The sequence below is a fragment of the Gigantopelta aegis genome, unplaced genomic scaffold (assembly GCF_016097555.1).
Source record: "Gigantopelta aegis isolate Gae_Host unplaced genomic scaffold, Gae_host_genome ctg3412_pilon_pilon:::debris, whole genome shotgun sequence".
NCBI lineage: Eukaryota > Metazoa > Mollusca > Gastropoda > Neomphalida > Peltospiridae > Gigantopelta > Gigantopelta aegis.
In genome coordinates this window covers 29,974-91,396 of record NW_024533330.1, presented here as the reverse complement: position 1 = coordinate 91,396, position 61,423 = coordinate 29,974, and the positions used below count along the sequence as shown (strand labels likewise).

Below are 61,423 nucleotides of genomic sequence, written 5' to 3'. Positions count from 1 at the left end.
GTTCACAGTGGGTTTTTTGGTGTGCAACGCGGCCCCGCTCTATTAATAGACACCAGCTGTAGTAATCGGTTGAGGTGGTCTCTTCCCCCAAAATAATATTAATAATGACCGATGTGTGACCGTTCCGTTTTAGAGGTACAATAACATTCCATTAAATAATTATAATCGGAATCAATTAATTGTCAGTTAATTTTAAAGGTAAACTTTAGTGCTAAAAGACGCTTATAATTATCACGCCGTTTGTGTCAACCATTGAACCAATGATTCGCCGAGGTGAGGTCATTAGGCGTGTCTATTAATAGACAAAAACAATTTGTGTGTTGTTTTTTCTCGTGGAAAACGTAAATGCCTTCTCGTTTGTATTTAGTTACCATAAAAACTAATGTAAGCTTCGTGCACGTGCACACTAGTCGGAAAATATTCAAAATATGCCTCTCTTTTTTTTCTCAAAATATAGAGAAATCGGCTAAGACAAAATAAAAATAGCAGTTTTTGTGCCGGACAAGATGACCGCTAATATTAAATATTTTACTATCATGGGAAGGCAATTTGAAGATGGTGCCAGATGTTCAAACCACTTCAAACATATTCAAATCAAAGGAAAGAAAGGAATATTTGTTTAAGGATACCTCAGCACATTTTTAAACTATGGCTGTAATGTTAAAGATTTATGAACTGTTAAACATACCTCAATATCTTTCCAGGGTGCAACAAAAACACATCCTACATTGGAATTCTTGCAATGAACAGACAGGTTCCGGATTTCTCTCCGGACACTTTTATCCGGATAAATCTGTAAAATATAATTTAATGTCAGTGTCAAAACTATAATAAAGTGGGTTTTTTAAGCTTCTTTTCCTTAATGACACCACAAAAGCACACTGATTAATTAATTAGCTATTGATTAAATTGTCAAACATTAAAGCTTGGTAATTCTGACACAGTCTTCTGAGTAAACCTGCTGTTAGCAGCGAAGGATCTTTTATATGCACTTTCCCACAAACAAGACAACACATACCACAGCCTTTGATATAAAAGTTGTGGGGCACTGGTTGTGATTGGAAAAAAACCCCAATGGGTCTGAAAAGGATATTCAATCCTACCAACCAACAAACATCTAATACTGCAAGAATATATTTTTTAAAGTCACCAGGGTTTTATCACCTACATTTCTAGACCGATAATCGGCACCATTCCCAATTGTGAAGTGAAAAATTTGCAATCTGAATATAAATAATTCTCATTTTTAAAAATATTAATATAAAGACATATTTTGAAAAGGATACATAACACTTGACAAACACCTCTTCCCTCCTGCATAACGTATCCTAGTGCACAATAGATATATTTCACTTGCCCACAAAAAAATTAACTTGTTCCAAAACATAATATGTTTCAAACAATTTCACATCATACAAAGCACTTGTAAGCCCTGTATTACTAAATGTTTATTTCCTTTAATTTGTGAATGCAAAAAACAGCAACAAAAAATTGCTATCTGCATGAAGCAAAATTGGAAATGAGTTTATGATTAAAAAAAAAAATTGAACACGCTTTACTTTACAATGATAAAAAACAGCAACAAAAAATTGCTATCTGCATGAAGCAAAATTGGAAATGAGTTTATGATTAAAAAAAAAAATTGAACACGCTTTACTTTACAATGATAATAAAAAATATGATACTTTGGGTTAACGATTTCACAGTGAATAACATTATTATTATTTTTATTTACCAGGTATTCATTTTGGGTTTTTTAGGGGGGGATTCTTGTTTGTTTGTTTGTTTGTTAAGGGTTCATGACAGACGAGTTTAAATATATATATAAAAAAAGTATACCCCTCTATTTTTCAGGATGAATTTTACTTATAAATGCAGGACATTGCATTTCTGGACATTTAATTTTCACAATTTTCAGGGGGAGTATACCTTCGGTTTTCCTTAGAAATTCCAGCGTTGCGCGAGCTCACACAGATAAAGCGAAAACTCACTTTACAATGAGTCTACTTATCCATTTTAGTAACGTGCTGGATTGTAACGTTCTAAACCGCTTTTTCTCGATTCTTCAGCTATTTACTTCATGGACACCAACATAAAATACCATGATTTACGAATAAATGCCTACTTCTGGTCAAATACGGTACTCGATAGGGTCTTCACACACACACACACACACACACACACACACACACACACACACACACACACACACACACACACACACACACACACACACACACACACACACACACACACACACACACACACACACACACACACACACACGCTTGCTGCAGATTACAGAATTACAAAAATTGCAAGTGTACAAAAGGGATAAACAGGCGCTTTGTATTTGGAAATTTTGGTTTTCCAGTGGATGACTAATTGTAAATTTTGCTCTTCCGAGCAACTTTTTACTCGTCTGGGGCGAACCTACACCACCTATTTAAATACACCTACAGTAGACGTCCAGTGACAATACGGATATGAAATACTATTTAATTAGATATGAATGAAATATTAAGTGTCTGTGAAGAGATTTTCTAGTCCAAATAATTTTAAAATAGATGTGTCGTAACTTGTTGTTTTAACTACAGTGTTAATCTTACATCATTTCGTTTTAGGCGTTCACAGTCTTCTTCGGCAGCTGGACAGTCGACTGGTTCTCCGCTGGCAAAGATTTCGCCAACACACTTCTCACACAGACGATGTCCACATCTAAATATACAACACTGAATATAGTTTACTTTTCATTCTAAACTCCAACTGAAATTCAAGCACATTATCCTGGCCACTCAACCCAGCAACCTTTTTAGAAAACATTTTAACAGATTAGCTTGTGAAGAATGTGTTAAAATAATGAGACCAATGTTTGAAATAATATACAGTATAACCTCGATTTACCGCCTACTGTGGTACCAATGTGATTTTGACTTTATATTGAGTTGGCGTTAAAGTGAGGGTGCCAAGGATGCACCACCAAACATATTTTTCATTTGATACATCTACTGATGTACTAAATGACATGCAGTTTGTTTATAACAACGATAAACAAAAACAACAAGAAGGTAACAAGTTAAACATTAATTTTAATTTGTCAATCATCATTGAACATTGGAATTATAAAAACGTGTACAGTAAAACGGTAAAAACATGTACGGTAAATTTGAACTGTGTCAAAGTCAATCCTTTTTAAAAAAGTCCAAAAAGTTTTTCTGCTGTGTGCTCAGAAAAATTAACTCTTGTTTGGAAAGAATTAAGTCACTGAATTTACATCAGACTCAACTGAATGTGGATTACCTTCTATAAACCGAAGTACCGTTTTGATCGCGTCTCATGAACAAGCTGCTGAGGGAAATTCTTCCGGTTCAGGGTCAGAATCGTCTTCCTGGTCGTCACACTTTTCATCAATTTTCTTCATACTTTGAACAATTTCTTCATCGATGGCAAGTCTGCATGTGACATTACAAACAAGATCCTGCAAAGGTGTCAGTTCATCGGCTGTCCAGCGTATCTCGATGTGAGGCTCTCGTGGAATAATCCCTGTGTGTCGCACTAACAATATCCCACGTTTGTTTGACAAAGCGAATCCCATCACAGAGTGGTAACTGAAGCTCTTTCCCAGTTTTGTTGTCATCAATGCACTGCACAAGTCGTTGAAGTTGCATCTTTCTATACTGTCCCTTGAATGCTTGGATAATGCTGGCATCGAGTGGCTGAAGATGGCTTGTCATGGTTGGTACGTGGCAGGAAATGAATTCTTATGTTAGAAAGTTTCTCAGGGTTCCCACTCTTTTTGAGATGTCTTTTTTAAGGACTTTTTAAGGACTTTTAAGGTCTAATATAACCTTTTTTAAGGACCACATCCTAGAAATTCCATAGGTAAACTAAGGTAACCACACGTGGCAAAATCAGATATTACTCAGTCTGTGGTCTTCTGTGGACAAGTTATACATACCCCAAATTTTCTTTGGAATCTTGTGGCTAGGCGCGTTGTCCATGAGAAGCAAAATGTGTCTTTTCTGGGGTTTCATCTGTGTGTTCATGTTTTCCAAGTAATGTGCAAACAGCTCTCCGTTCATCCTAGCCTTTGTGTTAGCCTCATAGTCCACGTACAAATTTACATTGAAGGTCTTAAAGGGACAGACCTTAGTTTCAACCCATGAAAATTAACACTGAAGTTTAGTTAATCTACAAACCTATAACACATTTGGATAAAGTTATATTAACAGCGTGAAACATGAGTCTGTGACTTTGAAATGGTGAAATGCCCTCTAAAAATAGACTAAAACTCGACTCCATAGCTGTTACGTCTCAGCCGCACATGCGTTTTTAAAAATATGATAAATGCATTTTGTGATATTAAAAACACCAGGTTGACCAAAAACATTTCGAATGTACGGAAATGGATAATCTAAACAATAAAATCTAAGTAAAGTGTAATTTCAGTTATCAAAAACGGATCTAATAGTAAAAAAACATGCCGTAGCATTTAAAAACTAGGGTATGTCCCCTTTAAGACACCCCAACTTTGCAGATTTCCCTATTATGGGTGGTTTAAGCTTGTCAGAACCATCGGCATTGGCACACAACACAATTGTTATCCTGTCCTTGGATTTTTTGGTTCCTTTGTTGTTGGTTGTCGTAGAGAGGGATCAACCTGGCAGCATGTGGTAGAAGAGACCGGTTTCATCAGTGTTGTAGACATCTTTTAAATCGTACTGCTTGATAATCTCACTGGCCTGGCTTTGTCCGTCGGTAATCAATCGTCTGTCAACTCCGGCACGTTCACCTGCTGGACGATGTTGTGTCTTGTTTTGAATCTTTGCAGCCACCCATTGGAATAGGCGAAGTCGGTAATGTTCAGCTCCAAATGACCTGACTTTTAACTCTCATAATTTGTCAGTGATGGGGACATTTTGAGCATGTGCATTACTGAACCACAAGAATAATGCTTATTCCAAATTTTTATGCTTTGCCAATTTTTGTTTTCCAGGCCAGTTCTACGTTTTCATCTTCCCACTTTTCTTTCTGAAGTAAAATATCGCCCACCGTTCAGTTTCACTGGATACTGCTAATTCTTTAAACTATGGAATCACTGCAGGCCCGCATAAATTGCACGAATGACCATTTCGTTCGTGCATCTATTGTGCCATTTTATTTGGCAGAACCGATTTACCGTTTGTGTAAAATTTACTGAATGATTAGTCCCAGCAACATACCAACATATTTTTATTGCGAGTACAAACATTAGACTTGTTCCTGATGCAGTGCTTTTTCGTAGCGCGTAACATAACCAGTCATGTTTGTATAAATATCTTGCGAAATAGGTGCATTCCCATTGGTTGTTAGAAGGCGTTATACCCGAATTTAACCAAACAAAACGCGATATTGTGATGGTCATTACAATCTTGAACTAGATCAGCAACCAGGGTAAACCAGTCACAGTGACCCTATTATTAACTGTAATTCCGAATCGGATAGTGACAGTGACGAAAATGACAGTGTCAATGATAATGACAGTGACAGTATCAGTATCCACTGTTCCTCAGACGAGGAAGATGGCACCGAGTCTCCCACTTAGGACTGAATGTCATGACATTATACAGCTAGGATTACAGCTGTGTCTAGCTAGGATTTTGATGGGGCAGGGCGCTAATTTAATTGTAGGGGATTTTTTACGCGAAAATCTTATTTTTGAGGCAAGTACTGGATATGATCGAATTTTTTACATTCATAAATATCATATATGTAGAAATATCTATGCTGGTTTTAATTTACAAAACGTTTTTGGAGGGAGGGGGACAATCAATTTCTAAACCCAAATATATTATTCTTAAATCTGGATGCTTGATGAAACAGTACATTCATCACCGTATGCAGTATTATTGTAATAATGTACTAAATATAGACACTATTAAAAAAAATCTCGTTCCAGCCAGTGCAACACTACTGGTATGTGCTATCCTGTCTGTGGGATGGTGCATATAAACGATCCTTTGCTACTAAAGGAAAAAAAGTAGCGGGTTTTTCTCTAAGACTAAATTTCAAAATTACCAAATGTTTGACATCCAATAGCCGATTATTAATAAATCATTATGCTCCAGTGGTGTCGTTAAATAAAATCAAACTTTAACTATTAAAAGGTTTTACAAAAGGTTGGATCACCTAAAAAATCCTATTCTTTTTTCTATTGTATATAGTATTTATACCATTTAATATAATGCCCAAATGTAATTTAAAATAAATAAATGAAATAATTAAAAGAAATCAAGAAATGAAAAAAAAAAAAAGAGAATGATTAGAAATAAATAAAAAGAAATTTATTTAACGACGCCAATAGAGCACATTGATTTTTAATTTATCAACTACATAGGTCATTCTGACACTGTTTTTAGAGGAAACCCGCTGTCGCCACATAGGCTACTCTTCTTTAACAGGCAGCAAGGGATCTTTTATTGCATGTCCCACAGTCAGGATAGCATAAACCATTCATTGAACCAGTAGCTCACTGGTCAGACAAGCTTTTACACCTACAAGCCTTGCGGAGCACACAGGGTTTGGATCGCCTATCATTAAAAATCCAATGCCCAGACTGGGATGCAGTACCTACCAGCCTGTAGACCGATGGCCTGCCACAACGCAGGTAGAAATGAATTAAATGAACGTAAAAATTGATATAAGGATATTATTTTAACATCCACTGCATTTAAAAATGGCTATATGTAAGTAGCTTTTAACAAAACCACAGTTATGCCTCATAGACCAAATGGGTATTGATAAGGACTACTGCAAATTTGGAATTACTTTCAAAAATTTACTTCAAAATAAATTTTGCATTTGACGTTCTGTCGAAGTTTAAATTGTATTTTTGTTAAATGGTTTAGTAATAATATTGTATCTTGGTCTGGGTATTTGCAAAGGCAAAAATTACTTTTAAAAATTTACTTCAAAATAAATTTCGCATTTGACGTTCTGTCGAAGTTTAAATTGTATTTTTGTTAAATGGTTTAGTAATAATATTGTCAATATAAAATATGTATTTGGTGGCGAATGAATGAATGAATGAATGTTTAACGACACCCCAGCACGAACAATACATCGGCTATTGGGTGTCAAACTATGGTAATGGGAAAAACAAAGTGATGATCAACATCAGTATAAAAATTCAACAGTTAAATAAAAACAGTGTAAAGAACTGTGTAAAAATACAAATATCACAGATAGATCGAATTAAAATTTAGAATAAAATTCAGTATCATGTAAAAACTGCAATAAGTTCTGGATGGAATCGAAATGATTCCATCACATTTCTTTGTCCAAATAAATCCTTTCAAGTTGCTAACGACTGCTTACACTCCACCAAAATGTGTCGCACAGTCAGAAGACACTGACAGTACTCACACTGAGGTGGAGGATCCTTCTTCAAAATAAATGAATGGGTCAAATATGTATGACCGATGCGAGCACGGCACAAGACTATTTCATCCTTCCTGCACTGCCTATAGGAGGACTGCCACTCTCCCAAGACTGGCTTGATGGCATGAAACTTGTTTGCAACCGCACCGTCCCAATCATGTTGAAAGTCGAAAAGATAAATTTGTTGATATTATTTTTAAAACCAGTATAAGGTACACCAACCCCGGCATGAGGCAAATCCAAAGCAGAATTGGCAGCTGAATCTGCCTTTTCATTACCCCTGATGCCAACATGGCTGGGCACCCAACAAAATACAACATCTTTATTGGCAATAGATAAAAAGACACATATTGCACAAAGCTTGGAGACACGAAAGTGAGTCGGTAAAAACAATAAATTTGGATGCACTAGAATCCTTGATTTCTTCTAAGGCTTTAATGACTGCCCAAACTTCAGCACTAAAGATTGATGCCGAGTCAGGCAGTCGCAGGGAAATGATAGTGTATGATGGAAAAACTGTAGCACAAGCCACAGAATTCCCATCCCGTGATCCATCTGTATACACAGGAATGTAATCACGATACCTGTCTTGAATTTCCATGAAAAACTGTTTATACATAACAGCATCTGTGCGATCTTTCTTCAGATGCGCCAGATCAAACAGTTTTAGGTGGCGAAATAATCCGGATAGGGACAAACAAGTAGTACTAAGTAGGGTCGATTTGACATGAGACAAAATGTTTTTATCATTGAAAATGCGGATCAGGCCTGCTACTCGTGATCGTCAGGTGTGCACTGTTTTACAGAGCATCCCAGCACTTTCTCACTCTAAGGAGCCGTTCAACAATTAAGCAATTCCTGCGGCGTTTTGCGTTATTGAATGGTGGGGGTTGTTTGTTCAGAATTATGTATCCTTTTAAAAACAATATTTTGTAATATTACTCGTGTTTAATTTGTTCATCTCCTACACAGAGGCTAAGCAGTCGTTTTGCACTGAATAATGTTGGCTAATCTTTACATAATTTTAGAGTTTGTTTGCGACTTTTGTTTGTAGGGGATGAAGTGTATGTGCGTACACGTGTTTGTGTGTTTGTGTGCATGTTTTCCCCAGCATTACACGATGTTGTGATAGGGAGGGGATATAAAGGCCCGATTTGTGTTTGTCAGGCAATTGTTGACAGTTCAAAATTATATTCATAAAACTTTTATGAAATATGTGGGTAACCAAGAGATGATGTTGGGCAACCAAACTTCAGCTACTGGTTGCCCACCAGGCAACCATCAAAATTTCACATTTGTGCACCTCTGAACGTACAGATGTTTTTCACTTGTTCTAAAGAAAGTAAGCAGTTTTAAATTACCTTGTTTGCATTGAATTGCGAAGAACATGTTTGCAGTAACAACATTTATATCTGTCGTCTAAGTGGACGAAATTCGGATCTTCCTGACCCAGCTCCGTGTAGGTACTTCCTGCTGAAAAACTTGCCATTGCATCATCACACTTACTTTAGTATAGCTTTTCCTATAAAAAAAACAAGATCATTACAGTCAAGCTTAATTTCAATCATGCAACCACCAATAATATTTTGCTAAGTACTATACAAATAGTTAGTGTAAACAGTGTAAAATAAATGATGAAATCAAAAACCACAAATTAAGTTTTAAGCCCCAGGTTTGCTGCCATTGTAGCATGTTTCAGACTAATGGTTTTAGGTATTTTCACATATGTAGAGCATTTCCTTGAAAAATTTTGTTAAAGGGACTGACCCTAGTTTTTAAACACTAAGGCATATTTTTCACTATTAGAACCGTTTATATTTTATTGTTTAGATTTTCCATTTCCGTACAACCGAAGTGTTTCTTGTCATCCTGGTGTTTCTAATACCACAAAATGCATTTTTCATATTTTTAAAAACGCACGTGTGTCTGAGAAGCAACGGTTATGGAATCGCGTTTTAAAAGGGTATTTTAACACCACAGACTCTTGTGTCATTCTGTTGTATCCAAATTTGTTACAAGTTTGTAAATTAACCAAACTTAGTGTCCATTTTTACGGGTTGAACCAGGGTCTAGGTAAAAACAATATGCCTTAGTGTTTGAAAACTAGGGTTTGTCCCTTTAATTCAAGGAATACTGTATTAACCAAATGTTGTACCAGCCACTTTGTAAAAACAAATTACAGTTTGGCAATGGACAGGGTAAGCCCTGCCTAAATGGTCTTAATATTTGTAGTTTATACAAAAATATATATTTTAGGAAATAAAATAAACATTTAAACAGTTACAAACATTACGACAATCGGACACATTAAGCAAGCATTAAATAATCACATTAAGCAAGCATTAAATAATCTGTTTTATAAAATGTTTTCTTTTGTATTAACTATATGTTTGAGCTAAAAAATTATGTATTTAAAATATAATTTCAATACAACTTTGAGGTAACCGATTAGGTTACCAACAGGTTACGCAAATATAGTTCACATAACCGAACAATTGGTTACCTAGGTAAAAACCATGTGAACCGACTTCCGGTTACCTCAGATTTCGAAATATTATCCTCCAATTATGTATAGCAGAAATGTTAGAAAAGCAGATCTGAGACCACACTATTTCACTGCTAACAATACATTAGTATGACATAACCAAATTTAATGAATCAACATTTCTGATATACATGTTACATAGAATAAGCTCTGGAGCAATGATCGCTTATTTCCGTTTTGACTTCTAGTGTTTTGGGTGCTATATGTAGATCATATAAACATGACATATTAAATAAAGGTGTTGCAATTTGTTCATATATGAATATTTATAGTTCACATTTATTTACCTATAATTACCAAATTAATTTTCACCGACAGCCCATAACAACTCCATACTAACGTCTTTTGATCTTCAAAACCTGAATTGATACATTAGTTAACAATGTTTATCGTCAGTGCAGTATATTGTCATTCAAATTAAAATACTAACACTTTGGCAAGAACAACATATGTACTGTGGCCAGAAGGAATTATGGTTAATTAGTTTTAAAGCTAATGTCCATTATTAAAGCATAATAAAATTGCACTTTTCAATGCTTTCTGTATGTCATATTAAAATACTCTACACTAGTGGGGCGGATATGTAACAAATATCTGAAAAGATGTTCACCTCTGGCAGGAAACATGAAAATTGGTATATAAGAGTTTTAAGGTATGCTGAATCGAAATAGATGTGGAGACATTTGATAAAATTAATGCAACTTTTTCAAAAAATAAGTTTTTTAAGGGAGGGGTGGTTGTGTCATTTGTTTCCGATTTTGAGCTGTTCGTGTTATGAGAGTACAGTTGCTGTTTGGACTGCCATCTCATTGTGGCTTCATTGATCATTTAGCAGCATATATCACTACATGGATGTATACATGGTGTATAATTTATTGCATTGTGAGAGATATTTCACTCTACAGGGACTCTCGACCTTAACTGCAACTACCCGTCACAAACAAATTTCGTTGAAACCTCATCCCAGATACATGTATCCAATCCATCGCTGTTTATTTGTTGTACACCCATTGTGATACCTGCATATATATTGCCATTTTAGTTATAAGTATTCTTAACAAAAGGAGACAATCCAAGATGGCGACTGCAGAGTAACGTTAGCACAATTCAAACCTGAGTCAGTTGCACTTGCAGAACTTATGTCATACATGGAAGATTGCCAGCAATCAGACCATCCTATTGGCAGTATATTCAAACTATCAGACTTGGTGAAGCTATATACTCAACGTCTTCAACAACTTGGTGCTGACCTATCAAGCAGGGTAAACCCAACCAGACTGAAAGAAAAACTCCTGTCAAAGATGCCCAACCTAGAAGCCAACAAGAGCAACTACGAAGTCATCCTCACATTCAAGAAAGACATTGGTGACGCTCTATTACTAGCCAGTAAACAAGACTCGGACAGTGAGGCAATTGTGCTGATGAGAGCAGCTCAGATAGTTCGGACACAGATCTTCCGGATGAAGTACAATTTCCAAGGATCCCTTATGATATATTACCCCAGTCGCTGGTTGCGTTGTTGCAAATGATACTTGGTGGTACCAACATTCAGTACCAACATGATAACTGCAACGATGTAAGAGGAGCAGTCTCGTCCGTGACTCGACTACTTGTCTTCAATTCCATCAAGAGAGGTCGAAAAGGCGCAACAGGAATGAAACAGCCTTACTGCTTTACCTAGGGCTTTTGCTTCATGCTAAAACAAGAAAGCGAGATCTTGTGGATGAATTCTTCAGTTATGGACTTTCAGTGTCATACGATCGTATCATGCAGGTGTCAACAGATCTTGGGAATGATGCCTTAAAGGTGTTTCAAAACGATGGCGTTGTTTGTCCAAGATCACTTCGTGGTGGATTGTTCACAACTGGGAACCTGGACAATACTGACCATGATCCATCATCAACATCAGCCCAGACGTCGTTCCACGGAACAACAATTTCACTGACGCAACATTGTTCAGACTCAAACACTGGTGCTGCACGTAACCATGTTGTTACACTAGATACACCAAGAACCAAAAATATCAAATCACTACCTGAGACGTACACTATAGTAAACCCAGCTACTTACCACAATGAGAACCCTCTACCTTCGAAGCTAGAACTCCCATTGATGCCTGGTGATGCGCTCCTAAGCTCGGATACCGCTCAAACAACATGGCTGGACAAGATGAATAAATTGACACAGGATTCACAAAAAATACATGGCACAGACAACATTTCATGGTCAGCCCACTTTGCTAGTTTGCAGAATGCCCCTCGTCTGCCAGCAATCACTGGTCTTCTGCCACTTTTTCGAGAGAGCGCACACTCATTAGCCATGGTGAAACATGGTATGAATGTGATCCAGAAAGCCACAGAGCACGTCAATCCCGGACAGGTACCAGTCATCACCTTGGACCAAACACTGTATGCCATTGGCAAAAAATCCAATGGTCCTGGCCTCTCCAATATGGTGAACATAAATATGTGGTGATGCTGGGTGGACTTCACATGCAGATGGCTCTGCTGAATGTGATGGGAGACTGGTTAAATGGCAGTGGATGGGTGGCTGTGATGGCGACAGCTAATGTCACAACGGAAGGCAGAGCTGATGCCCTCCAAAAAGGATCTTACACATCGAGAGCTCAATGGGCCCACCAGGTGACTGCCGCCGCACTCTACATCTTGCAAAAGTGGGCGTATGCTGCATACCAAAAAGAGTCAACCTCAGAGGATACACTGACATTCAAAGCCTGGAGCCAACATATGGAAATAGCCCACCCACAGTTTGAGTACTGGAGCAAGGTGTTGAAGCTGGAGCTGTTGTTTCTTCAATTTCTAAGATCCCAAAGAGAAGCCAACTTTCTGCTGTATATTGAAACACTTGGCAAAATCATTCCATGGATGTTTGCTATGGACCATATCCATTATGCCCGATGGCTAACTGTCCAAGTGATCGATATGTTGAAACTGCATAGCCGATGCCCTGATGTCCATGCACACTTCTTGGAAGGCAACTCTGTCACCCAGAAAACCTCACACAAGTTCTCGTCTTTGGCTCATGACCAAATCCACGAACAACAAAACGCCATTTTGAAAGGTGATGGAGGGATCATTGGGATCACCGAAGATGAATCGGCCCTGAAACGTTGGATGGTGGCAGGTCCTGAAATAAGCAGAATTCTTAATGAGTTCGAAGGAAAGCGCACTCACAAACATGCACATAATAACCGTCACCATGAGCAGATTCCAAGTAAACAGAAACTGTTTGCTTCAAACATGAAGAGTGCTGTCGAAGCATTCGAGGAGATGGGAAACCCTTTCATAGATGACAGTTCTGAGTTGGTGACTTTGGACACAAAAGTAATAATGTCAGAGGCAGTGGTGAACACCATCCGAACAGCTGAACAACTTGGAAATACACAGTACCAAGCATTCATAGAGGAGAGAATGTCCGGATCATCAAAATCACTGTACGACCCCATCCACAAGAACAATTTGCCACTGTTCAAATCAGGGCAGAAGAAAGGTTCCCGAATGAGTACAAAAACTGTTGCTATGAAGAGTGACGTGCAGCTCTTCTCGAGATTGTACATCTCATGCCAGTCCCGAGATGGAGACCTCGATTCATTCTTCGAACACGAGAACCATCCATGGCCACCATCACTTGCTGAGAATAACTCAATGCGTCAAGGCAACAAGGCAGATATGATGGGCTGTCTGGAGGCAATAGTGCCACGGCCAGTAGATGCTCCTGAGGATGATGTCAAGATCATTGATGGGGCAGCCCTTATGTATGCTCTTGACCCCAAACAGTCCAACAAGGTCGTTCAAACATTTGGCGAATTCGGACATCATCCCCTACACTGCAAGGCAACTGCAGTCTGTGGTTCGGCTGGACATTGTATGGGACGTATACAAGGAGGGAAGTTTGAAATCATATGCTCGAGAACGCCGTGGCATGGGTGAACCTCTCCGAGTTGCTGCCAGCACGCGACTTCCACCAAACTGGAAAACATTCCTCAGGTCAGATTCCAACAAAACTGGACTCTTCAACTTCCTCGCTTGTAACTTGCAATCCTTCCACCCACCTGAGAGCAAACTCCTTCTCACAACTTGCCAAGAGAACGTCATCACCAATCCAGACATTGATGTTTCTCAGATAGCACCATGTACACAAGACGATGCAGATGGTAGAATGCTCCTCCATGCATTTCATGCATATCAACAAGGTCATCGCAGAATCCTGATACAGGCAACAGACACCGACGTTGTAGTTTTAGCCATAAGAACAGCAAATATTCTCAAGGACTGAACTGTGGATAGCCTTTGGCCACGGAAAAACATTTCATTACATATCTGCCCACAACATTGCAGCAGAGTTCGATGACGAGTCATGCCAGGGGTTGTTATTTCTACACGCCATCTCGGGCTGTGACACAGTATCAGCATTTTGTGGCATTGGCAAAAAGACCGCATGGCAGGTTTGGAGATCGTCGAACGTCTTCAAGTCACTTTTCAGCAGACTCTCCCATTCGCCAAGCCTACTAAGTAAAGCTGATATGGACATGACTGCTGAATGTCAATGAAGCACGGAAATGGCTGTTTGCATTTGGGAATCGTAAGCTGGAAAACATCCCCCAACCAGCGCTGCACTATTGCAACATGCTAAGCGTGCAGCATTTCAAGCCGGCCACGTTTGGGGTCAGTCACTGATCGCAAACGCAGATATACCATCTCCAGCAGACTGGGGCTGGGTGAAAGATGGGGACACTTGGTCCCCACTATGGAGTACTTTAGCAGAAGCATCCAAATCCTGTCGAGAACTTGTAAAATGTGCCTGCAAGAGTAACTGCACAGGCAGGTGCAAATGTTACAAAGCTAACTTGCCTTGCACACAGCTGTGTGCATGTGGAGGACAGTGTGTGAAACAGTGAATGGGCAGTTACAGCCGCAATTTCAGAACACATTGGTAGTGGTAGTTATGATGACTGCATCATGTGTGGACGTCGTCAAATTTCATGCTTATGTTATGTTCCATATTTCATCTTTTTCTGAGTTAAAGAGATATACATGTATCCATATTTGTGTATTATCAACTTGTTTGTGAACGTAATACATATTATTTATTGGACTGCTCACACATCTAACATACAAAGGGAGAAACCTTATAATTATTTGTTCTTACAGCTTTCGACTATCGGTACTATGTTAACAACAAAACACTACACTGGGCTATATGAACAACGTCCATATGACTTATTTGGGCTGTTATTCCATTTGGCATGGATTGAAAGAGTGTTAACATTCATAAGGAAGAATTAATCTATTAAATTTATCCGCATATAAAATAGATATAAGAATTGATTGTTTCAGGGACCAGTTAATGACAGCGGTTATAGAAGAGAGTCTATGGAGAATAAAATATCTATCACACCGTAATACATAATACACGAGATCAGGCATAATTATGTTAGCATTGCATAGGTATATGGAATTAATTGATCATAGAAGGCACAATGAGATGGTGGGCCAAGTACCAACTGTACCCCCATATCGGGAACAGCGCAAAACCTGCAAAATTTGGCACAAATACCCCTCCCTCAAAAACCTCATTTTGAGAAGGTTATGTTAATCCTATCAAATGTCTCCACATCTATTTCGATTCAGCATACCTTAAAACCCGTATATGCCAATTTTCATGCTTCCTGCCAAAAGTGAACATCTTTTTCACATATCCGCCCTACTACACCAGTTAAATAACTGTTTACCTAACCTGGGTTTCTGCCAGAAGGTACGGAGGGTACAATTACATGTACGTACCCAAAAATCTTGGAAATTAATGGATATATTTAGTTTTAATTTTTTAGATTGATCATAGTAAGAGAATTGCTGTTTGAAATTTGTAAAAGTGCATGAAATAAAAATGTCCAATAAAACCCACCATTTCAAACCCATAACCACCCATTATACGCCTTTGAATATATTTAGTTTTTATTACATACCCTCAAATTATTTTTCTAGCAGAAAGCCTGCTATATACCTTTGGCAGAGGTTGAAACAATTGGTCATCTAATTTTCGACTGTTACCATAAAATAATATCATTAATCACTTTTGGCATCTATCAATTTAAAGCAAAATTTACAATAGTTACCACTTGGAATAAGCATCATATATTATTTTGTTTCACCTGTAATATATTTTCACCAGGACTTCCTTCTTCCTCCATGAATGATTAAAAAAATAACATGTGGATATATTGTAATTATTTTTGTTTTATTTCAATATATAATAACAAATGTGTTTTATGTCAGTATGTGGAGCAAACTACCTGATACATTTGGTTTGAAATCATGATTAGGGCCATTCCGTCGTATTTGGTCCATGGGTGTGGACATTTCAAAATGATCTTTAAACTAAGTTTTTAGTATAGCTTAAAGATAACACCCTTAAGCACATACAAATATACTTTTATTGCCAACTTACTTATGTTTTATTTGAAAAATTAATTTTTGTAAGCCAGGACGTGCCATTTGTTTTTTGGTAATATTTCATGACTGTTATGTCAGATTTAAAAATTAGGTATCCGGACATCATATCTAAAATATACTGCATATGAAAATACTACTTTGCCTTCTTTCATATCATAATTAGTATATTAAATTATTTTTCAAAATATGTCACGTCCTGGCCGATTTGACATACAAAAGTTAGTTTTATTTTAAAACTATTTTTCAGAAATAAAAATCCTTTTTAATTTTCCTTCTTCTCAATGTTCCAAGTATAAATAAAAGGTATAATGATGACTGGTTGTATTAAATGATTAAAATAACAACCTCAAACTTTGAGCCAGGACGTGACATTCAAGATGGCATGTTAAATTGAGTAAAGATTAAAAATTGATTGTATCTCTCTCTATTTAGAGAAATTGGCAAAACTGACTAGATAATGCACATGTACCTAAAAGAAATTACTTTTATTTTCAATATTTTTGCTCTCACCTTCAAGAATCGGAAACGGAGAAACTGGACATTCAGGGGAGCATGTTCGAATACTTAACATGGATTTATGTAGATACAAAAATACTATTATCAATTAATTCCAAAATCCTAAAGATAAAAGGAACTGGTAGGGCTAGCTCTGGCACTCTGCCAACTGCAAATTTTAAAAACAATTGGCGAAATTTATTTTAATTTGGTGAATATATTTTATGTAATAATTGTTATTTTATTAGAAAATAACTGGGTTTTTGCAATTTTTGAAGTTTAATAGATGATTTGGCAAATTTTTCTGCTCAACCAGAGCTTGCCCTGACTGGCTCCAAACCTCAGCCTCTACATATTATCTGGGCAATTCCCAATCTAATTAAAATTAGCTCCACTATTACATGTGGATCTAACAGCAGCCACTTGGAGCTCATGTCCACCAATCAAAACCTTACTTGCAGAATCATGCCAGTGATTTAAAAATAAATACGGGTATACGACATGTTTCATGTGAATTACGAATGCCTTATTTAGACCAGTAGATCTAATTTTAATCAGATTGCTAACAACACAGCGTAGACTCCAATGTCCAGGTAACATTTCGTCTGTAAATAATAATTTAAATATTGACCAATCACACTTCGCCTTTTATAACGTTATTTGGGAGCATACAAATTCTAAAAATATTGGGAGAGTCTATTTTAGTGGCCGCAGTACAGCGAACCATACCAATACGTACGAGATGGGTTATCAGTCTTCAATTTTACATTACAAATTATTTATTTATTTAAAAAAAAAAAAAAAAAAATCAATCTTCAGTTTTACATTACAAATTAATTATTTTATAAAAAAATTTAAGTGAAGCTAATTTTAATTAGATTGGGCAATTCCACGACGAAGCGGACAAAGACTCGAAATTTAAATATCAATTATTTTAAAGAATGAATGTGTTTTGTGATCAACAATATGTTGAAGTTCATGGATAAAAAAAAAAAAAAAATTGTCATTGAGGTCTTTGCCAAAAAGATATCGCATGCTGAATAGGCGCCTATTATTTTGACAAATAAATACAATAAAAGCATATTTTTTAAGGCCATAATACATAAATTATGTTTTATGCAAATACAGGTTGCATATATGTAATAGCATATCTAATACCTATGTGTTACACCCACTGCAGTTACATAATATGATATGCTATGTTTGTAATTCTTGGTCAAATAGACCACCTAACACATCTCCAGGAGGTCAAGGTCGGGGTGACGACTAGTTACAACTACGCTGAGATATGGTCCCTGGCAGAGACACATAATCAATATATATTTCATACTGTGAATGTGTAAACACCGGTTACTTGCATTACAAAAAAAGGAGATGACAAAAAAGAACACACTTAAAATCCTCATACTATAACAGCTATGATAAAAGTGGATATATTGGTGTATAGCTATGGTGTTTAGGTATAGATCTTTTATATGAAAAGATTTTTGAAATTGTACAATTAATACATTTTTAGTTATCAAAATAGTTGGTTACTCGCATTACAATTTATCCGCTATTATATGGCTAAAAAAAAAAAGATTATAAAGAAAAATAACAGTTTTTAAATGTCTAACTTTTACTGAAAAAAACATCAGAAAGTCACACAAATCAACTGGTAAATATTACCAACAAATTAAACTTACAGTTAATGAATACATTAACCATTTTTAGGAATTACCGTAAAATTTTAGAAAATTTAAATTTGAATTAAAACAAAACTCTAAAAAGAAGTAGAAAAATTTGAAATGTCCACGACTGTTGGCAATATCATTCCACTGGTTATCACCATTCCACTCTGTACTGTCCTTTGAAAGGGTGAATGTCACTCAGTGTTCGAGATTAAAAATTTGGGGCAGTATCCCAGTTGGATACTAACATTTCAAAATCTGGTATCCCACCTGAGAATTTAGTATCCCACTTAGGCCAAGTAAAAACAATTGTTTGGTTCCTGTTACATGCCAAAAACAACCCCCCCCCCCCCCATTTTCGAGCTAATATTTCCTGAATAGTATAGCAGATTAATATATTAAAAGCTCTTTCTTTGTGTTACAGTGCAACTGACAATACATACTCTAATGAGAATCATTAATTATTTTCTATAAAAAAAAAACCATGTCGTAACCTAGTCAAACCACAATCGGTATTAATGTAAACACCACCCAAGTCTAATACTACACGGTAAGGTTATAAACTACGATAACACTAAAATAACACTATAATTTGTTCATTGGAAAAAAGTTTTAATATCAAAGGTCTGATCCACAACATGGTTACACCCCCTCACAACTACAGCAACAACACTGATCTTCCCGGCCTATTTCATTGCAAGTATTGCAGTAACAAAATGTACATCATGAACACAACGAAGATGTCAATAAAAATTAACAAAATAAGTTAACAAAAAGAACTCCATACTAACTATCCTCATAGCAGAGATATCAAAAGAAAACAACTATTTTCAGGAAAACAGTTTCCCTTTTGGTCGTCCATAAGGACACTGCACATGTGCGAAGTGTTCCGGGTCTTCTGGCAATGAGATCTTGGACTGACAGATCTCGTGGCATCTCTCTGCAGTTGTTTTTAGAGTCGACGAAAATTAGGATTGATATTAATGGATTATTAAATAAAACAGGTGGGAAAAAAAAGGTGGGGAAAAGGTTAAAAAAAAGTTTAGGGTCGGCACCAAAAATTTAGGGACGGTCGGGTAACCGGAACCAAACAATTTTTTTTACTACGCCTTAAATGAAATTCATAAATAACATTGTAACAAACTTGGACAACACTGTTCTCATTCCCAGTCTATTGCAACACCGCAATCACGGAATTCGTAAAATTTGCAATCAAACGGAATCTATTTTTGAATAATACTAACATAAATTAATATTTAGCAGTCATTTGTAAGTGATTCTGACATTATTAATGATAAACCTACCTGTATCAATTTTCTGCAGATGTGGAATCAACATCTCAAATAAAATTTGAAAGGAGGAAACATCCAAAACCAATAGCATTTGCATTAGACTGGGTATGAGTTGGGGGAAGATATTGTTATGGCATAGCATTAGACTGGGTACGAGCTCGAAAATATTGTTACTTAACGTCACCAGTAAATGACAACTTTCATTGTTCAGCAAAAAATAAAAACGCAGGATTAAAAAAACCAACAACATCGTATGGTATCCCAGTGGGATACTGGGTGCTTGAAGTCTGGTATCCAAAATTAAATCCTGGTATCCCCGGGATATCGGGATACTGTTAATCTCGAACACTGTCACCGATTTGAAATTGGTTGTTTTCATGTGGTGTGCACGTCGAATTCCAGGGACTGTAGTAGAACTTTTTGAATGAGTATGCCATTCACCCTTTCAAAGGACACAATAGTCCCAATGCAGTACCAAATATACAACATTCTGAAATCATGGTTGGTGACTATAATAGGTTGCTAGTCACTTCGTACCATGGTCATTTCGTACCATAGTCATACCATAGTCATTTCATACCTAATTTAGTCGTTTCGTACCTTGGTCATTTCGTACCATTGCAAAAAGTTATTTCGTACCTTGGTCATTTCGTACCCTGGTCATTTTGTACCATTGTGAAAAGTAATTTCATACCGTAGTTATTTCATACCTTGGTCATTTCGTATCATAACTGAAAGTCATATCGTACCATGGCATAACAATTTATAACAATCACCCCGGTAGTGTCTTTTACAAAATAACATAAAATTACAAATTTGTGATTAATTTAAGGGATATTTTATCAGTAAAAGACTAAAAATTATTGCCACTTGTATAAACATTAGCAATTGGCTAATTTGGCAATCAGAGTAGTTAATGTTTTAATGGTTGTTGTTGTTTATTTCTTAAACAAATAAGATGCAAATAAGTAAGTTTGAAAAGAAGACCTAATAAATAAATAATATTTTGTTGGTCCATTATGTTGTTTTGTTGTTTTTGACTAATTATCTGGATCCATTTTACACAAAATCGAAGTTGGCAGTTAGTAGTAAATACCATATACGGCTCTTCTCAGGTAAAATGGAAATAGCAGTTGACAGGTATTATGGCAATCAATAACGATATGCTGCACAATAACGTGTTCTGATTTTCAAACTGTCAAAATAAAGTTTTAAAAAACATAACAAAAACACTTCTTTTATGCTATAGTCGATTCGTTTTCTATATATACTGGTATGAAATGACTATGGTATGAAATGACTATGGTACGAAATGACCAGGCAGCATGGTACGAAATGAATGGTACGATATGACTTGGGTACGAAGTGACTATGATTCCTATATGTTGTTGAATACGACAGAACATCGGCTTGCAGGTATCAGTGATGGAACCAGCAGGATGTTATTGGAAATGGCCAAACAACAGACAGCATTTACTACATGAGCATGATGAGGAATAATAAAATGATTAAGGCTCTAGACAAACCTGATATTGCAAATAGTCATGGATATTTCAAATTTTCTACTTTTTAGAGTTGTTTTAATTCAAATTTCAATTTCCTAAACATTGACGTTAACTTCCGAACGTTCCAGCATGCATGCTAATACTAAGCCGATCACTAACCTTGGTTTAAACAATATTTATTAGCAAATCAAATTTGGGATTGGCCAACAGGCAAGTGCCTATAGGCCTCTCCCTACATTTAACAAATATACATGTTATACATCAAGATGGTTAGAACAATATTACAATAAAGATAACACGGATAGTTGGGGGAACAGAAGAGAGGAGTGTGTAGAAGAAACAAAGAATAAATAGCAAACAATTAGAATGGTTAAATGATCTCAAAACGCTTACTATTAATAAGAAAATTCTGAACAGATTTAAATATACTATATTATATGTAGAGATATTTTCTTGGACACTTAAATTTGAATCTCCAAATAGCAAAGTATGACACTTGAGATTATAATAGTTCAGTAAATGGGTATTGCGAGCTGCAACATATATTGGGCAAAAACATAGAAAATGTTCTGCATCTTCAACTGGATGGCCACAAATACAAGAACTTGTCACATGTCATACAAATTTGTGACCATTCGAATTGCTGGTACCCAAACGGAGTGGGCTATGTAGAATCTGTTGCCATCTATCACCTTCATAAAAATAAGATGGAACAGCAGGGTTGTGTTTGTTCATTTGTTTTTTAAACAATTTTAATGAAGAACGAATTTCTAATATCAGGCAACAAATTATTCCATAATTTTACTGCTGAAGGTTAAGGAGGAGGAGTTCGAAAACAATTTTGTTCGACAAAAAGGGATGCAGTCGATTCGTCCACTGAGGAACTCGAGACGATTCGTCCACTACACAAAATCAGTTCCGGACGATTCGTCCACTGGGTTTTTATTTCCCCAGTACATTTCGTCCACGGCCTAAATAATGTGTACTACATGTACGTGGGGGCTAAATAAATTATTAGATATATTTTACCCCGTATTTTATTTGCTGTCATAAATTTACAAAGGTGAAAATAAATTATATTGCATTAGATTACGCTTGTTAGATGTTTTTGTAACAATGCTCTGCAGTCATAATTCTTTGGTGTTTCTATTTATTCGGTTATTATTTGTTTCTATAATGTACGCCTTTCACGCTACATGTCATAGCATGTTTTTAGTACAATATGCCCAGTAAAGATAATCTTTAGCCCTTCCCTTTCAACTTGTTTGGTTTCTGTTTGCTTTACCAATTAAGTGTACAGGTGTACTCTATTGTGATATCGTGAAGTAATTAGCAATGCATGCTCATTACTGCTTAAGCTTGTTTCACCAAGTTGGATCCAGTAGCGTCTAAAACAACACGCCTTATTTCAAAGCCGCACCGCTAACTACCTGTATGGACAGAATGAATGAATGAATGAATGAATGAATGTTTAACGACACCCCAGCACTAAAAATACATCGGCTATTGGGTGTCAAACTATGGTAATGCAAACAAATAAGGTGATGATCAACATCAATATAAAAATTCAAGATTTAAATAAAAACAGTGTAAAGAATTGTGCAAAAATACAAATATCACAGATAGATACTGACTTTTACTCAAAATTTCAATTTGTGCTGTATTGGCCATTCTCAAAGAGAATGTTACACCCCTGCACCACAGTGAGGTTACAGCACGCTCAGGGGTGTATGGACGGATGCAACGGCTGAAGCATAGGACCCGGCAGGGAGAATTCTTTGCCATTTGGAGACGCTACACCAATAACGAAATTACTGCCAAAGAATTGATTCGTGCTGTTGCAAGATTATCCATTCATTAGTCGGCTGACTGTTGGACGTTTCTCTTCCAGTGATATTTGAATGGATAATCTCCTACCGTGATTTGTGCAGTTAACAACGACGAAATACCATTCATCGATTCTACACTGATTTAATTGACCAAAAACATTCGCTTGTGCATTTCTACTACTAGAGACCGCACCGGAAGACTGGTAGCGCCACTTACATCTGTTACACCATTGCCGAATGTAAGGTTTGAAAAGCACATGTTAGTTAACGTCTATAAAACATTTATTGTTTAATATTGGAAGAATACCAGTACTTGTAACAGGTATAAAATACATTGATAAAACTTTATAACAAATATAGAACTCGTGTTACTTGCCACTTTACGTTTTATTCAGTGGCAAAGTGAAAAAGTAGCGATATCGCATTTAATTATTGAAAAATAGTGTTGTTGTCGTTATTGCAAGTATTTATTTTTGTGAGGTAATTATATTTAATTTATTACTCTTGCAGTACATGACAAAATTTAGATGTTTTGATTTATTGTATAACTGTGATTGCCCGTTAACAACATCTTCCTGTTTGTCTGTTTACTACAATCCAAGATGGCGGATATTTGTTTACATTTTCAATGATTTGTTATTATGAATACATTTATTGTGGCCCTGACACATCTGTTGTTAGGGAATCACATAAAAATAATCCCTATAACCACATCTTTATAATTAACGGACGTAGGACAAAATGTCACTGGAAAAAATGTCAAGTCAAAATATCAACTATTAAAGTGGAAGGAAGGAAGGAAATGTTTTATTTAACAACACACTCAACACATTTTATTTACGGTTATATGGAGTCAGACATATGGTTAAGAACCACACAGATATTGTGAGAGGAAAACAGCTGTCGCCGCTTCATGGGCTATTCTTTTTCGATTAGCATCGATCAAGGGCTCTTTTATATGCACCATCCCACCGACAGGATAGTACACACTACAGCCTTTGTTACACCAGTTGTGGAGCACTGGCTGTAATCAATTAAAGTGGTACCCAGGTAAAAATGTCAACTTTGACATTATACTTAATGTGTAAAAAAAAAACTTTTTAAAATCCTAACCATGTATTCTACGACTTTTCGTTTCACCAATTAAACCACTGTTTGCACACCTTCGACAGCACTAAATCTGTATATAATTGTCTCAATAACACAGCATGGGTGATGTAATTTTGCTTTTTAATGCCACTAACTTATTTTTTAAAAATCAAAAGACAGGCTGGCCATACAAACAACAATGAAGCATTCTCTAATTATTCCAAATTTTGTAATTATGAAGAAACTCAATTTGCCAAAACCTAACACATACATCTGTTATCTCTCTTGCTCTGTCTTTCTTTTCCTCTCTCCCTCTTTCACTGTCTCACTTCTCTCTATCTCTCATATATAACACACACACACAAGTTAACATTTTGACAGAGATAAAACATTAATGGTACACATAATGTCCTCTTACATATTGACCATTCACCTGTATATCACTTTTTCCATGGCCGACTGATGCTTTTTACTCTGTAGTGTACAATTGAATGCTGTGATAATGCGGGTAACGAATGAGGAGTTACATATAGCACATGACGATGATGGTAATGTTCATTTGTAATGTACAAATGAGTTTTATTACATTCCACATGTTGTATGATATATGCTTATGAAACAAAAATGGCCGTTTTCTTATGTTGAACCCTTTTTGGGGGTGGATGGGTATTATAATGACTAATTAGTCGATTATACTGATTATATTAATGGTACTGAAGATATTTTATTTGAAAATAATGAATACATTCCTACAATTTTGAGTGTGCCAAACTTTTTGAGGTTTTATTTTTCTTTGCAAAACGGAGTTACCTACCCTGATTACAAATATTTTTGGGGGGGGTCAGGGCTAATTGAATTTTTTTTTTTTTAATTTTTAAAATTCTTTTAAAGGTATTTCTTCAGTATAGCAAACAATCAATATCATTCTTGTCATATTTAAAAAGTGTCCGCGATCCCTACTACTACTGTCAAATATGTTAACTTTTGAATGACATTTGTTGTTTTGTTGAATTGTTTTTTAATGTACATTTAATTATTGAAGACAAAAAAAATTTATTTTATTTCGAGGTTATTAGGCATATGGGGATAACGTGACGAGGGAGGGTACATTGAACATGACAGGGGGGGGGTAATAAAGTCTTCCAACGCGGAGGCTTGCATTACCTATTCTCAGAACCGGCGTGACGTCACACGGCCTAGTTACTGATCATCCGGGTCTTTGGGGGTGAAGCAAAGCCTTAGTGATTACTGGTTTACATAGAATAAAGTTATCATATTAACTTTTTACATGCCTTGCATATTGTCATTTATTTTCTGTAGCTAACACATAGTTGCAATACGTCTTATGTGTATTATAACAGCTTGGGTTGCCATATAAGAGAAACGAACAACGGGAATCTGAATTAGTATAATCTATATTTAGTACCAATGTGTTTTCGTGTACTTTGAATGTCGAGGGGACAGGGCAGGTTGGGCAGAATATAATTTTTGTTGATGCAATTTTCAGGTAATGTTAATTATAAATTTTAACAATTTTGAAATGATAAGATAATTATTAATATAATAATTATGATGTGGGCTACAAAATATATAATTTGTATTTATAATAAAATTTGTATGCATGATTAAGTTAATTATTTTTATGATTTAATAATTATTTTATTTCCAAATAATATGTAATAATTAAACAATGGCAAATTTGTTACTTTACAAGTTCAAAATTAAAATTACTGTCATTTCTTATTATATAGATGTATTGGCAACAGTATAATGTTCCACTGAATACATTATTTTATTCTTAAAACAAAATACAGTTTCTTGAAATAATGAAATGCTTTTGTTTTTACAGATTGCAAAATTACCACATGATGTTGCCCTTCCTTACCGGTTGAATGCAGGCAACTAAAAATAGCAATAATAAAATATAGCCATCCTCAGACCTTGACATCTAGGGGGAGCAATATCTCTCTCTACTTACCCATCACACCTGAGATTAGTTTCAAGGAGAATAATATATAGTTTCCTTTGGCATGTGAATTTATATACATGTAGTATCAATATGGTAATATTTTATATTGCCCCCCATAAAATACATTAGGGAGCAAATAATCAGTTCCCTCAGTTATTTTCATGTCGAGGTCTACAACCTAATAAAACGCAAGTGTTACCTCGTCGAACAAACATGCAAATGTTTTAATAATAGGGTTTAACCTGGTATATTTAGTAATAAAACACAAAAACTTACCTGAGTAAATAATGGTTAATATATATTTGTATAAGATTGGTGTTATTTTATATCTAGTCAATGGATATTGCAGATATTTTCTTGTTCAGTCTTGTGCTGTATTGGAATTGTTATTGCAGTTCAATTTAAGTAACATCTACAAAACTAATTTTTAATAGTATACAGCTGGAGAAAGGAGGCAAATATGGTTGTTAATAAACTGATCTATATCGGTATGCCTTCTACTAGACTACACATATTTAACCTAAGTTGCTTTTAACCTGGGTTAAATTACCTCATGTAGATGCACTTATGTAGCATATTCAAGGAAAATATATGAATGAGATAGTTAAATGCTATATTCTCCATGTCAAACAGTGTTTTCAAAATGGAAAACAAATATTAGATATGGCAGTTGACCATTCATTTTATTGCAGGCAATTTCTAAAGCAGATTACACACACGAACACACACACTGAACTGTAGAATACCATAAAACTACATATATGTAAAAAGGTAAGTCCTCTAACTTGAACAAGTAAAATTTACATTGATCCACAATAGAATAGATTTTTATGTATTTTTAGATTATGTATATGTATGTGTAGTGTTTTCCCTAGCTTGTTTTAGCACGATACAGCACCATGCCTCGATAGTCTAGCACCATCTTGCCTTAATCAGCACCATGCTGCCCTGAGATTAAATAAGCCTTTTGCACTAATTAATTCTAAAATTGCCTTTATAAAACACCCCAAAAGGTATTATTAATTAATAAAATATGCCTTTTACATCTTTTGCCATTCATTTATTAAAGCAAGCACATAAATTACATTAATGTTTATTTCAATTAATTTTTGGGTATTTTTAATGAAAAAAAGTGCCCCGAAAATGGTGAAAATGCCCCAAAAGTGTTTGGTCTACCATGCCTTTACAAATTTCTAGGGAAATCACTAATGTATGTGTGTGTGTGTGTGTGTGTGTATATATATGTATGTATGTATGTATGTGTGTATATATATATATATATATATATATATATATATATATATATATATATATATATATATATATATAATATATATATATATATATATATATTATGTATACATATACAGATATATATACACACACACATATATATATATGTATATATATATGTATACACACACACATTAGTGATTTCCCTAGAAATTTGCATATATATATACTGAAACAAAGGCACACACATTATTTACCCTGTGCACCAAAGTAAATACTAAACACACGGGGGGGGGGGGGGGGGGGTGGACCTATATTTTCTTACTGCAGGACTGCTACAGACACATTTGCAAAAAAAAAAAAAAAAAATTAAAAAAGAATTTAGGCCTATATTATAATTATTATATGTGTTAAATTTAGCAGTATAAACTTTTATTTTAAAATTAAAAAATAAATAAATAAGATGTAGTAGCTGTGGTATGGCAAAATAAATACAAGTATAGATAATATCCAAGCAACTAAGATTAAATGAAAAAGAAAGACCACACAAATTTAATGATAAAGTAATATACTCTTTATTCAAGAACTGGATGCATCGTTTTGTTGGGGGGGGGGGGGTTCATGGCAGACGATGGAATTGTGTATTTTATTTACAGTATAATGTGGGATTTTTATCACTGCACATGCTTTAACCATTTTGTTTGCTAAATTAATCTCTGTTGGTGTCAACAAGTAACAACATTAAAGTCAACGTAGTCACATTCTATGACGGAAGCCATGGAATTCCATCAGGTTTGTCGTTTTAATGACCCTACCCACAAGCGGCGCCTAGTCTCTTCTTTTGGAAATTTGTAAAACGATATTTTTTTTAACATCATGTTATGGTTTATGCAGCCAACTGCACAACATGTGTTAGGCATCGTGACCGTTAACTGTTGTAAATGATCGACCAAAGTTGCCTCATTTCACTATCAAACCATACGTAACTAAGGAGAAGCTTCACCGCGTCACGTGATAAACAATGGCGGCCAGACCGGCCTCGGTGGCGTAGTGGTTAAGCCATCGGACTACAGGCTGGTAGGTACAGGTTCGCAGCCCGGTACCGGCTCCAACCCAGAGCGAGTTCTTAAGGGCTCAATGGGTAGGTGTAAGGCCACTACACCCTCTTCTCTCTCACTAACTACTAACCAACTAACAATTAACCTACTGTCCCGGACAGACAGCTCAGATAGCTGAGGTGTGTGCCCAGGACAGCGTGCTTGAACCTTAATTGGATATAAGCACGAAAATAAGTTGAGAAAAAAAAAAAAAAATGGCGGCCAGGGGTCGAAGTACCCGTATGTTCGGTTCCGAGAATTTACCACATCGTGTACGAGCGAGTGGACGAATCATCCGCATGATAATGAATACAAACAGTTACTAAAAACTGGATAGTAATGTTGAATTCTAACTCTATTTTACTTTTTTGGTTATAGTATACCACAAAATAATGTTAAGAAACGATTACAATGTCAAAGAAATAACTATTAATATGTTTGAAAAAAATGCAGTCATCGAGTGGACGAATTTGCCGAGGTGAGTGGACGAATTGTCTGTGAACGAATTGTCTGTGGACGAATTGTCCAGTGGACGAACCGTCTGGAAAGCGACAAAAATATGTTTGTAGATTCTCCGCATTACGCATGTAGTATTCATTACGATCACTAACCTTAACCTCGAACCTAAGCCTGAATGAACTGAATGCTGAAACGTTCGCACGTCTTGCCTTTAAAACACGTGCTTCTTTTCCGCCAATGCATATTTGAACTCTCGGAACCGGCGTGACGTCACACGACCTAGTTACCGATCATTGGGGTCTTTGGGGGTGAAGCAAAGCCTTAGTGATTACTGGTTTACATCTATATATAGAATAAAGGGAGTCCGGCGATTTCGCCACGGGCGAGATAGCCGTAAATTCCATATACTGCTGGGCGAAATCGCCGTACTCTATATACATATAAGCAGACGGGAATGTCAGTTTATTACAATAAATTGGTTTTTATAATAATAATTAATTAATGTGTTGGGTTTGATACTGTTCTTTATTCCCAAGCTTTTGTTTTTTCTGTCATTGCTTTTGTTCAGTTTACTCCATATCAGCAAGGTTGGGCGAGATCGCCGACGTTTTGTGTACCATTTCATTGTACCCTTACTTATGGTTTGAGAACATATTAATGTAACAAATTAATAAAATTCAAACTGAAACTCCATAGATCTGTCTGTTTTCTGTCTTCCATACTGTTTACAACAAAGTTGGCCCGACTGACAGTACTTTAAGCTTATTATTATTCAGTGCATCTCATTAGTTTTCATTTTATTATTATTATTTATAAGTCCCCAAGATGGTGTTGCTATCTCCCACAACTAATATTTGTTTACTTCCCAAACTTCCAGTAAAAACAGATAATTTAAAAATAATTATCATTCCAGGAGAGAAGAGCAATGACAAGAATAACCCTGACTACATTCCCTCTGTGAACATGGGCTACAAGGACACTAAACCAAGTGGGGATCTGCGCCATGCTAGACACCTTCGATTGGAGGGCAGAGAATCCGAGAAAGGCAAGAAACAAGCAGCTTCTGCATTACTGGATTTGTCAAACACAGAAAATATATTTGAGACACAAGCTGAAGGTACACAATCATTTATTTGCATATGTACATGTTTTATATTTTGGACACAATCTTTGCGAAATATTAATGTATCGTACAGATACATACAAATCAGGTATAATGTGAATAAAAAATCTTAATTATACACATACATGTATGTACATCGTGATAATATGTAAAAGTTGGAATAACTAACCCTCAGAGGCTTTTGTATTAGTCTGGTAAATTATTATGGACACTTCAAATTAACACTTAGTAAAATAATAATACATTTGTGAGTAAGTAACATGTATATAGTTCATTTATTAACAAAATGGTGAAAATGTAGAATAATATACAATGTATAATAGGTATTTTGAGGTGTATTTTAGGATTTGCATAATACTGAAGTATTACTTTTATCAATCCCTTAACATACATTTCTTTTTTTAGAATTGCAGCCACATGTCGACATACACAGTGGCTGTATTAAAAAAATTGCTGCCCTGCGAATAGAAAACCAGCAGCTATATGAAGAGTTAGGGAGACTTCAAACAGAGAATGCGATTTTAAAACAGAATGAAAGTCGACTGAGTTTTGAGGAGCAGATGACATCCAGTGATCAAAGAATTCAGTTTTATACAGGTCTAGGAAAGCTCTATTTGTATGGCTGTTGTCATTTTGCTCATCGGCACTTCCAGCGTGCAAAGTTCTAAGCCCAACATGTGTAATGATGTGTATAATAATGAAACTTAGGTTGAATCTCCAGCACCAGGACTTGGCGTATAGGTTCAGTGTGTCTGTGACCACAATATCCGACATTCTTAACCAGGGACTGCCAAAATTAGCAGACAAACTTTCATTTCTGATTCAGTGGCCTGATAAAGACAGTCTGATAAGAAACATGCCTAATGTTATTAAAATAACCTACCCAAAATGTGTGAGCATCATTGATTGTTTTGAAGTTTTTATTCAGAGACCCGGTCAACTTACAGCTAGGACTCAAACATGGTCAAATTATAAACATAACAACACCATTAAATTTCTTGTGTCTATAACACCAACGGGGGCAATTTCTTATGTATCACAGGCTTTTGGGGGTAGGACATCGGATAAAGTTATTACTCAGAGAAGTGGTTATTTGGATAAATTGGAATATGGGGATCAAGTTTTAGCAGACAGAGGATTTCTGATAGCAGAAGATTTAGCAAACCGTAATGCAACACTAGTAATACCAGCCTTCACTAGGGGAAAGTCACAACTTAGTGCCAGAGAGGTTGAGCAGACCAGAAAAATAGCAAATGTGCGGATACATGTGGAACGAGCCATTGAAAGACTGAAAAACTGTAATATTTTGAGTAGCAGCATGAGTTTACACATGGTTCCACATGCAGACAGCATAGTCACAATCTGTTCAGCATTATGTAATTTACAACCAAAACGTCTTTCTTAGGTTTTTACCTGTATTATGCTTTCAAATGGTACATATTGTAATTCTCCTTTTTAGTTGCATGAAATGAGACTAAATAAATGTAACTTAAACAGAAAAAGAATATATTGCATTTTTTAAAATATAAATTAAATAAATAGTTTGGCATATTTCATTTGCTATTGTTATGATTTAGTCACAGCTGGCACAAAACCACTTTCCCCTAGGCTTTCTGTGAATGTTCACACACTTGTAGTGGAACCACTGGTAGGGACAGTCGTGATTGTCACATTTAATCATCCTACCATATTCCAGTTCGGAACAGATACACCATGTCTGATCACCATTGTCAACTTGCTTAATGCTTGATGTAGATACAGTCCGGTTTTCAAGTTCGCAAGTAAACAATTCATTTATGACCCACAAAGACATGAGGAATACATTGTAAATCCAATATCAAAGAAAACAAACAATACTATATTTTAACCAAATATTTATACCTTAACAACATAGTTTGTAAAATGCCTGGGGCTTACCAGATATATGACCCAGCAAACACTAATGTAAAGGTTGTAAGCCCAGTGGGCTATCATATGCTATAGTTCATGGTAAAAGCATAACATGTTGCTAGGCTATAACATTTCAGATACATTGCAGCCCTCAGGCAATCAATCAAATATAAAATATCCAACCATGAAAGTTTCTGCTCAAATTACCTCTTTTCGGAAAGTACTATTCCACTGACAGGCCTCACTAGTTGAGCTGGTTTGAGTCATGCCCATCTTGACACCCATCTCAATCTTAAACAAGAGTGCTCCAACATGGCTGCACACTTCACCTAAGCTAAAATACAATAAGAAAATATATGTAAAACCTTGTTTGTTCGCATACTAATAACACTTTTGATATATGTATATGCTACATAAAAATGTATACCTATTATTATATCAGTTTATATGGAACAAAATTTTCAAAGAGGAAAGATACAAATCATTTATTTTTAAAAAAGCAAGACTCATTTTATCCATTTAGGAATGAAAGTTTAACAAAAGAATAAATGAACTTTTACTATAATTTAAAAAAATACCATAAAACAATGTTGACAATAAATGTACTACCAGTACATGTAATATTAAGTGATTTATGTATACATTATCATTGCTGTAAATATCTTATGTGGTCTATAGTGTTGTGTAACCCTGTTAATTTTGTTAATAAAATATTCAGAACACATATATGATTTCTATGGTATTTAGACAACAAAGATCATACCCGGCCATACAGGTACAATGTGCACAGTAAACTGTGCCACTGTTTTTCTCCAAGTAAATCCATGGGTCATGGGGCTTGTCTCTCGCTCTCTGTGAAGGAGTCCCCTTTGCTTTCATTGCCATGAATGGGCATTTATCGTCCACTGGATTCGACAGCACAACCTGCACATGCCCACTAACAACATGCCTATAAAAAGAATTATATATATAACGATTAATTGGATATAAGTTAAATGAAAACATAAAATTAAATACAATATTTGCAAACCAAGAACTTTTCAAGATCAGAGCCATTTTTGATACTTCAACTTATAGTTTCGCCCCCCCCCCCCCCCCAAAGCATGTTTTAATAATTCTCAAAACGCACATGCCGTTGGTATTTGAAGTTGGCTGCTAGATTTAGTCATAGGTTAGTACAATGTGTGTGTGGGGGGGGGGGGGGAGGTTATGTATCTTTAACAAAGTGTGTTACACATGTATATACATCTTTTTTCTGCAATGATGCATAAAATCTACTATAATTTGTGTAACCAAGTACTTAAAAATAGACATTATGGAAATGAAATTATAAAAATCATTAAAATCAAATTAATAAACGGACATATTAAATATTTACGTTGATACTTACTTGTATGCCTCCAACGATTTGTAGGCTTTCATGGAATCTTTGTTGTAAATGGACGGCGTGTCGATTAAATACAGGTAAATATCACCAAAAGTCAAATCTGGCCAGTTGCTGGGATTCGTGCTCCATTTTTCAGTTAAAATGTATGGATCTGGCAACGTTTTCGTTTCGCCATTATAAAGCAGCTTCTTGTAATACCGTTGTTTCGCTTCGTTGCCCAAGGAACTCGCATAGGGTGATAGAGGGCCATTCATAACTAATTCCTTTGTGAACCGACTACTATTTGCTGTAATGAAAGAAATGGTTCTTGCCAACCAGTTTTACGCGCATGCACCGTACTGCATCATTTCCTGCTTCGGCGAACATCCGAATTGATATTAGTGAATCGAGAGTAGCTCGTTTCCGGGAAAAACCCATTTAATCCTATTTATAGGATATTTTGGGGAAAACCCAACATCAACGATATAAATAAAATTACAAATAGTCGGCTACAATATATTGTAATAGATTCCATGGCATTTAACATTATTTTATCTCACGACCAAACAGTAGATATACCATTTCTTCTTTGTATTATTATTTTATATTTTATATTTAGTTACACATTTTAAAACAATTAGTTTGGGTGGGCGTTAAAGCGAGTCCTACTTAGGCCTATAGCCCGTCCCATCCTGATCCTCCTACATTTAAAAAAATAAATGTTTGTAAATAATTTCAGTTTGCTTCGACGTAAGAAGAAAAGTAAAAGTGTTTTGGCAAGAACAAACAATTACTATTTTTGTGGCCAATTTAGAAAGCAATCGAAAAAAATAACTTGTAATAAATTCCATACTATAGCATCAAGGATTAGGGCACGCACACAGCAGTATATATATCGCACAGGTAACACCTGCGTACCCCACCACGATTCTGTAGCCTGTAGATGTATAACAAGTATACACTATACGAACCTGTTAGTTACCATAAATAAAACGGGAATTTCTGCACAGAATCCATTTCTCGGGAACAATCACGTAGCCTACTTTACGATACGGCCTCAGACCACATTTAGTCTATCCTAGTCAGCACAAAATTAATCAAATTATATTACAGAAATATAGGAACTGGGGACGGGGCACGTGCCTCTCTCTCCCCTCCCCACCCCACCATTTGTGAACCTTTTTTCTTTTTAAGGTTTGCCATTGTATCCAAAATCTGACAGTTTGTACCCGATCCGTCAGTGGTCGTTGTGATATTTGTGGTCGTTGCGACATTTGTGGGCACTACATACGCGCACTATCGGTATAACTGCTAGTAGCAGACGTAAACTTACGGGGCCGAATTTACGAAAGGTCTTTATCCCTTAACCGCGTGTAACTGTCTGAAACAGAAGTGTGTATTTTAGTAACCAAATTACGAAGCACGTTTATGTTACGCGTGTACAATGAAAATCACAATGAAAATTAGGTTGTCCAACTGGCAAAACATTTTATTTTAGAAAAAAACCCCTCATACTTAAACATTGTCTTTCAGTGTTGCCAACATGTTGTCGTGCTAAACAGTGATTTTTTTTATTGAGAGTTATCCATCTTTCTTAAATGATTACAATATTGTACACACATCAGTTACAAAACTGAGTAGTTGGTTAATTACGTAATTTGTTTATTTAGCTGTATGTATGATGCTATTAGTAAATGTTAACTTATGGGTCAGTTTACACACGGTGCGATTTCGTCATGGGGAAGGACATTTACCTGAAAAGACATTTTTGTAATTGTTTGCCAACAGAGGAACAGAGCATTCCACATCGTATTGTCCGTGGTGAAGATGAATAAACTGTGGGAAGACACATGTCTGAACGGCCATCATTAGCGACGATTCGGTTACGGCAATTATTGTCGTTTAATATAGTTATTTACATAAAGATAAAGATAAAAACTTTATTGCATATAAACATTCCACATACGGAACTGGATGCAAAACATATGCATAAACAAGAAACAAAAAAAATGACTAAATAAGGACTAATTATGGGCAATACATGTATAATCGTGAACAAATTTGCATACCGCACCAGCACAGGCTGGATTTTGGTTTTGCATAATATATATAAATTTTTCTTGCATACTCATACTTTTAAATAGGTAATTATGGAAAGTTAGATATGCATATAATTTGACACGTTGACTATTATATTTCTTACATATTATGATATGATGGTATTCATCTTCAATTACATTGCAGTGGTCACATAAACGTTCTTCCACTGGAGTGAAGGGTTTTGTATGGCGCCCAGTCTCTATTTTTAATTTGTGGTCACTGAGACGTAATTTAGTAAAAGCTTTACGGTGTTCTGGATGTATACAGTGTAATAAATATGGCTCTAGTTGAATATTGTGTTTATATAACTTGTACGTTCGCATCTTATTACTGGATCCATCTCTTTTGGCTGGAGCTATAAGGTTTTCTTTTAAAATATTGTGATACTTAGTTTTAATTATATTTATAAGATGAATGGGATAATTGACAGTGCTTCGTTTTTGATTCAACTCACCAATGTAATAATATAATTTGTGAAGCCAACCAATATTTTTCTTTTCAAGGCTTGTGCATTCAGAGAAAGCATGTTGTAAAATAATGTTGTCCGTAGTTTGCATATGGGAGTAAAAATGTAACATTCTTTTTACCACAGACAACAGGAGTTGGTACAAACCTAGCTCAGCTCTAGAGGCCCAATTATGGGTTCGACTATTAACCTGTAGTGTTGATTTACAGAATTTTAAAAGCACTCTCTCTGGCAGTAAAGTTTCCAAATATTTTAATGATATGAACTGGGCACACCAAACCTCACTGGCATATAAAAGGACAGGCTCAACAAGAGAATTAAATAACTGGCATGAAATGTCTACTGGTAGGTTAACATTTGAGAATTCTTTCTGCATCTTGTAAAAACAACCTAGTCCTTTGCTCCAAAGTGATCGGGAACATTCTTTAAAATTTCCATTTTGAGTAAAGTCAACCCCTAAATATGTATACTTTGTTACAACTGGGACTTTATTGCCCGAGAGAATGAATGAATGAATGTTTAACGACACCCCAGCACGAAATATACATCGGCTATTGGGTGTCAAACTATGGTAATGCAAATAAATAAAGTGGTGATCAACATCAATATAAAAATTCAAGACTTAAACAAAAACAGTACAAAGAACTGCGCAAAATATCACAGAATAAGAATTTTACTCAAAACTATTTTGTGCTGTACTTTGAGAATGTTACCCCCTGCACCACGGTGAGGTTACAGCACACGCAGGGGTTATTGCCCGAGAGATGCCAAGTAAGCTTATTTGTTGTACTTTGGCCACCAAAAATAACTATTTTTGTTTTATTTAAATTAATAGTAAGATTGTTGTCATTACAATATATATCTAGTTGATCAAGGAGCTGTTGTAGACCATGTGGGGTTTCTGATAAAAGTAGAAGATCATCTGCAAAAAGTAGATGGCTTAAGCGCATTGTGTCTAGTGATACTTTATCTCCAATGTTACATAAATATTCTTGGAAGTCATTAATAAACATAGTAAATAGTGTTGGAGATAAAATACAGCCCTGGCGAACACCAATGTTTGATTGGAATGGTTGTGATATGTCTTTATCAGTCTGAACACTATATGTAACATTAACATATAAAGATTCGATTATTTTTAAAACATTACCTGTAACCCCCATAAGAGCAATTTTATTAAATAATTTGCTTCTATCCACAGAATCAAATGCTCGTTTGAGATCTACAAAGTATGCATAGACCTTTTTCTTTTTACATTTATATTTATCAATCAGGGTTTTTAGTGTAAATATGTGATCTGTTGTTCTAAATCCTTGCCTGAACCCAGCTTGACAGATATCAATTTGGTTGGTTTGTTGTAGGTAGTCTACAATTCGTTTATCTATTATTTTGCAAAACAGTTTACCAATACAACTACTTAGAGCGATTCCACGATAGTTACTTGGGTCTGTTTTGTCACCTTTTTTGTGCAAAGCGACAATTATTGAATGGGCCCACTGTGGAGGAAAATAGCCTATTGACAACATATCATTGAAAAGTTTGATAACATGATCTAGTATTAATGGAAAGAGACATTTGATAAGCTCATTACTGACATTGTCTACACCCTGTGCCTTTTTCAGCTTAATATCTTCAATACATGCTATAATTTCCAGTGCTGATATTGGTGAATGAATCACTTGGTTATCCTGCAGATTAGTATAATCAACCTCATTAGAAGAACAGTTAACTGTTGGATCTTGGTAGATCTTTTCAAAGTGGTCTACTAATTCATGAGGATCAGGGAACACTTCGGGTGTTTTTTATCCTTGATACTATTAATTGTATGCCATAAAGCTTTTGTGTCATTCTTAGGTATACTTCTAAGTTTTGAAACAATATCACTTTTATGAGACCTTTTTTATGACGGGTTAATCTCTTATATTTCTTTTTGGACATAAATGCATTTTGCTTTGTTTCTTGTGTGTTATTAGCATTAAATGTCTTGAAATTAGATTCCATAGTCAATTTGGCATTTTTGCATTCTATGTCAAACCAAAGATTTTTCTTCAGAGATCTATTTAGATTCTGATATTTGGTAGCATATATATTTATGGCATTTACTATAGATTCAAACAAGTTAACATAGCAGCTTGCGTCTAAATTCGACGTTGGTGGTGGTGTCAAAATTAATCTATTGAGTGCCTCTTTGTTTTCATCTGACATTACTGCTGAGTATACACGTGGCATGCTATTATTATTTTGCCATTTTCTTTGTTTACGTTTCGTGAATTTATGGCTGAATTATTTTGGATTTTCCTGTGACGTTTTGTTTCTAACTGATATATTAAGTTTTAGGGAGAGCTGACAGTGATCTGATGTCCATGAAAGTGGTTTAATATTAAAATATTTCACATGGCTGTAGAGTTCTTCAGATGTAAGAACATAATCTACAACACTCTGACCATTGTACGTGTGGCATGTAAACTGTCCCAATTGATCTCCAACTGTTCTACCATTTAAAATAATTAATTTTGATGCAATTGCTAGTGATATGAGGGATTGTTCAAATTTGTTCGTTATATTATCTCGGTTATTTCTTTTTGTCTCTATGGTAGTAAAATATCTGACGGTACATATATGTTTTCAAGAAAATTAACTCCATCACTATTCATACACCCACACTCGGTAGCAGTTCTAGCGTTAAAGTCCCCGCCAATTATTATTGATCCATGCTGCGAATATTTTAAAACTTCATTACTTATGACATTAAAGGGATCTGTTGTTAAATTTTTCCAATATGATGAATTTTCAGGTGGTACATAAGTAGTGCAGACAAATATATCTTTGTCAACCGATAAAAACGTTTTACTAATTCTAATCCATAATGTAAATTCACTACATGCTACAAAAGAAACAAAAGGCTTTAAACCAGTTTTACATTAAAAAAACAAAAAGCCAATCCACCATGGGATGCTTACACAAACTGTTTGCGTGGATTGGAAATTGAAAAATATCCTGTAAAATTGAAGTCACTCTTGTTTCCTAACCATGTCTCAGAGAGACCAATAACATGAAAGTTTTTAAAACACTTATTAAATTCATCACGTTTTAAGTCGGATATACCTTGTATATTCCAAAATGAAATATTAAATTGTGAATTTGATGTTAACATTAATCAAATTCAACCTTCCGGAATGCTGATCCATTGGCTATATAACCCCCTACTTCACCTCTCTCACATACACTTGACGTTTTGCACACATTTATGTACATGAATATCGGAACAGATTATTGAGATGCTGCAGTATATATTGAGCACTCTGATGATCAGTGAATGGCATCCTGCTGGTAGCGCTCCCTGGGAAACCCCATGATTGTAGCCACGTTTAAGACTTACACGCATCTAGGATAAACGAGCGATGATCACCTTTCGTAAATTCGGAACCTAATGGTTTAAATTCAGAGATTTGTGTGTGTGTTTGTTATAATAATATGGCTATAACACCCCCCATTTTTTCGGGAGGTATTAAAGAAAGGAGAATGTAAGTAGATCCCGTGAAATTCGTCATTTTTGTTACATATTGTAACATAGTATGCTTTCTCATCTGGGGTGTTGTTCCATTGGCCTGTTTCGTTTGGCAATTAATGGTTTGATGTTCTAAATTTTTAGTAAACGTAGTCCAGGATATTTGTGTGTAATTTTATAAGATATTTTTTAATGTTAGATGTTCTTTAAAACGTGGTGTACATTTTACCCCTTGATGATGAAGCGATGTCGCTTTTCCATGTGTGTAGGGACTGATCGGTTTGTATTAATTTAACGTTATGGAATAAAGGTAGTGGTTGGTCACGAGGATCCTATAATACCCGTAACTGAATGAAACACGATTGTCCCAAATATCGCTCCTAACTGTATAATCTATTAGATCTCTCTGTAACAGGCAGTTATACCCGCTGGCTCGTCTAGGTATGATCAGAGATAGATCTTATAATAAAGTATATATTATTATAGCACGTTTAGTTCTACAGAAAACACAACAAAAAAAACAATTTACATTTGGACGCTTATTAACCTTACGATGACAAATGTACTGCCGCAGTAGTTAATTAATAACAAAACAAATAAATAACAACCCAGAACTGATCACTTAATTAGTTAATTCTCTAGAATGTCTAGTTTAAACAATATGCCTAATCAATTCACCGTGACACAAACACCCCACACGGTGTGGGATTTTAAACAATGAGAGAAACGCTTCCAGGAGAACTTAAATTTATAAAGGAATTACAAACACTCTATTCCTAAACTGGTTAATTTTAATTAACCCCTTTACTTACTCGTTCAGTAACGTGTGATAATTGAGAAAACGCTTCCAGGGACCCCGAAACTTAATTAATAAAGAATTACAACTCTATTCCTAAAGGGTTATTTTTTAATTAACCCTTAACTACTCAGGCAGTAAACCTTGTAACACAGAATTTAATACTGGTACTTATCACAATAAAGACAATAACCTACAGTTTACCTAGGTCCTCTAGGATGACTGGCTCAAGCTTTATATCACCATAATACTCGTATAACAGTAAGTCTACGATTTACTTCGTCAGATGACCGAAGACACTGTCTAAAGAATATTGGTATAATACAGTATTAAAATATTAAAAGTCACATCAATCACATCAAGGTTATACAACAGAGCAGAAAATATATATTTACCAAAGTCCCGTCTGAACTAATATAGATCGTTCAGTGGACGACGTCCGTTCCCCTGGATACCTTCCTATGTTTCTCCCTGATCTCTCTAAAACCCTAGCTATTTATCACAATATCCGAATATTGCCTGGGGGCACAACGCGGTATCTCAGGTATCATGAGATATTTCCCCAACTCCCAGAGACGCATTTTTCTCTTTGAAGCCCAGACTGGCTGTCGCCATTCCGCGAGCAATCCCCTGGTCATAAACAGCACTACCGGGGGTATTACGTAACTACTCGCCACATGGCCTCCGCACCTGGGCTGGGTGTGTAATAGAGGGTACAGCTCGACGACCGTCGCACAGAGGTATTACGTAACAACGTGCCAACCTGGTCTAAGTGCTATTGTGGAAATGCAACGGCCCTCAAAACCTTAATAAACGGCCCACAGGCGGGAAAACAAAATTAAGGCATGTTCCGTCACGTTGGTATAGATGAACCGTTTTGTGAAATCCAAATACTGGTCATACCTAGTTGGTTAAATGTATTTTCCACGTGTTGTATCCACATATAATTATATCCAGATATGTTAGAGTCGTGTAACATTAGTTTATACAATAAGAGGGATGTTTTTGTTTGTTTTCCAGAAACAATTCGGGACCAGATACTTATCCATCCTTTGTGGGATAATTAGATTTAAGGGTTTTCTTCCAAGTTCACCGTATATCATGAATAGTGGCGGTTCCTTTCCTACTGGTAGGATGTGTTTTAAAAAGTTAATATTAATAGCTTCCAATAAAGATCAATATTTCCTTGGCCCCAGACTTCACCATCCATATAAAAGGAATCGGGACAACCATGGAATCAAACTTAACAATTTAAAGTTACATTCAACCTGAAAAGTCATTGTCTTAAGATTTTGATAGGATAAAGTACATGTGCTTTGTCGCCTGTTGTGTTAGCATTTGTGTTGTGTTATTTAAAAACCTATTAAATTTGGTAAAAGTCAAACCTAAATATTTGTACTCTTTTACGTTTTAGAGTGTTTGGATTCCTAAGTCAATACCTTCTTGTAGTTCATTAGCCAGTACCCATTAAAAATATTATTTGAGTTTTGTTTATGTTAAAGCCCGCACACCCTAGTGCCACTCCAGCCGACCTAAATTATAAGTTTGGTTAATCTACAAAACTGTAACACACTTAGATCACGTTTTCATCAAAGGGAGTGAAAAAAGCAGGTTTATATCGATAAATACCCCCCCCCCATGGGGAACCCCCATGTCCCCAATTGCTTGAAAATAATTTTGAAAGTTAGTACTCTGATGTCACCGGTAGATGTGTCGCTCGAAGCACAACAATGCCCTTACGTCACGGACAAATTTCACAGACTTAGGGTGCGTTCCTTTCACCTCTCCTGGACATGTTCCAACTGTTCTGTCATGGTTGTATCCCTCTCAAGATATCGTAAGACTTAGCAAAATATTGGTTTTAAGGGTTTGTAACGTTTTGGTATTGAGACAACTTACTTGTCTGACACTTTATTGTTACTGAAAATTGTTCACCGAACTTGAAGAAAAATCTCACAAATGAACAACAACAAATCGGATGTTGGATTGCGCGAACCGGTGCACGAGAAAAACAAACCGAACCAAAATGATAACGGTCACGTGGTATACCAACGTCTGTGACATTGAAATGGAAATATCCCCTCTAAAAATAGATTAAACCTTGTCTGCTCAACGGTTTTTTCTCAGAGGCCCGTGCCATTTTATGAAATACGAAAAATGCATTTTGTGGTATTTACAAACAACCAGGATACCAGATGTACCAAAAAACACTCTTCAGGTGAATGGAAATGTATATTCTAAATAATAAACGGTAAGTAAAGTGCAATTTTATTTGTGGAAAAAATGGGTTTAATAGCGAAAAACAACGCCGTAATGGTTAACAATTAGCCGTAACTAGGGTGTGTCCCTTTAACTTTAAGTTTCCATTTATTGCAATATTGTGAAAAGGCATTAAGGGATTGTTGTAAATCGGAGGCGTTTGTTGCGAGAAGCGCAGTATCGTCGGCATATAATAAGCTTAGAAAATAAAGAGCGGTTTCCGAGATTGTTGCTATGTCATCTGTGGCTATAGATACCCCATTACAATTGTGGCTTTTTAAGTAATTATCTAGATCATTTAAATAAATAGAAAACAAAACAGGTGACAAATTTTCTCCTTGACGGACATCGATATTGCAAGGGAATAGATCTGATGTTTCATTGTTTGTACAAATGCAAGATTTTATTCCTTGATACATTTGGTAGATATATTTGAAGAATTTTCCATTTATGTTATTTTTAAGCAATTTTTGCCAAAGACATGTCCTAGAGATATATCAATGCTTTTTGAAAATCTACGGAAAGCGCAAAATAATTTTTTTTTTTTTTTTTCTTCAGAATTCGATTAATGAATGTATATTAAATAGGTGAACAGTGGTAGAGTAACCTTTTCTGAAAGCGGTTTGAGCTTCGTTTAATATATTATTTTCTTCAATAAAGGTATTTAATCGGTTGTTTAAAATAGTCGAAAATAGTTTCGAGATACAACAGAGCAGCGTTGTCGGCCTATAGTTTTCAGGGGGTAAACGATTTCCTTTATTTTAAAAAATAGGTTTAATTACCCCTGTAAACTACTCATTTGGGAAAACACTTATCGAGAATTATGTTAAATAACTTGGAATAAAATGGAAGCATCATGTCGGCAGTCACTTTAATGTATTCATTTATAATATTATCGATTCCAGGTGCCTTGCCATTTTTCAGTTGTTTTATAGCATATAATATTTCTCCTTCTTCTATCTTTCTATTTAAATCATCTTCACTGTGTGTGTCTGTGTTATCTAGATTTATATTTATTTCGTCTTCTTCGTCCGGTTCGCCTTCATTTAAAGTTTTGAAAAATTTATAAAAATCGTCAAGTGTGGTGGGGGGGGGGGGGGGGGGGGGGGGAAGGTTATTTTCTTCATTCTGGTCATAAGTTCTTAAGTTGCGTATTTTCTTTTCAATATTGAATTTATTTACTGAATGTTCCTTTATCAACGACTTTTTATACGATTTACTTGCATTAATAAATCCTAGTTTATTTTTTAATGTTTTTTTAAAGTTGTAATTCTTTTTAGCCTGATGATATTTTCCACGGAGTACTCGACAACCATGCGACTTTCCGTACAGTGACTGTGATTGATTAATAAATAATTGTGTAATTGAATGTTACGTAGCGTATATCAATGTCGTTGTTTGGTTGGGGTTTTTTTTTTACTTTCTTCTTCTGTGGGATAATCCCGCTAATATGTTGATGAATCCTAAAACAGTGGTTACGGTTATCTAACAACAACAGAATATATAATTTAAAATAATTACTCTATAAATGTGTACAGGTCAAACAGATTAGAAATATGTTATCCACTACTTTTAATTATAATCATTTATACAATTGTGTTTAAAAATGATAACAACAACACAACAGTAGTTACGGTAGTTTTTGGAAAATGATAAATTTAAGATTTCAGTAGGATTATAAATACATTATATCACTACTAAGTGCACATGAAGTCATTCACTGATGTAATTGTTAACAAATTACCAGTTACTTCTTGGCTAATGTTGTTCGAATTTTCTTTTGCTCAAAGTGAAAACCCGATCTGTCAGTGCCCCCCCCCCGACCCCCCCCCCCCCCCCCCCCACCCCCCGACCCGCTCGCCCCATTGTATGTGCGTTTTTTACACGTGTTTGGATCTATTTCACACAGAAAATTACATCATTATGGAAGCTGGAGTATTTTAAGGACAAGAAATGTCTATTTCCTCAAAGTAAAAACCTACTTTTGTAGACACAAAATTAATCAATTATCAAAGTGATCAGAGTAGATTTCTATTTCTATTATTTTTTAAAGTATTATTTTTATTAAATAGATTTGAATAAAGTACCACTGGGGGTTCATTTACCATTATTAAAAACATACATACATACAGTTGTGGTGCATATGTAAAATGAAACAAAAAAATTCTTAAATAAATAGATGTGAATAACCTTTGTCGTCATCCGCCGAAAGTACATTTCCATTAATATGATATATGATATTGCATAATTCTTGGCTACTGTATATTTGACATAAGTAAACACCTTCTAATGTAGACATGACAATTTAATATGAATATGATGGATTAATCCATTATCTAATTGATCAGGGTAGATTTTCTTTTCATATGTAACATTTTAATTGAATAAACTTACTGGATATGTACTATCGATGCTAGGGACATTTGAAAAAAAAAAAATGAATGTAAGATTTCAACCCTTATCTAGCCTTTCTTTTTTATACACATTAGGGTGTATATCATCTTCATTAGGAGATGGGACCGGCCTCGGTGGCGTCGTGGTAGGCCATCGGTCTACAGGCTGGTAGGTACTGGGTTCGGATCCCAGTCGAGGCATGGGATTTTTAATCCAGATACCGACTCCAAACCCTGAGTGAGTGCTCCGCAAGGCTCAATGGGTAAGTGTAAACCACTTGCACTGACCAGTGATCCATAACTGGTTCAACAAAGGCCATGGTTTGTGCTATCCTGCCTGTGGGAAGAGCAAATAAAAGATCCCATGCTGCTAATCGGAAGAGTAGCTCATGTAGTGACGACAGCGGGTTTCCTCTCAAAATCTGTGTGGTCCTTAACCATATGTCTGACGCCATATAACCATAAATAAAATGTGTTGAGTGCATCGTTAAATAAAACATTTCTTTCTTTCTTTCATTAGGAGATGAAAATAAAACTTGAGATTTCTCTAAAACATAATTTAGAAACATAAAGATTTGTATTTATATATAATGCTTTATGTTATACATGCTGTATGAACTTTGTTAATGGAGATTAATCCATTACTGGTCAACTACTTATAACATATACTAATCACAAGAAGTTAAGGGCCAAATGAACACTTTATTAAAATATTAAAAGACCCACAATCCACTGATAATGTTGATAAACACAAATTTATTTCAATCATATAAGACAAATTTACATGCGACTCAATTGATTTCAAGAAACAAGAATAGTGACACTTACTCTAAAATGACTACACCCCTCGTTTGGTGGCAAGGTCAATAGTGGGTATGGCCAACATTAGCTACAACACATTTGATGCAGCAGTGCAAGATGGGAAGCATAATGTTCCTAGGAGTTTGTTTGCGGATGATTTGCAACTCCTACTGCAGGTGAGTGCTTCACATCAACAGACAGGGGTGATGGTTTTCATGCTCAGTGAGTGCCATATCAGGATAACAGATGGGTTAGTCCATCCTGGGGATCTCCTGGCTCAAGCATTGTTGTCCTGCAAATTTAGTGGCACCTGGAGCTTGCAGAACAGGTTGAATGAAGAGGTGTACTATCTCGTCCCTATATGAATGACATAGAGGGATGTTCTGCCATTGAGCTGATTTGGGTAAAATTTCATACTTGCCCTTGATATTTAGCGGTACTAAATAAAATTAGATGTGGACCCCAATGAAAATTTACTTTTAAGGGGGAGTGGCACCATTTTTCAAAATGGCTATCATTAAATTTCAAAATACATTTCTTTACACATATCTCCAATTCTAATTAACATTTTCAGTTGTTTTAAATGTGTGACTATAGTCTATGAAAATCATTAATGGATTATAATAAATATTTAATGTGATTAAATAGAATGCAATTATTGAAAACTCAGAAGGTATTTACATAACCTACAAGTTGGTATCATGACATTAGAAAGATGCAAAACCAAGGTGATTAGTCAGAAGAATATCATGTTTGTTAATGGAACATATAGACCAGTAGACGAATGCCAATTTGTGTTCGAAGTTTGCACAATTTGGTGCACATCAATAATCTACCAGGTGCCACCCGGGCACCCTTGTAGGTTCTAATAGACCAAATCAATTCCTATTGCCAATAATGTTAACATTTATGAATAAAACTGATATAAGCAGTGTATCACCACACCAAGGAAGTACAGCAATAAAAAGTGTGGCACCTCACATCTAATCTACCTACAAGAATATGGGGGGGGGGAGGGGGTGATGTCACATACCATTTAAGAGATTTAATGAATGTTTTTAATAGCAACCGCTATTTTTGCTGAAAATTGCAGTTCCATTTTTGGAGGTATCCCACATTAGTTTCAACCTCTGGTATATACTGCATAACAACTGTATAACAAATAAGAGCGTATTTATTTATTGTCATTGGATATTAGTATTTGCACAAATAATCAATGTCACATATTACTACCAATCACACCCACAGCTGCTTTTACTCCGTAAATATTTGACGGTGCACTTTGACATGGAACTCTGTTCTTTGGTACTATGCAACCTGAAGAAAATCCAAGATGATGGCCAAATCAGGGAAAAAGCCATAGCTTGCTTATAAATTGACAGATAACAACAATTATTGCATCTACTCTATGGTTTAGGAGCCAAGGAGGGTACTGGTGCTATCAAAATTAAGATTTTATAAATGGGTCATGTAAATACAAGATGGTCATCAATATGGCGGTCTAAATTGAGAAAATGACAATAACTTCCTTATTATTTGGTACTAAAAAGTAATTCTTGCATCTAACCCATGGAATACAATGAAAGTAGTTCTTCTATACCAGTTAATTTTAATTAATTCAAGATGCCAACCAATACAGTGTACCTAAGGAGACTGAACTGTTAAAAATAAAGTGCCTCTGTATATTTTGTAAAATGATTAACATAGCCATTAAAAAAACTTGTGGGTTTAAGATATTCAATTAATAATAATCAAATAATTTGACAGATGTAAAGAAGAAGTTTGTTTTGTTTAACAACACCACTAGAGCACATTGATTAATTAATCATTGGCTATTGGATGTCAAATATTTGGTAATTCTGACTCGTAGTCATCAGAGGAAACCCGCTACATTTTTCTTAAAGGAAAGGACAATTAAGTCATTTGGCCTGGTATGCATAGTCAACGATATATAATGCACATTATTGCTTAATATCAACAAGTATAATCGTATAGTTAATTAATAAAATGCCACAGCCATTTTGTACCATCCCATTGAATACGCTGGTGAGCTGGTGGTTACATAATACGTAACGTCATGTCAGGAATTAGTCTGAGAAACAAAAACATACCTGATTTTTGCGGATGCATCGCAATATTCTGTTATAATATCCATCCCAGTAAGCCAGCAATAAGTATATATTATTTTTCAATACAAAATAAACCACCATTGTCAAAGTGTCGAAATAACTGTATAATGTTTTGTACATAAATTAACCCACGAACTGAAATAGTCTTTGTTAATTGGTCTTTTCTTTCTGTGGCCTGTCACTGTGGTTCCTGATTGGCAGGTGTATATTTAGACAGTCTCCAGACACTGTCTAGACAGACAAAAAAGATGTGCCTCTTTTATTAAGATCACAAGGCAAATCGTCATGGACATTATCAGCCATTCTGCTTTATTACTGTAAGTAATTCTGTAAAACCCTTGATTAAGTAGATTTTTCCCCTCTAAAATCACAAAATTTACCAGTTATGCAGTCCCAAAGAAAAGAAAATTATCACTTCGGTATCGTGAGTGGTCGTTTTTCCTCCAAGGTACCCTACCAATAAGCCTAATAATATGCTTTTTTTTCTTTGGATTTTTTAAGAGAAAAAATATACTATTAACTCCATTTCATTCTCCCCTGCGCGTGCTGTAACCTCACTGTGGTGCAGGGGTGTGACATTCTCTTTGCGAATGGCCAATACAGAACAAATTGAAATTTTTAGTAAAAATCAGTATCTATCTGTGATATTTGTATTTTTGCACAATTCTTTACACTGTTTTTATTTAAATCTTGAATTTTTATATTGATGTTGATCATCACCTTATTTGTTTGCATTACCATAGTTTGACACCCAATAGCCGATGTATTTTTCGTGCTGGGGTGTCGTTAAACATTCATTCATTCATTCCATTTCATTCTATTGATGCAAATTGAAATATATTTAGTTAAATAGTTTATTATACTATCAAGTCATTTATGATGTTTTACAAGTCAGGTTGATGAAAGCGAAGTGCCTTGTCGTAAATTAGAGTGTTTGTTTACACTGTGCATAGAGGAGTTGGACGGAGCTGACGTCACTTCACCCCAAGCTATATCACCAGACGTCACAAAAACGAAACAAAATGGCTGCCCCCAGTTAGCAGGAATAATCATGTTTTTTATTAACTCTAAAATTACGCGTTTTTCATTTGTTAAAGTGTCAGTATGTGTTGGTGGTCCGGGTATGCATCTTCCAACACATATGGCTGTTGTTTGAGTTGACTGTCCCTTTAATACAGCAAGGGATCTTTTATATGCACTTTCCCACAGACATGAAACCACATACCATGGCCTTTGGTCAGTTGAATGGATTGACAGATGTAAAATGCATTGTAACATTATTTTACAGTGACATTTTCATGGTCAATTTTAAAACTCCAATAGTATGTAAGATCTCTGGTAGCACTTGCTGTGCATGGTGTAGTAAGCATTATGTAATTTAGTTAATTTGCAATGTAAAGATATTTTAGGTGGCCTAGTACTAGCTTTTTATTTCCTGTGTTAAATAACATTATTGTAAAAAAACAAAAACAAAAAAAACAATAGACCACCTAAAATTGCATTCCATTGCAAACTGGCCAAACTGCATCATGCTCACTAAACAACACACACAACAGTACCCAAGTAAAAAACAAACAATAAAGGGTCACTCTAATATACCATATTTTGCGAAAACTACCCTCGGTAGTTAGGTAATGTAAAATATCTTGATTTCCTAGAACTATCTCAAGCAACAAACAGTAAGGATATTCACATATATTTTTAAAAATAATAACTAAAATCTTTTTATAATAATTTCTTATAATTTGGAAATGTACCCTGATCATTCAGATAATGGATTAATTCATCATATACTAATTTAATTGTTAGTGTCTACATAAGTAGGTGTTTACTTAACTGAAATATAGATTTGCTAACAAATATGTAAATTAATATACCATATTTTGCGAAAACTACCCTCAGTGGATAATATTGTACCCTCGGTAGTTAGGTACTGTAAAATCCACTCTATTGAAATCTTAAAGGGACATACCCTAGTTTTTAAACACTAACGCATATATTTGACTATTATAACCGTTTTTGATAACTTAAATTATACTTTACTTATATTTTATTGTTTAGATTATCAATTTCCGTACATTCGAAGTGTTTTTGGTCAAACTGGTGTTTTTTTAATATCACAAAATGCATTTCTCGTATTTTTTAAAAACGCACTTGTGTCTGAGAAGTAACAGTTATGGAGTCGAGTTGTAATCCATTTTTTAGGGTATTTCACCATTTTAAAGTCACAGACTTATGTTTCACTCAATTGTAACTTTATCCAAATGTGTTACAGCTTTGTAAATTAAAAAAACGTTATGTTAATTTTTACGGGATGAAACTAGGGTATGTCCCTTTAAGTGTCTCATTTTCCTAGAACTATCCCTAGCAATATACAGTAAGGTTAGTTACATATATTTTTTTAAATAATAATAATTTATAATAATAATAATAATAATAATAATAATTTCTTATAATTTGGGAATCTACTGTGATCATTTAAATAATGGATTAATCCATCATATACACTTTTACTCGTTAGTGTCTACATAAGAAGGTGTTTACTTAGCTGAAATATATATATACTCTTCAAAAAAAGTAGGGGAACCTGAAATATTAATGTTAATATCAACTATTAGACCGAACATACGTTTTGACCACAGACGTCCAGGTCTCTTTATCAACACACCGAAACACATTCCATAGTTTGCACGTGCATCACGCAGTCGCCCCGTACACGTGCGTGGGGTGTTATTATCGATTTTGACAATTACCAGGAAGGTCAATTAATCACTGTCGGACATTATTTCTGTCAATCGTTTTCATTCTGTTGATCATACAGTTGTTATTGTTTTGTTTTTAGTCATTTTTGTTGTTTGAATTTGCGATGCGGCGTATGTAAGGCGATGAGCGTCTACGGGCAATTGGCATGCTGCAAACGGGCAGAAGTCGGCGTGAAGTGGCCAACACCTTCAATGTTTCGAAGTCCGTGATTAGCAGACAATGGAACAGGTACCAACAAACCCAAAATGTTGACGATCGAACCCGTTCAGGTCGTCCCAGGGCAACGACAGGAGTACAGGATCGATTCATCCATAACAAGGCTCTAAGAAAGCGAGCTCAAACGGCAAATCAAATTGTTGCAAACCTTCATCAGGCTACTGGTGTCCGAGTCGTCTTCATGCAGCCCATTGTCATGCTCAACGGCCCCGGGTTGTGCTTACCTTGACAAATCGTCTCATTGCCCACGGACGTGGATGGTGTAAAGAGCGTCAGAACTGGGGTATTCGTCGCTGGTCACGTGTCATGTTTTCAGATGAGTCCCTATTCACTTTGGACGTCCTTGACAGGCGTGGTCGGGTCTGGCTACGACGAAATGAACGCCACGCCAACGTCACAATGCAATTTCATGACAGATTGGCGGTGGATCGGTTATGGTGTGGGATGGTATCACTATGACTGACAGAACCCCCCTCCATATTTTGCAAGGAAGGGTCACTGGGCAATACTACCGGGACAACATACTGACGCCCTTTATCGTCCCGTTTACTAGACGTGTGGGTCGACGTTTTGTTTTTCAGGACGACAATGCCCGTGCTCACCGTACATAAATCGTCAATGCTCACCTCCAGCAGCACAACATCTATCGAATGCCATGGCCAGCAATGAGCCCAGACTTTTGCCCATTGAACACGTCTGGGACATGATAGGGAGACGTGTGCGTCAACGTCAAAGACCGCCGACCACGTTAACGGAACTTGGTCAGGCGCTGCAAGAGGAGTGGAACAGACTCCCTCAAATAGCCATTGGGAGACTCATACGCAGTATGCCTCGTCGACTGAATGACTGTCTGACACATCGTGGCGGTATAACCCACTACTGATAAAAAACGTCCACTTTCAAATTTTACTTCTGACCCCAATCGTCCTTCAAGATCTTTGGTGGTCATAAAACCTACTGTACTACTGAACTACTGGTTGTAATGTTTGCCAAATTAATTCACTATTATCATATTTCCCCCAGCTAATATACCTTACAATTTTGGCAATTGTAACTTCTTATTAGAGTCCCCCTATTTTTTTTTATTTTTTTTTGAAGAGTATATTAACTAACAAATATGTAAATTAATATACCATATTTTGGGAAAAGTACCCTCGGTAGTTAGGTACTGTAAAATCCACCCGATTGAAATCTTAAGTGTCTGATTTTCCTAGAACTATCTCTAACACTGATAGTAAACACAAAGTAAGGTTATTCACAAATAATTAAATTTTCTTTGCGTCTGTACACTTTACGGCAATCTGATTTTTTCGTTTATACTTCGATGAACCGAAATAATTTATGCCACGCCTACAACCCTGGACAGGCATGCGTTACAACAGCTTGCTCTGAATGTGCATGTTAAACAATCATTCCATGCCATTCCTGTGTTTGAGGAGGAGCAACACCTACAGTCTTGATGCTAAGGGCTAGGAACCGGCGTAGGCGGCGCAGAGTCCCAAGAAGAACTGTGTGGGTGAAACCATGGTTACTGAGGAGACCAGAGTGTGAACACTATGAAAACCTCTTACAAGAACTCCGCCGTGAAGATCTCAACAGCTACAAGAACTTCTTGTGTGTTCCTCCAGAGTTGTTTATGGAATTGATTGAACGTGTCCATGTCTGCAAAAACAGGACACTTTCTGGAGAAAGGCCCTTGATTCTGGAAGACGTCTTGCTATAACATTGCGTTACATGGCCATTGGGAACTTATATAATGAATGAATGAATGAATGAATGGATGTTTAACGACACCCCAGCACGAAAAAATATATCGGCTATTGGGTGTCAAACTGTGGTCGGGAACTTATATAAGTCATTGCAATATGGCTTCAGAGTGGCTCATAACACTATCAGCAAAATCAGACCTGAAACGTAAGAGGCAACTTTTGAAGAGTATGTAGGTGCGTTCATGGTAACCCCCACAACCCCAGAGGAATGGATGGAGGTAGCTGAGAAATTTGCAAAGCGCTGGGACTTTTACAACGCTGTTGGTGCACTCGATGGCAAGCATGTGGCAATTCGATGTCCTCCGATTTTGGCTCCTACTATTTCCATTACAAAGGCTTTTACTCGATTATTCTTCAAGCCTTGGTAGATGGTATGTTGACATTGGGGCAAATGGTACCTGCTCTGATGGAGGTGTGTTCAAGGATACTAGCTTATATGATGCCTTGGAGGGACGCATGTAAACACATGGAAGAAATGAAGAAGAAGAAGAAGATGGGGAAGAATAAGGAGATGGGGAAGAAGAAGATGATGATGATGATGAAGATGAAGAAGAAGGATAGCGTTCATGAAGGTCAAGGGTAGCAGCCTGCTCTTCCATAGGTCTCTTTTTTGTCAGTGTTCTCATAGTCCTTCAGTTTCTTGTTTCTTGTAGAAGAGTTCGTTTTCTTTGTAAAACTCAGCCAACTCCACTTCCTGGGTTTCACTGAAGAGATAGGCGGCAGCAAATTTTCTCTTGCTTTGCCTAGCTGTCTCATCAGGCTCATGAGTATTCACAGAATCCTGTTCTTGTACGTCTTCTACATCTTGTACATCATCGTCATCGCCGTCATGCAGCTTTTGTGGGGTCGGTGAAGGTAAATGTGTAGACTGTGGAGGAGGACTAGGACCTCTTGGACTAGAATGATGTATATCCTGGGGTATATACTGATGAGGTATATCCAGGGGTTCATGGGGTTCTCCATTGGCTGACATGTCAGTTTCACCCATGTCAGCAGTTTCATTTTGTTTGGCGCTGGGATCCTGCTGCTCCACATGGTGTTCTGAAGATCCCAGTGTTTCTGTCGGGTCCACGTCCACTTCAGCTTCTTTTTGCCACCTTTGTTGCCCTTTGTGGCCTGCTTTTACACGAAGTTTGCAGGGAGGCATGCTTGTTGTTGTTTTGACTTTCACGAATGAATTTACCACGTGACACAACTGGAAGTTCAAATATCGGTCATGTGACGGTCTTATGGAAGTCTTGTTCAGTCGTATGACCGTCATATGAAGGTCATATGTAAGTCGTATGTAGTCGTTTTTGATCGTATAAATATCGTGTTCAGTTGTACGAGTTCTTTCCCACGCTTCCTTGTATGACTAAACACGATCTTCATACGATCGCCATACAACTGGACACGACTGAACACGAATGTGGTCGTGATCTAATTTTTTAACATGTTCAAAAATTAGAGAACGACATAAGCACCTGTACGATCGTCATAAGACCGCGCACAACCACCACCGATCACATACCACTGACCACGATCATGTTCCCGACCGCATTGCGACTGAGCGCGACTACCTAGATCTGCTTAAATCGTGCTCGGTCGTGGTCAAGGTCGTCTATGTGGGAAAGTAGCTTAAGATGTGTAGACAGTCAAATAGCTAAGAAATTTTAAGCATAAGCAATTATTTGTTACATTTTACTTTAAAAATTGTTTTTTTCTACACAGGAACCAAAATAGGTCAAAAACACATGACCCGTATGCCAATTAAAATATTTGTAGTTTTCGTAAATTATGGCGATCATGCCCAAAATATACTCTTCAAAAGAAGAAACGCAAAACCACATTGTCGTAACATTTGGAGAATTGATTTAATTATTGAATGGTGAGTCCGATAATTACCAAATGTTGCAGGATTGTTCACAATTCACTCTAGTCCATTGTGAGTAAGTGATAGGACACACCACCAAGGTCAAGGTCATCTGGAGTCAATACCGGGTGTGGCCTCCGCGTGTGTTGACAACTGCCTGGCACCGCCTGCCCATTGAAGCAACCAGAGTACGGATGACGTCCCGGGGGATGGTGGCCCACTCGGCCTGCAAGGCTGCTGCCAGCTCGGGCAGGGTCTGGGGCTGTGGTTGTCGCTGTCGGAGGCGTCGGTCCAACTCGTCCCATAGATGCTCAATTGGGTTCAAATCCGGTGATATCGATGGCCAAGGAAGGACATTAATGTTGTTGTTCTGTAGGAAAGCCGTTGTGAGACGTGCTGTGTGAGGCCTGGCGTTGTCATGTTGGAACACTGCGTTGGCGTTGGCCATAACTGGAACGATGTGTGGCCGGAGGATCTGGTCAATGTAGCCCTGTGCATTCAGGTTGCCCTTCACGTGGACCAGGTCAGTTCTGCCAGTGTGTGAGATGGCTGCCCACACCATGCCACTACCCCCGCCGAATCTGTCCACTTCCTGCACGCAGTTTGCCGCATAACGTTCACCACGACGCCTATACACGCGACATCTTCCATCATGACGTCGGAGCAGAAATCGGGACTCATCACTGAACCACACTTGTCTCCATCGCAGTTGAGGCCATTGTCGATGAATCTGGCACCACTGCAGTCGGAGTCGACGGTGTTGTGGTGTTAAGATGACACCTCGAACTGGACGTCTGGCACGAATTCCTACCTCACGTAGGCGGTTCCGTACGGTCTGGTCGGATATCCTGCGCAAACCTGGTATTGCTGCGGCTGTGGAGGTGGCAGTAGTCAATCGTTCCCGAAGGTGGCGTACCCGGATGTAGCGGTCCTGCCCGGGGGTAGTGACCCGTGGTCGACCGGATCTAGGGAGGTCACGTGTTGATCCATGTTGCTGGTAACGGTCCCACAGTCTGGAGATGGTGCTTGTGGACACATGGAATGCCCTGGCAACGGCCGTTCTGGATTCGCCTGCGTCTAGTCGGCCGATGGCATTGTTTCTCTGCGGTTCACTGAGACGTGGCATGTCCTGGATTGTCAACTGTCGGCCAGATACAGAGGCCAGGCAAGCGAACACCCTGCACTTTTATACTGTCGGCGTTCATGTTGCACGTGCAGACAACGCACGTGCAGTGGTGACATGGTTTGCACGTGGCTGCGTTTCACATTTTGGAACTTTATTGTACAGTAGCTGCGTTTTATCGAATGTAACCGTGGGAATGTGTTTGGGACATGCAATGACCTTATATTCACAAAGCATGAACCGGTAGGAAACATAAAATCGGAGTTATAACCCATTTGTACCCTTTTGCGTTTCTTTTTTTGAAGAGTATATATATCGAAGTGTTGTCTGCATGTGCATGTTTATTTTTACGTATTAGTGAGTGACGTCAGTAAAAATGTGAGGTCACACGTTTCTCCATGCCAGCAAATAAGGGGCTAACATTTCAAAAACGTAAACTACAATTTTACATTAACAATATGGCTATCACTACAATGCGTATAGTGAGTATTATATTTGAATAAATATTTTTAAAATATTTAGATAAAAAATACAATTAGAAAAAATACAATTAGAAATAACAAAAAAAGAAGTTTGTCCCACCTTATCTTGCAAGCAATATTTTAAACACCATTGCAGCGGTCCTACTAATTACCGACAAATACAGACAACAGCCTCAGAATTACCGACAGCAGCCTCAGAATTACCGACAACAAACCCAGAATTACTACATTCCTCACAGACATCAGCTATTATTGAAATAGAATGTGGAAAACTTTATTTTGTTGAGACGAAAATACACACATGTGTAAACTTAATAATGCTGAGAACAATCTGATTAAAATTAGCTCTACTGGTCTACCAGTAGATCTAACAACATTGTGTGGACTCCCATGTCCATGTGACATTTCATCTATAAATAAGAGTTTAAATATCGACAAATTACACTTCGCCTTTTATAGCGTTATTCGGGAGCATACAAATTCTAAAAATATCGGGCGAGACTATTTATGCAATAGGCGAACTTGTTGGTCTGTTTCAACATTGAAAAAATAGGCGGAAAAGTGCATTAATATACTCTGGATTGTATACTATAGTACTGTCGGAAAAAGAATAAAAATTATTTTCGTTGATTATTTCTTACATATTAAACAGACAAGTAAATATTATGTAAATATCTATTTAATAATAGTCTACCTAATTTAGCATTTACTTGTTTGGGCTCTCATTGATGTACAAGGTGGTGTTTACTCTTGAAATTAAAAGAAATGTCAGTAAACAGGTGATTTGTACACTTTATTGGAACAGACAAATGTTGGTCAACAGGTGTCAATTTCATTGCTGTTAAAATATGTGAGGGACTGTTTCTGATGACAGTTTACCCCTATTCCTTTCCAAAACTAAATATTTGTAGACATTTATAAGTAACTTTTGAGCAAAACTGTCAAGAACCATTCTGAGTTTGTGATCTATTATACTGGTATTAAAGGTGCTATCTTAGTTGCATAATGACAGCTGTTGCAAATCATGCTTTTATTAAATTTTGCTTTAACATTTAAAAACTACACTTTTAACTATATGCCCTTAAATGAATATAGGAAATAATTTTATCTACTGGTAGAAAATACATTTTTATTGGAGAATCTTTATCATAAACAGATGCTAACATAGAACTATAATATAGAACCTTTAAGTGATTGCACGTTTGTGTAAATTTCTAATGTACTTATATTGAATTTATATTCACTAAATATGTTGGTCATAATTAATAATTTATGCTGCAGTTCAAAATACTCAGTTAACTTGCAGTTTTAAATGAAAAGTTTGTTTAAGGGTAAATGAAATTGACACATATCATCAAAATGTGTTATAGTCTGTTCCAATAAAGGTCACAAATCTCCTTACGGACATCTTTATTTTAATTTCAAGAGTAAACACTACCTTGTACATCAATGAGAGCCAAAACAAGTAAATGCTAAAGTAGGTAGAGTATCATTAAATAGGTATTTAGAAAATATTTACTTGTCAGTTTAATATGAAAGAAATAATTGACGAAAATCATTTTTATTCTATTTTCTACACTACTTTAGTATAAACAGATTTTATGGCTATACCATCACAGGTTTTTTGTACGTTTTGAAACGAATTTTATATAAAATGTTATATTGAATTTAGTTTCAAGCATACTTCGTAATTCACCCGAATCATTTCGTATGCCCTCGGCATAATCCCGAATGTTTTCCAATTCTTTTCAAATCACTGGCATGATTTTGCGAGTAAGGTTTTGATTGGTCGAATGAAAGGTCAACTGGACATGAGCTCCAACAGGCTGCTGTTAGATCCACATCTAACAGTGGAGCTAATTTTAATTAGATTGATGCTGAGAACATTAATTTATTTGTAGATCAGGGACCACTTTCACTATTTTACGATGAAAATTACATCATTACAAAAAATTGAGCTTTTTAAGGACAAAAGAAGATGAAATATGTGTACTTGAGTATATGTTTTGAGTACCACAATTAAACTTTATTTTTGGACCCATGTAGTAACGAATACTTTAAAAAATAAAATTCTTTACTACAGATGAGTGTGATATATACATTTAGGAGATAACGAGATGGATTTTTTTTAGATTTGTGGGTGTTATTGTCCATTTGATCCTACAAATGTTATTTTTGACAGAGGTTAAAAATGAAACATTTGCGGGCATCTATAATAAGGAATCTGATTCACGCTCGATCATCAGGCGTACGCCTTCATTTTCAAGATCGGCTGATGGCTCTTCATTTCCTTCCTCACGTTTTAAATCGGAGATGTCGCTGCAAGTCGCTCCCGTCTTTAAAGACCAGACCACACGTATCGCAAGACTATATCCTTTTGACTTTTTTTCAGATAGGGTTCTATCTCATCATCTTCTTCGTCGTCACTTTCATAGGCAGGTATGTCTGGCAGTTTTTTCGTTGCATGATTTGCATGTAGAGCTCTTTACCCAACGGTGGCTGCAACTCTTCTGAGACACTTACCGTTACGTTTGTGCTTTTATACCATTTGAACGGACCCGTCTCTAAACCATTAGGTCGAAGACGCCATCGTACCAAGAGATGTCCGTAGGGCCTATGGATAGCTTTCTCAAACCGTAGCATCAAATGACCAGTGCCCTGCCAACGTCAGAACTTGCTGCTTGTTGATGGGGTTGTTGAACAATGGCAATTTCTTCTTCGTGTCGGGTATTTGCTGTGATAGAGGTTCTGATTGATAGCAATCACCGATAGGTTTCTGTGCTGACATCCTTCCATGAACAGATCGGTGATGTGAGGGTTTTTGCCAACTGTCGACATCAAGTCGTCCAACACGATAATATTTTTGACTCTGCGATCCAAATGACGATCCTTTTCTAAATTCTCAGGTATGCCTTGAACAAATTTCACTTGAATGGTTGCCCCAATGATGTAGTAAAGGCAATGGGAAGATCTTAGCAGTTTGTACACCAAAAATGTTTTACCACACGAAGTGGGTCCCGATACGATCATGGTGATGGGATGTAGCAAACTAAGAGGTTGCTGCTGTGGAGCCGGAGCTGGAGCCAGAGCCGGACCTAGAAGAGCCAGAGCTGGAGCCGGAGCCAGAGCCAGAGGCGCCGGAGCCAGAACCAGAGGAGTTGGAGCCAGAGCTAGAGGAGCCAGAGCCAGAGCCAGAGGAGCCAGAGGAGCCAGAGCCTGATCCAGAGCCAGAGCAGGAGTTAGTGTTCGTTGTTGTAAAATATGTACATTTTCCCAGTGCCATATCATGTTCCATGGTTTGGAATAAGTCTTTGCACATATGGCACATGGCCTTCTATTCATGATATTCAGTTTCAGGAACATACTGACTCATGATGTTAACTGTTCAATGTCTCAACATGAAATGACGATATCAGCCCTTCGTGGCATTTTTAATAGTCTTTCTAGATATGCTTCTGCCGTTTTGGGGGTTTCCAACCCGTACCACTTTGTTGTTGTTGTTGTTTTCGTTTCAGATCGGCCTTGGCATGCTCTACCACCCGTTGCGTTGGGGAGACCATGACGACCTTGGGGTCATTGGGGTCCTGGCTTTGCCCTTTTTTTCTTTTTTTTTCTACGAAGGATCGTAGAGTTCTAGACATCGATCCACGCTGTACATGTTCTGACTTTTCCCACCGTGCTGAACTGTAAAACTTCTAAAAACGGGTCCACTTATTTGATGAATTGTATAAGCTAAATTATGGCTACAAATAACTCAATATCTATTGATGGGACCCTGAAAAGGGTCCACACCGAAGTTTACGACATTGCTTACAAAGAAATCCAAAGTGATTTCTTCAAAAACCTGGCCAAGGTTTCTTGTCATCGGGTCTTCCGATGATGAGGCCTTGAAGAAATTATTGCCTTTTGTGATTCAGAAAGGACTCGAAGGCTTGGCCGGCGAGCTCCAAAGTGTTAAGAAATTAAGGAGTGGCTCATTGTTGGTCGAATGCTTAACAGAGAGTCATTCCAGAAATCTTCTTAAATCAAAACAACTATGTAATATTCCCTTAATTCCTCTAAAGGAGTAGTTCGGTCTAAGGATTTGGAAGGAGTTTGTGAGGATGAGATTTGCGAAAATCTCTCCTCACAAGGTGTCACATCAGTCAAGCGGATTAAGGTCCATCGGAACAATGAACAGGTTTCGACGAACACCTTGATCCTCACATTCAATACGACAACCCTTCCAGATTCTGTCAAAGCAGGTTATTTGAATATATCTGTTGTGCTGTATATTCCCAACCCTTTATGGTGCTTCAAATGTCAAAACGTTTGACATGGACAAACTACATACCGTAACAGATTCACATGTGCTCGTTGTGGTCAATTTGACCATGACAGCAAGGAGTGTCAAAATGATATGGCGTGTACCAATTGTAAAGGGAAGGTGGAAAGTGGAAAAAGAGGTACAACATGTGAAAATAGAGCATCTGGGGGGTGTTTCCATTCTTGTTAATGAAAACATTCCTCAGAGTATAGTAGCATTAACTACAAATTTGCAAGATGTGGCTGTAAAGGTCACGGCTCATAAAACTATAACTGTGTTCAGTTTATTTATTCAATGATAAAGTCATACATATTTTCATTCTGCCACTTCTATAGACTTAACCCTTTGTAGTCCTTCACTTTTTCTTGATTTCTCCTGGAAAGTTGGTTCAGACCCTTGTGGAAGTCACCACTTTCCCATTATTTTGGAGAATGATAGACCTCCATCGCTTGAAAGGGTTCAAAGGTGGAAGTTGGCGAAAGCAAATTGGGGTCAGTTTTAGCATCTATGCAGCACTCGTCTGCAACAATTTGCCATTACTGATGCTGATGATCCCATATCTTTGTTCACTTCCATCTTGAAGGAAATTGCAGATGAAACTATTCCTAAGACTTCGGCAGTGCCAAAGTGTTTCAATAAACCATGGTTTACTGATACATGCAAGGATGCACTTAAAGAGCGAAACAGGTTCCTTGAGGGATAACCTGGATGCTTATCGTATTGCTACGGCTAAGGCTCGCAGAGAGATTAGACAAAATAAGAAAACATCTTGGAGAACTTTTGTCTCCAAGTTGAATTCACAAACATCGGTGAAATCTCTCTGGAATAGGATCCATAAAATCAAAGGTAAAGAATCCAGTAATACAGTTCATCATTTGTCTGTCAATAATACGGATGTCACGTTTCATCATGACATTGCCAATGCATTGACAAACAACTTTCTCACAATTCATCTTCTGCTTTCAGTACAGATCTGTCAGAACTAAAGCTGAAAAGCGGTCCATTA

At 36.5% G+C, this 61,423-nt stretch overlaps 2 protein-coding genes and 1 long non-coding RNA gene across 3 annotated transcripts; 1 reads left to right on the top strand and 2 right to left on the bottom strand.

The window, feature by feature from the left end:
- Window positions 1–688: 688 nt before the first annotated feature.
- LOC121392146 lies at window positions 689–8,901 on the bottom strand. The gene is made up of 3 exons (XR_005960418.1): window positions 8,781–8,901; window positions 2,610–2,718; window positions 689–793 (listed from the first exon to the last, which is right to left on the bottom strand). It is a non-coding gene; the product is annotated as an uncharacterized LOC121392146 (long non-coding RNA).
- A 20,986-nt stretch (window positions 8,902–29,887) lies between these two features.
- On the top strand, window positions 29,888–31,749 carry LOC121392148. Its single transcript, XM_041523503.1, has 2 exons — window positions 29,888–30,192; window positions 30,604–31,749. Exons 1-2 carry the CDS (start codon window positions 29,901–29,903, stop codon window positions 30,864–30,866), a joined length of 555 nt encoding a protein of 184 aa, XP_041379437.1. The 5' UTR covers window positions 29,888–29,900; the 3' UTR covers window positions 30,867–31,749.
- A 107-nt stretch (window positions 31,750–31,856) lies between these two features.
- LOC121392147 lies at window positions 31,857–33,791 on the bottom strand. The gene is made up of 3 exons (XM_041523502.1): window positions 33,479–33,791; window positions 32,852–33,037; window positions 31,857–32,422 (listed from the first exon to the last, which is right to left on the bottom strand). The coding sequence occupies exons 1-3, from the start codon at window positions 33,727–33,729 to the stop codon at window positions 32,287–32,289; spliced, it is 573 nt and encodes a 190-aa protein (XP_041379436.1). The 5' UTR covers window positions 33,730–33,791; the 3' UTR covers window positions 31,857–32,286.
- Window positions 33,792–61,423: the final 27,632 nt, after the last annotated feature.

Coding starts and splice junctions, on each gene's coding strand:
- LOC121392148 (XM_041523503.1), top strand. CDS start 29,901: ATGGTGTTGCTATCTCCCACAACTAATATTTGTTTACTTCCCAAACTT. Junction 30,193..30,603: donor ATTTGAGACACAAGCTGAAG/GTACACAATCAT, acceptor TTCTTTTTTTAG/AATTGCAGCCACATGTCGAC.
- LOC121392147 (XM_041523502.1), bottom strand. CDS start 33,729: ATGAATGGCCCTCTATCACCCTATGCGAGTTCCTTGGGCAACGAAGCG. Junction 33,038..33,478: donor AAATCGTTGGAGGCATACAA/GTAAGTATCAAC, acceptor TTCTTTTTATAG/GCATGTTGTTAGTGGGCATG. Junction 32,423..32,851: donor CATTGTACCTGTATGGCCGG/GTATGATCTTTG, acceptor ATTGTATTTTAG/CTTAGGTGAAGTGTGCAGCC.